The following is a 72,089-nucleotide window of genomic DNA, read 5'->3' on the forward strand; positions in this document are numbered from 1 at the left end:
GCAGTATTCCTTTGGAAAGTTAACTCGTTCTCACTGCTAAACAAACTGCTAGCTTCTAACATTAATGATTTCCTTACATGATAAACGGGGCGTGATCCATTCACTTGAAGGCATCTAGTTGACACAAGGGTGATGTTCCTTACACCTGACAAAACTCAGTGTTGGGCACTAATCCTGTCAACAGGGAACTCATTTCTCATAGGGAGACAAGGTGCAAGAAATTCCTGCTGCCTTGCATACATTGCATCCTGCCATCAGATAAGAGTGTGTGCCCATTTCGTCTGAAGCGGGTATATTCAAAGAGTGAGTGAATGTCCAGTTTTAAACGCTTTCGTTTGGCAAGCATTCCTTTCAGCTACTACCTCAATCCTCACAAGGAAACAGTGTGCTAGAACCTCCTGCTGCAATCCATGACATCTGCTTACAAGAGATAGAGTGTCTCTTCCATTCACTTGAAAGTGTCTCTTTTGCCCAAAGATTGTACTCCTCACACTCTGAAATCCTCAGAGGTATGCAGTACTCCTTTCAAAAGCTAACTCCATTGAAATAGCTAAACAAACTGTTAGACCCTCGTTTTTGTAACCTTTCTAGTTCTCCTACAAGACGTACAGTACTTCTTCCCTTCCTTCAAAGGGGCAACCTTGCGCCAAAATGATATTCCTCACACTACAAAACCCTGAGGTAAAGGTGGTATTCCTTCTAAAACCGCCATCTCTTCCCACTGCTAAAGAAGGTGCTAGACCCTCTTGCTTCTATCATTAATGGTCCCATTACAAGAGACCCAGTGCTTCTTCGATTCACTTTAAGGTGGTTATTTTGCCCATAGTGGATATCCCTCACCCATGAAGACACTGAGAGGCAGGCAGTATTCCTTTCAACAAGTATCTCAATTCTCCTAGGAAAACAAAGTTCTTCACCCTCCTGCTTCTACCATCCACAGTTCTCTTACAATCTATGCAGTGCTGGTTGCATTCACTTGAAAGAGGTGATTTTGCACAAAGGTGATGTTCCACATGCACTCATTGCTAGGCAGTATTAACTTAAACAGCTAAGTCAATTCACAGTGCTAAAAAGGTGCCTGAACCTTTTCCTTCTAACTTTCATGATTCTCTTAAAAGAGAAACAGAGCTTCTTCCATCCATGTGAAAAGGGCTATTTTGCACCAAGATATATTCTTCATACTTTAAAACCTTTGAGACAGGCAGTATTCTTTTTAAAAGTCAACTCAATTCTCAGTTCTAAACAAAGTGCTGCTAACATTAATGGTTTCCTTACATGATAAATTGGGCATGTTCCATTTACTTGAAGTTACCTATATGGCACAAGGGTGATGTTCTTGACTCACAAAAAATCTCAGTAATAGGCAGTATTCCTTTCACCAGGTAACTCATTTCTCTTCGGAGAGAAGTTGGAATACATCCCTACCTCTAACACATTGCATCCAGCCATCAGATAAAAGTGTTTGTCCCTTTTGTTTGAAGTGCATGTTTTTCAAAGAGTGAGTGATTCTCCACTGCAAAAGGCTTTTGTTTGGCAAGCGTTTCTTTCACATGGTAACTGAATGATCTCAGGGAAACAATGCTCTAGAACCTCCTGCTGCAAGCCTTGACATCTGCTTCCAAGACAGAGAGGGCATCTTCCATACCTTTCAAATGGTCTCTTTTGCACACAGCTTGTATGCCTCACACTTTAAAACCCTGAGAGATACGCAGTACTCTTTCTAAAAGCTAACTCAACTTCAACAGTGAAACAAAGTGCTAGACCCCTCTTACTTGTAAGCTTTTTAGTTCTCCTCTAAAACGTACAGTAATTCTTCCCTTCACTGAAAGCAGAGTTCCTTTCAAAAGTTAACTCAATTCCCTCTGCTTAACAAGGTGTGCAATTCTGTGACTGGTAACATTAATTGTTTCCTTGCAGGAGATACACTGCTCCTTCCATTCACTTGAATGGGGCTATGTTGCACACAGAATACGTTCTTCACACTTCAAAAGAATGAGAAGTACTCAGTATTTCTTAGGAAAGTTAACTCCGTTCTCACTGCTAAACAAACTGCTAGATTCTAACATTAATGATTTTCTTACATGATAAACGGGGCCTGATCCATTTACTTGAAGGCAACTATTTGGCAAAAGGGTGATGTTCCTCACACCTAAAAAACCTTAGTGTGTGGCACGAATCCTTTCAACAGAGCACTCATTTCTCATAGGGAGACAAGGTGCAAGACACTCCTGCTGCCTTGCACACATTGCATCTTGCCGTCACATAAGAGTGTGTGTCCATTTCGTCTGAAGCGTGTATATTCAAAGAGTGAGTGATTCTCCACTTTAAAACGCTTTCGTTTGGCAAGCATTCCTTTCACCTACTACCTCAATCTTCAAAGAGAAACAGTGTGCTAGAACCTCTTGCTGAAAACCTTGACATCTGCTTACAAGCATTGAGTGCCTCTTATATTCACTTGAAAGGGTCTCTTTCGCCCAAAGATTGTACTCCTCACACTCTGAAATCCTCAGAGGTATGCACTACTCCTTTTAAAAGCTAACTCCATTGAAATAGCTAAACAAAGTGTTAGACCCTCGTTTTTGTAACCTTTCTGGTTCTCCTACAAGACATACAGTAATTCTTCCCTTCCTTGAAAGGGGCAACCTTGCACCAAAATGATATTCCTCATACTACAAAACCCTGAGGTAAAGGTCCTATTCTTTTTAAAACTGCAATCTATTCCCACTGCTAAACAAGGTGCCAGACCCATTGCTTTTATCATTAATGGTCCCATTCTAAGAGACCCAGTGCTTCTTGAATTCACTTTAAGGTGGTTATTTTGCCCACAGTTGATATTCCTCACCCATGAAGATGCTGAGAGGCAGGCACTATTCCTTTCAACAAGTATCTCAGTTTTCCTAGGAAAACAAAATGCTTCAGCCTCCTGCTTCTACCATCCACAGTTCTCTTACAATCTGTGCAGTGCTTGTTGCATTCACTTGAAACAGGTGATTTTGCTCAAAGGTGATGTTCCTCATGCACTCAGAGCTAGGCAGTAGTCCTTTAAACAGCTAAGTCAATTCACAATGCTAAGCAAGGGGCTAGACCCTCTTGCTTCCAACAGTAATGATTCTCTCGCAAGATCTGCAGTACTTCTTTGATTCACTTGAAAGGTTGATTTTGCAAGAAGCTGATGTTCCTCTCCCATGAAAACACTGAGAGGTAAGCAGTATTCCTTTAAAGAGCTAAATGAATTGACAAGGCTAAACAACTTGCTAGACCGTCTTGCTTCTAACATTCACGATTCTCTTACAAGAGCTACAGTGCTTCTCCCATTCACTTGTAAGGGCGACTTGGAACAAAGGTGATGTTCCTGACCCTTGAAAACACTGAGAGGTAGACAGCATTCCTTTCAACAGCTAACTCAATTCAAAGTGCTAAACAAGGTGCATGTCCCTGTTGCTTCTAACACTTCTGATTCTCTTCCAAGAGCTTCAGTGCTTCTGCATTCACTTCAAAAGGCCACTTTTCCACAAGGTTTCTGTTCCTCAGGCATGCAAAGGCTGAGAGATAGGCCGTATTCCTTTAAGCAGCTAAGTCATTTCACAATGCTAAAGAAGGTGCTTGACTCTCTTGCTTTTAACATGAATGGTTCTCTTACAGGAGAAACAGTGCTTCTTCCATTCACTTGAAAAGGGCTATGTTGCCCAGAGGTAAAGGTCTTTACCCCTTCAAAGCCTGAGGGACAGGCAGTATTTCCTTTAAAAGTTAACTCAATTCTCACTGGTATACAACATGCTAGTCCCTCTTCCTTCCAGCAATCATGGTTTTATTAAAAAAGAAACAGTGCTTCTTCTTCCTCTTGCCTTTAACAAGTTTGTAAAAAGGTGATGTTTCACCCACTTGAAAACACTGAGGCTACCCAGTGTCTCGTTCAGTGAGTAACCCAATTCTCACTGAGAAACAAGGTGCTAGGCCCTCCTGATCCTCCCATTGATAGTTTTCTTCCAAACATACAGTGCTTGTTCCACCATTGAATTGAACTCTTTGACACAAAGGTGATGTTCCTCACACTTTAAAACCCTGAGGGATAAGCAGTGTTCCTTTCAAAAGCTAACTCAATTCCCTCTGCTTAACAAGGTGCGAAAATCTGTGGCTGGTAATGTTAATAGTTTCCTTGCAGGAGATACACTGCTCCTTCCATTCACTCGAATGGGGCTATTTTGCACACAGAATATGTTCTTCACACTTTCAAAGAATGAGAAATAGGCAGTATTCCTTTGGAAAGTTAACTCGTTCTCACTGCTAAACAAACTGCTAGCTTCTAACATTAATGATTTCCTTACATGATAAACGGGGCGTGATCCATTCACTTGAAGGCATGTAGTTGACACAAGGGTGATGTTCCTTACACCTGACAAAACTCAGTGTTGGGCACTAATCCTGTCAACAGGGAACTCATTTCTCATAGGGAGACAAGGTGCAAGAAATTCCTGCTGCCTTGCATACATTGCATCCTGCCATCAGATAAGAGTGTGTGCCCATTTCGTCTGAAGCGGGTATATTCAAAGAGTGAGTGAATGTCCAGTTTTAAACGCTTTCGTTTGGCAAGCATTCCTTTCAGCTACTACCTCAATCCTCACAAGGAAACAGTGTGCTAGAACCTCCTGCTGCAATCCAGGACATCTGCTTACAAGAGATAGAGTGTCTCTTCCATTCACTTGAAAGTGTCTCTTTTGCCCAAAGATTGTACTCCTCACACTCTGAAATCCTCAGAGGTATGCAGTACTCCTTTCAAAAGCTAACTCCATTGAAATAGCTAAACAAATTGTTAGACCCTCGTTTTTGTAACCTTTCTAGTTCTCCTACAAGACGTACAGTACTTCTTCCCTTCCTTCAAAGGGGCAACCTTGCGCCAAAATGATATTCCTCACACTACAAAACCCTGAGGTAAAGGTGGTATTCCTTCTAAAACCGCCATCTCTTCCCACTGCTAAAGAAGGTGCTAGACCCTCTTGCTTCTATCATTAATGGTCCCATTACAAGAGACCCAGTGCTTCTTCGATTCACTTTAAGGTGGTTATTTTGCCCATAGTGGATATCCCTCACCCATGAAGACACTGAGAGGCAGGCAGTATTCCTTTCAACAAGTATCTCAATTCTCCTAGGAAAACAAAGTTCTTCACCCTCCTGCTTCTACCATCCACAGTTCTCTTACAATCTATGCAGTGCTGGTTGCATTCACTTGAAAGAGGTGATTTTGCACAAAGGTGATGTTCCACATGCACTCATTGCTAGGCAGTATTAACTTAAACAGCTAAGTCAATTCACAGTGCTAAAAAGGTGCCTGAACCTTTTCCTTCTAACTTTCATGATTCTCTTAAAAGAGAAACAGAGCTTCTTCCATCCATGTGAAAAGGGCTATTTTGCACCAAGATATATTCTTCATACTTTAAAACCTTTGAGACAGGCAGTATTCTTTTTAAAAGTTAACTCAATTCTCAGTTCTAAACAAAGTGCTGCTAACATTAATGGTTTCCTTACATGATAAATTGGGCATGTTCCATTTACTTGAAGTTACCTATATGGCACAAGGGTGATGTTCTTGACTCACAAAAAATCTCAGTAATAGGCAGTATTCCTTTCACCAGGTAACTCATTTCTCTTCGGAGAGAAGTTGGAATACATCCCTACCTCTAACACATTGCATCCAGCCATCAGATAAAAGTGTTTGTCCCTTTTGTTTGAAGTGCATGTTTTTCAAAGAGTGAGTGATTCTCCACTGCAAAAGGCTTTTGTTTGGCAAGCGTTTCTTTCACATGGTAACTGAATGATCTCAGGGAAACAATGCTCTAGAACCTCCTGCTGCAAGGCTTGACATCTGCTTCCAAGACAGAGAGGGCATCTTCCATACCTTTCAAATGGTCTCTTTTGCACACAGCTTGTATGCCTCACACTTTAAAACCCTGAGAGATACGCAGTACTCTTTCTAAAAGCTAACTCAACTTCAACAGTGAAACAAAGTGCTAGACCCCTCTTACTTGTAAGCTTTTTAGTTCTCCTCTAAAACGTACAGTAATTCTTCCCTTCACTGAAAGCAGAGTTCCTTTCAAAAGTTAACTCAATTCCCTCTGCTTAACAAGGTGCGCAATTCTGTGACTGGTAACATTAATTGTTTCCTTGCAGGAGATACACGGCTCCTTCCATTCACTTGAATGGGGCTATGTTGCACACAGAATACGTTCTTCACACTTCAAAAGAATGAGAAGTACTCAGTATTTCTTAGGAAAGTTAACTCCGTTCTCACTGCTAATCAAACTGCTAGATTCTAACATTAATGATTTTCTTACATGATAAACGGGGCCTGATCCATTTACTTGAAGGCAACTATTTGGCACAAGGGTGATGTTCCTCACACCTAAAAAACCTTAGTGTGTGGCACGAATCCTTTCAACAGAGCACTCATTTCTCATAGGGAGACAAGGTGCAAGACACTCCTGCTGCCTTGCACACATTGCATCTTGCCGTCAGATAAGAGTGTGTGTCCATTTCTTCTGAAGCGTGTATATTCAAAGAGTGAGTGATTCTCCACTTTAAAACGCTTTCGTTTGGCAAGCATTCCTTTCACCTACTACCTCAATCTTCAAAGAGAAACAGTGTGCTAGAACCTCTTGCTGAAAACCTTGACATCTGCTTACAAGCATTGAGTGCCTCTTATATTCACTTGAAAGGGTCTCTTTCGCCCAAAGATTGTACTCCTCACACTCTGAAATCCTCAGAGGTATGCACTACTCCTTTTAAAAGCTAACTCCATTGAAATAGCTAAACAAAGTGTTAGACCCTCGTTTTTGTAACCTTTCTGGTTCTCCTACAAGACATACGGTAATTCTTCCCTTCCTTGAAAGGGGCAACCTTGCACCAAAATGATATTCCTCATACTACAAAACCCTGAGGTAAAGGTCCTATTCTTTTTAAAACTGCAATCTATTCCCACTGCTAAACAAGGTGCCAGACCCATTGCTTTTATCATTAATGGTCCCATTCTAAGAGACCCAGTGCTTCTTGAATTCACTTTAAGGTGGTTATTTTGCCCACAGTTGATATTCCTCACCCATGAAGATGCTGAGAGGCAGGCACTATTCCTTTCAACAAGTATCTCAGTTTTCCTAGGAAAACAAAATGCTTCAGCCTCCTGCTTCTACCATCCACAGTTCTCTTACAATCTGTGCAGTGCTTGTTGCATTCACTTGAAACAGGTGATTTTGCTCAAAGGTGATGTTCCTCATGCACTCAGAGCTAGGCAGTAGTCCTTTAAACAGCTAAGTCAATTCACAATGCTAAGCAAGGGGCTAGACCCTCTTGCTTCCAACAGTAATGATTCTCTCGCAAGATCTGCAGTACTTCTTTGATTCACTTGAAAGGTTGATTTTGCAAGAAGCTGATGTTCCTCTCCCATGAAAACACTGAGAGGTAAGCAGTATTCCTTTAAAGAGCTAAATGAATTGACAAGGCTAAACAACTTGCTAGACCGTCTTGCTTCTAACATTCACGATTCTCTTACAAGAGCTACAGTGCTTCTCCCATTCACTTGTAAGGGCGACTTGGAACAAAGGTGATGTTCCTGACCCTTGAAAACACTGAGAGGTAGACAGCATTCCTTTCAACAGCTAACTCAATTCAAAGTGCTAAACAAGGTGCATGTCCCTGTTGCTTCTAACACTTCTGATTCTCTTCCAAGAGCTTCAGTGCTTCTGCATTCACTTCAAAAGGCCACTTTTCCACAAGGTTTCTGTTCCTCAGGCATGCAAAGGCTGAGAGATAGGCCGTATTCCTTTAAGCAGCTAAGTCATTTCACAATGCTAAAGAAGGTGCTTGACTCTCTTGCTTTTAACATGAATGGTTCTCTTACAGGAGAAACAGTGCTTCTTCCATTCACTTGAAAAGGGCTATGTTGCCCAGAGGTAAAGGTCTTTACCCCTTCAAAGCCTGAGGGACAGGCAGTATTTCCTTTAAAAGTTAACTCAATTCTCACTGGTATACAACATGCTAGTCCCTCTTCCTTCCAGCAATCATGGTTTTATTAAAAAAGAAACAGTGCTTCTTCTTCCTCTTGCCTTTAACAAGTTTGTAAAAAGGTGATGTTTCACCCACTTGAAAACACTGAGGCTACCCAGTGTCTCGTTCAGTGAGTAACCCAATTCTCACTGAGAAACAAGGTGCTAGGCCCTCCTGATCCTACCATTGATAGTTTTCTTCCAAACATACAGTGCTTGTTCCACCATTGAATTGAACTCTTTGACACAAAGGTGATGTTCCTTACACTTTAAAACCCTGAGGGATAAGGAGTGTTCCTTCCAAAAGCTAACTCAATTCCCTCTGCTTAACAAGGTGCGAAAATCTGTGGCTGGTAATGTTAATAGTTTCCTTGCAGGAGATACACTGCTCCTTCCATTCACTCGAATGGGGCTATTTTGCACACAGAATATGTTCTTCACACTTTCAAAGAATGAGAAATAGGCAGTATTCCTTTGGAAAGTTAACTCGTTCTCACTGCTAAACAAACTGCTAGCTTCTAACATTAATGATTTCCTTACATGATAAACGGGGCGTGATCCATTCACTTGAAGGCATCTAGTTGACACAAGGGTGATGTTCCTTACACCTGACAAAACTCAGTGTTGGGCACTAATCCTGTCAACAGGGAACTCATTTCTCATAGGGAGACAAGGTGCAAGAAATTCCTGCTGCCTTGCATACATTGCATCCTGCCATCAGATAAGAGTGTGTGCCCATTTCGTCTGAAGCGGGTATATTCAAAGAGTGAGTGAATGTCCAGTTTTAAACGCTTTCGTTTGGCAAGCATTCCTTTCAGCTACTACCTCAATCCTCACAAGGAAACAGTGTGCTAGAACCTCCTGCTGCAATCCATGACATCTGCTTACAAGAGATAGAGTGTCTCTTCCATTCACTTGAAAGTGTCTCTTTTGCCCAAAGATTGTACTCCTCACACTCTGAAATCCTCAGAGGTATGCAGTACTCCTTTCAAAAGCTAACTCCATTGAAATAGCTAAACAAATTGTTAGACCCTCGTTTTTGTAACCTTTCTAGTTCTCCTACAAGACGTACAGTACTTCTTCCCTTCCTTCAAAGGGGCAACCTTGCACCAAAATGATATTCCTCACACTACAAAACCCTGAGGTAAAGGTGGTATTCCTTCTAAAACCGCCATCTCTTCCCACTGCTAAAGAAGGTGCTAGACCCTCTTGCTTCTATCATTAATGGTCCCATTACAAGAGACCCAGTGCTTCTTCGATTTACTTTAAGGTGGTTATTTTGCCCATAGTGGATATCCCTCACCCATGAAGACACTGAGAGGCAGGCAGTATTCCTTTCAACAAGTATCTCAATTCTCCTAGGAAAACAAAGTTCTTCACCCTCCTGCTTCTACCATCCACAGTTCTCTTACAATCTATGCAGTGCTGGTTGCATTCACTTGAAAGAGGTGATTTTGCACAAAGGTGATGTTCCACATGCACTCATTGCTAGGCAGTATTAACTTAAACAGCTAAGTCAATTCACAGTGCTAAAAAGGTGCCTGAACCTTTTCCTTCTAACTTTCATGATTCTCTTAAAAGAGAAACAGAGCTTCTTCCATCCATGTGAAAAGGGCTATTTTGCACCAAGATATATTCTTCATACTTTAAAACCTTTGAGACAGGCAGTATTCTTTTTAAAAGTTAACTCAATTCTCAGTTCTAAACAAAGTGCTGCTAACATTAATGGTTTCCTTACATGATAAATTGGGCATGTTCCATTTACTTGAAGTTACCTATATGGCACAAGGGTGATGTTCTTGACTCACAAAAAATCTCAGTAATAGGCAGTATTCCTTTCACCAGGTAACTCATTTCTCTTCAGAGAGAAGTTGGAATACATCCCTATCTCTAACACATTGCATCCAGCCATCAGATAAAAGTGTTTGTCCCTTTTGTTTGAAGTGCATGTTTTTCAAAGAGTGAGTGATTCTCCACTGCAAAAGGCTTTTGTTTGGCAAGCGTTTCTTTCACATGGTAACTGAATGATCTCAGGGAAACAATGCTCTAGAACCTCCTGCTGCAAGCCTTGACATCTGCTTCCAAGACAGAGAGGGCATCTTCCATACCTTTCAAATGGTCTCTTTTGCACACAGCTTGTATGCCTCACACTTTAAAACCCTGAGAGATACGCAGTACTCTTTCTAAAAGCTAACTCAACTTCAACAGTGAAACAAAGTGCTAGACCCCTCTTACTTGTAAGCTTTTTAGTTCTCCTCTAAAACGTACAGTAATTCTTCCCTTCACTGAAAGCAGAGTTCCTTTCAAAAGTTAACTCAATTCCCTCTGCTTAACAAGGTGCGCAATTCTGTGACTGGTAACATTAATTGTTTCCTTGCAGGAGATACACGGCTCCTTCCATTCACTTGAATGGGGCTATGTTGCACACAGAATACGTTCTTCACACTTCAAAAGAATGAGAAGTACTCAGTATTTCTTAGGAAAGTTAACTCCGTTCTCACTGCTAATCAAACTGCTAGATTCTAACATTAATGATTTTCTTACATGATAAACGGGGCCTGATACATTTACTTGAAGGCAACTATTTGGCACAAGGGTGATGTTCCTCACACCTAAAAAACCTTAGTGTGTGGCACGAATCCTTTCAACAGAGCACTCATTTCTCATAGGGAGACAAGGTGCAAGACACTCCTGCTGCCTTGCACACATTGCATCTTGCCGTCAGATAAGAGTGTGTGTCCATTTCTTCTGAAGCGTGTATATTCAAAGAGTGAGTGATTCTCCACTTTAAAACGCTTTCGTTTGGCAAGCATTCCTTTCACCTACTACCTCAATCTTCAAAGAGAAACAGTGTGCTAGAACCTCTTGCTGAAAACCTTGACATCTGCTTACAAGCATTGAGTGCCTCTTATATTCACTTGAAAGGGTCTCTTTCGCCCAAAGATTGTACTCCTCACACTCTGAAATCCTCAGAGGTATGCACTACTCCTTTTAAAAGCTAACTCCATTGAAATAGCTAAACAAAGTGTTAGACCCTCGTTTTTGTAACCTTTCTGGTTCTCCTACAAGACATACAGTAATTCTTCCCTTCCTTGAAAGGGGCAACCTTGCACCAAAATGATATTCCTCATACTACAAAACCCTGAGGTAAAGGTCCTATTCTTTTTAAAACTGCAATCTATTCCCACTGCTAAACAAGGTGCCAGACCCATTGCTTTTATCATTAATGGTCCCATTCTAAGAGACCCAGTGCTTCTTGAATTCACTTTAAGGTGGTTATTTTGCCCACAGTTGATATTCCTCACCCATGAAGATGCTGAGAGGCAGGCACTATTCCTTTCAACAAGTATCTCAGTTTTCCTAGGAAAACAAAATGCTTCAGCCTCCTGCTTCTACCATCCACAGTTCTCTTACAATCTGTGCAGTGCTTGTTGCATTCACTTGATACAGGTGATTTTGCTCAAAGGTGATGTTCCTCATGCACTCAGAGCTAGGCAGTAGTCCTTTAAACAGCTAAGTCAATTCACAATGCTAAGCAAGGGGCTAGACCCTCTTGCTTCCAACAGTAATGATTCTCTCGCAAGATCTGCAGTACTTCTTTGATTCACTTGAAAGGTTGATTTTGCAAGAAGCTGATGTTCCTCTCCCATGAAAACACTGAGAGGTAAGCAGTATTCCTTTAAAGAGCTAAATGAATTAACAAGGCTAAACAACTTGCTAGACCGTCTTGCTTCTAACATTCACGATTCTCTTACAAGAGCTACAGTGCTTCTCCCATTCACTTGTAAGGGTGACTTGGAACAAAGGTGATGTTCCTGACCCTTGAAAACACTGAGAGGTAGACAGCATTCCTTTCAACAGCTAACTCAATTCAAAGTGCTAAACAAGGTGCATGTCCCTGTTGCTTCTAACACTTCTGATTCTCTTCCAAGAGCTTCAGTGCTTCTGCATTCACTTCAAAAGGCCACTTTTCCACAAGGTTTCTGTTCCTCAGGCATGCAAAGGCTGAGAGATAGGCCGTATTCCTTTAAGCAGCTAAGTCATTTCACAATGCTAAAGAAGGTGCTTGACTCTCTTGCTTTTAACATGAATGGTTCTCTTACAGGAGAAACAGTGCTTCTTCCATTCACTTGAAAAGGGCTATGTTGCCCAGAGGTAAAGGTCTTTATCCCTTCAAAGCCTGAGGGACAGGCAGTATTTCCTTTAAAAGTTAACTCAATTCTCACTGGTATACAACATGCTAGTCCCTCTTCCTTCCAGCAATCATGGTTTTATTAAAAAAGAAACAGTGCTTCTTCTTCCTCTTGCCTTTAACAAGTTTGTGAAAAGGTGATGTTTCACCCACTTGAAAACACTGAGGCTGCCCAGTGTCTCGTTCAGTGAGTAACCCAATTCTCACTGAGAAACAAGGTGCTAGGCCCTCCTGATCCTACCATTGATAGTTTTCTTCCAAACATACAGTGCTTGTTCCACCATTGAATTGAACTCTTTGACACAAAGGTGATGTTCCTTACACTTTAAAACCCTGAGGGATAAGGAGTGTTCCTTCCAAAAGCTAACTCAATTCCCTCTGCTTAACAAGGTGCGAAAATCTGTGGCTGGTAATGTTAATAGTTTCCTTGCAGGAGATACACTGCTCCTTCCATTCACTCGAATGGGGCTATTTTGCACACAGAATATGTTCTTCACACTTTCAAAGAATGAGAAATAGGCAGTATTCCTTTGGAAAGTTAACTCGTTCTCACTGCTAAACAAACTGCTAGCTTCTAACATTAATGATTTCCTTACATGATAAACGGGGCGTGATCCATTCACTTGAAGGCATCTAGTTGACACAAGGGTGATGTTCCTTACACCTGACAAAACTCAGTGTTGGGCACTAATCCTGTCAACAGGGAACTCATTTCTCATAGGGAGACAAGGTGCAAGAAATTCCTGCTGCCTTGCATACATTGCATCCTGCCATCAGATAAGAGTGTGTGCCCATTTCGTCTGAAGCGGGTATATTCAAAGAGTGAGTGAATGTCCAGTTTTAAACGCTTTCGTTTGGCAAGCATTCCTTTCAGCTACTACCTCAATCCTCACAAGGAAACAGTGTGCTAGAACCTCCTGCTGCAATCCATGACATCTGCTTACAAGAGATAGAGTGTCTCTTCCATTCACTTGAAAGTGTCTCTTTTGCCCAAAGATTGTACTCCTCACACTCTGAAATCCTCAGAGGTATGCAGTACTCCTTTCAAAAGCTAACTCCATTGAAATAGCTAAACAAATTGTTAGACCCTCGTTTTTGTAACCTTTCTAGTTCTCCTACAAGACGTACAGTACTTCTTCCCTTCCTTCAAAGGGGCAACCTTGCGCCAAAATGATATTCCTCACACTACAAAACCCTGAGGTAAAGGTGGTATTCCTTCTAAAACCGCCATCTCTTCCCACTGCTAAAGAAGGTGCTAGACCCTCTTGCTTCTATCATTAATGGTCCCATTACAAGAGACCCAGTGCTTCTTCGATTCACTTTAAGGTGGTTATTTTGCCCATAGTGGATATCCCTCACCCATGAAGACACTGAGAGGCAGGCAGTATTCCTTTCAACAAGTATCTCAATTCTCCTAGGAAAACAAAGTTCTTCACCCTCCTGCTTCTACCATCCACAGTTCTCTTACAATCTATGCAGTGCTGGTTGCATTCACTTGAAAGAGGTGATTTTGCACAAAGGTGATGTTCCACATGCACTCATTGCTAGGCAGTATTAACTTAAACAGCTAAGTCAATTCACAGTGCTAAAAAGGTGCCTGAACCTTTTCCTTCTAACTTTCATGATTCTCTTAAAAGAGAAACAGAGCTTCTTCCATCCATGTGAAAAGGGCTATTTTGCACCAAGATATATTCTTCATACTTTAAAACCTTTGAGACAGGCAGTATTCTTTTTAAAAGTTAACTCAATTCTCAGTTCTAAACAAAGTGCTGCTAACATTAATGGTTTCCTTACATGATAAATTGGGCATGTTCCATTTACTTGAAGTTACCTATATGGCACAAGGGTGATGTTCTTGACTCACAAAAAATCTCAGTAATAGGCAGTATTCCTTTCACCAGGTAACTCATTTCTCTTCGGAGAGAAGTTGGAATACATCCCTACCTCTAACACATTGCATCCAGCCATCAGATAAAAGTGTTTGTCCCTTTTGTTTGAAGTGCATGTTTTTCAAAGAGTGAGTGATTCTCCACTGCAAAAGGCTTTTGTTTGGCAAGCGTTTCTTTCACATGGTAACTGAATGATCTCAGGGAAACAATGCTCTAGAACCTCCTGCTGCAAGCCTTGACATCTGCTTCCAAGACAGAGAGGGCATCTTCCATACCTTTCAAATGGTCTCTTTTGCACACAGCTTGTATGCCTCACACTTTAAAACCCTGAGAGGTACGCAGTACTCTTTCTAAAAGCTAACTCAACTTCAACAGTGAAACAAAGTGCTAGACCCCTCTTACTTGTAAGCTTTTTAGTTCTCCTCTAAAACGTACAGTAATTCTTCCCTTCACTGAAAGCAGAGTTCCTTTCAAAAGTTAACTCAATTCCCTCTGCTTAACAAGGTGTGCAATTCTGTGACTGGTAACATTAATTGTTTCCTTGCAGGAGATACACTGCTCCTTCCATTCACTTGAATGGGGCTATGTTGCACACAGAATACGTTCTTCACACTTCAAAAGAATGAGAAGTACTCAGTATTTCTTAGGAAAGTTAACTCCGTTCTCACTGCTAAACAAACTGCTAGATTCTAACATTAATGATTTTCTTACATGATAAACGGGGCCTGATCCATTTACTTGAAGGCAACTATTTGGCACAAGGGTGATGTTCCTCACACCTAAAAAACCTTAGTGTGTGGCACGAATCCTTTCAACAGAGCACTCATTTCTCATAGGGAGACAAGGTGCAAGACACTCCTGCTGCCTTGCACACATTGCATCTTGCCGTCACATAAGAGTGTGTGTCCATTTCGTCTGAAGCGTGTATATTCAAAGAGTGAGTGATTCTCCACTTTAAAACGCTTTCGTTTGGCAAGCATTCCTTTCACCTACTACCTCAATCTTCAAAGAGAAACAGTGTGCTAGAACCTCTTGCTGAAAACCTTGACATCTGCTTACAAGCATTGAGTGCCTCTTATATTCACTTGAAAGGGTCTCTTTCGCCCAAAGATTGTACTCCTCACACTCTGAAATCCTCAGAGGTATGCACTACTCCTTTTAAAAGCTAACTCCATTGAAATAGCTAAACAAAGTGTTAGACCCTCGTTTTTGTAACCTTTCTGGTTCTCCTACAAGACATACAGTAATTCTTCCCTTCCTTGAAAGGGGCAACCTTGCACCAAAATGATATTCCTCATACTACAAAACCCTGAGGTAAAGGTCCTATTCTTTTTAAAACTGCAATCTATTCCCACTGCTAAACAAGGTGCCAGACCCATTGCTTTTATCATTAATGGTCCCATTCTAAGAGACCCAGTGCTTCTTGAATTCACTTTAAGGTGGTTATTTTGCCCACAGTTGATATTCCTCACCCATGAAGATGCTGAGAGGCAGGCACTATTCCTTTCAACAAGTATCTCAGTTTTCCTAGGAAAACAAAATGCTTCAGCCTCCTGCTTCTACCATCCACAGTTCTCTTACAATCTATGCAGTGCTGGTTGCATTCACTTGAAACAGGTGATTTTGCTCAAAGGTGATGTTCCTCATGCACTCAGAGCTAGGCAGTAGTCCTTTAAACAGCTAAGTCAATTCACAATGCTAAGCAAGGGGCTAGACCCTCTTGCTTCCAACAGTAATGATTCTCTCGCAAGATCTGCAGTACTTCTTTGATTCACTTGAAAGGTTGATTTTGCAAGAAGCTGATGTTCCTCTCCCATGAAAACACTGAGAGGTAAGCAGTATTCCTTTAAAGAGCTAAATGAATTAACAAGGCTAAACAACTTGCTAGACCGTCTTGCTTCTAACATTCACGATTCTCTTACAAGAGCTACAGTGCTTCTCCCATTCACTTGTAAGGGTGACTTGGAACAAAGGTGATGTTCCTGACCCTTGAAAACACTGAGAGGTAGACAGCATTCCTTTCAACAGCTAACTCAATTCAAAGTGCTAAACAAGGTGCATGTCCCTGTTGCTTCTAACACTTCTGATTCTCTTCCAAGAGCTTCAGTGCTTCTGCATTCACTTCAAAAGGCCACTTTTCCACAAGGTTTCTGTTCCTCAGGCATGCAAAGGCTGAGAGATAGGCCGTATTCCTTTAAGCAGCTAAGTCATTTCACAATGCTAAAGAAGGTGCTTGACTCTCTTGCTTTTAACATGAATGGTTCTCTTACAGGAGAAACAGTGCTTCTTCCATTCACTTGAAAAGGGCTATGTTGCCCAGAGGTAAAGGTCTTTATCCCTTCAAAGCCTGAGGGACAGGCAGTATTTCCTTTAAAAGTTAACTCAATTCTCACTGGTATACAACATGCTAGTCCCTCTTCCTTCCAGCAATCATGGTTTTATTAAAAAAGAAACAGTGCTTCTTCTTCCTCTTGCCTTTAACAAGTTTGTGAAAAGGTGATGTTTCACCCACTTGAAAACACTGAGGCTGCCCAGTGTCTCGTTCAGTGAGTAACCCAATTCTCACTGAGAAACAAGGTGCTAGGCCCTCCTGATCCTACCATTGATAGTTTTCTTCCAAACATACAGTGCTTGTTCCACCATTGAATTGAACTCTTTGACACAAAGGTGATGTTCCTTACACTTTAAAACCCTGAGGGATAAGGAGTGTTCCTTCCAAAAGCTAACTCAATTCCCTCTGCTTAACAAGGTGCGAAAATCTGTGGCTGGTAATGTTAATAGTTTCCTTGCAGGAGATACACTGCTCCTTCCATTCACTCGAATGGGGCTATTTTGCACACAGAATATGTTCTTCACACTTTCAAAGAATGAGAAATAGGCAGTATTCCTTTGGAAAGTTAACTCGTTCTCACTGCTAAACAAACTGCTAGCTTCTAACATTAATGATTTCCTTACATGATAAACGGGGCGTGATCCATTCACTTGAAGGCATCTAGTTGACACAAGGGTGATGTTCCTTACACCTGACAAAACTCAGTGTTGGGCACTAATCCTGTCAACAGGGAACTCATTTCTCATAGGGAGACAAGGTGCAAGAAATTCCTGCTGCCTTGCATACATTGCATCCTGCCATCAGATAAGAGTGTGTGCCCATTTCGTCTGAAGCGGGTATATTCAAAGAGTGAGTGAATGTCCAGTTTTAAACGCTTTCGTTTGGCAAGCATTCCTTTCAGCTACTACCTCAATCCTCACAAGGAAACAGTGTGCTAGAACCTCCTGCTGCAATCCATGACATCTGCTTACAAGAGATAGAGTGTCTCTTCCATTCACTTGAAAGTGTCTCTTTTGCCCAAAGATTGTACTCCTCACACTCTGAAATCCTCAGAGGTATGCAGTACTCCTTTCAAAAGCTAACTCCATTGAAATAGCTAAACAAATTGTTAGACCCTCGTTTTTGTAACCTTTCTAGTTCTCCTACAAGACGTACAGTACTTCTTCCCTTCCTTCAAAGGGGCAACCTTGCGCCAAAATGATATTCCTCACACTACAAAACCCTGAGGTAAAGGTGGTATTCCTTCTAAAACCGCCATCTCTTCCCACTGCTAAAGAAGGTGCTAGACCCTCTTGCTTCTATCATTAATGGTCCCATTACAAGAGACCCAGTGCTTCTTCGATTCACTTTAAGGTGGTTATTTTGCCCATAGTGGATATCCCTCACCCATGAAGACACTGAGAGGCAGGCAGTATTCCTTTCAACAAGTATCTCAATTCTCCTAGGAAAACAAAGTTCTTCACCCTCCTGCTTCTACCATCCACAGTTCTCTTACAATCTATGCAGTGCTGGTTGCATTCACTTGAAAGAGGTGATTTTGCACAAAGGTGATGTTCCACATGCACTCATTGCTAGGCAGTATTAACTTAAACAGCTAAGTCAATTCACAGTGCTAAAAAGGTGCCTGAACCTTTTCCTTCTAACTTTCATGATTCTCTTAAAAGAGAAACAGAGCTTCTTCCATCCATGTGAAAAGGGCTATTTTGCACCAAGATATATTCTTCATACTTTAAAACCTTTGAGACAGGCAGTATTCTTTTTAAAAGTTAACTCAATTCTCAGTTCTAAACAAAGTGCTGCTAACATTAATGGTTTCCTTACATGATAAATTGGGCATGTTCCATTTACTTGAAGTTACCTATATGGCACAAGGGTGATGTTCTTGACTCACAAAAAATCTCAGTAATAGGCAGTATTCCTTTCACCAGGTAACTCATTTCTCTTCGGAGAGAAGTTGGAATACATCCCTACCTCTAACACATTGCATCCAGCCATCAGATAAAAGTGTTTGTCCCTTTTGTTTGAAGTGCATGTTTTTCAAAGAGTGAGTGATTCTCCACTGCAAAAGGCTTTTGTTTGGCAAGCGTTTCTTTCACATGGTAACTGAATGATCTCAGGGAAACAATGCTCTAGAACCTCCTGCTGCAAGCCTTGACATCTGCTTCCAAGACAGAGAGGGCATCTTCCATACCTTTCAAATGGTCTCTTTTGCACACAGCTTGTATGCCTCACACTTTAAAACCCTGAGAGGTACGCAGTACTCTTTCTAAAAGCTAACTCAACTTCAACAGTGAAACAAAGTGCTAGACCCCTCTTACTTGTAAGCTTTTTAGTTCTCCTCTAAAACGTACAGTAATTCTTCCCTTCACTGAAAGCAGAGTTCCTTTCAAAAGTTAACTCAATTCCCTCTGCTTAACAAGGTGTGCAATTCTGTGACTGGTAACATTAATTGTTTCCTTGCAGGAGATACACTGCTCCTTCCATTCACTTGAATGGGGCTATGTTGCACACAGAATACGTTCTTCACACTTCAAAAGAATGAGAAGTACTCAGTATTTCTTAGGAAAGTTAACTCCGTTCTCACTGCTAAACAAACTGCTAGATTCTAACATTAATGATTTTCTTACATGATAAACGGGGCCTGATCCATTTACTTGAAGGCAACTATTTGGCACAAGGGTGATGTTCCTCACACCTAAAAAACCTTAGTGTGTGGCACGAATCCTTTCAACAGAGCACTCATTTCTCATAGGGAGACAAGGTGCAAGACACTCCTGCTGCCTTGCACACATTGCATCTTGCCGTCACATAAGAGTGTGTGTCCATTTCGTCTGAAGCGTGTATATTCAAAGAGTGAGTGATTCTCCACTTTAAAACGCTTTCGTTTGGCAAGCATTCCTTTCACCTACTACCTCAATCTTCAAAGAGAAACAGTGTGCTAGAACCTCTTGCTGAAAACCTTGACATCTGCTTACAAGCATTGAGTGCCTCTTATATTCACTTGAAAGGGTCTCTTTCGCCCAAAGATTGTACTCCTCACACTCTGAAATCCTCAGAGGTATGCACTACTCCTTTTAAAAGCTAACTCCATTGAAATAGCTAAACAAAGTGTTAGACCCTCGTTTTTGTAACCTTTCTGGTTCTCCTACAAGACATACAGTAATTCTTCCCTTCCTTGAAAGGGGCAACCTTGCACCAAAATGATATTCCTCATACTACAAAACCCTGAGGTAAAGGTCCTATTCTTTTTAAAACTGCAATCTATTCCCACTGCTAAACAAGGTGCCAGACCCATTGCTTTTATCATTAATGGTCCCATTCTAAGAGACCCAGTGCTTCTTGAATTCACTTTAAGGTGGTTATTTTGCCCACAGTTGATATTCCTCACCCATGAAGATGCTGAGAGGCAGGCACTATTCCTTTCAACAAGTATCTCAGTTTTCCTAGGAAAACAAAATGCTTCAGCCTCCTGCTTCTACCATCCACAGTTCTCTTACAATCTGTGCAGTGCTTGTTGCATTCACTTGAAACAGGTGATTTTGCTCAAAGGTGATGTTCCTCATGCACTCAGAGCTAGGCAGTAGTCCTTTAAACAGCTAAGTCAATTCACAATGCTAAGCAAGGGGCTAGACCCTCTTGCTTCCAACAGTAATGATTCTCTCGCAAGATCTGCAGTACTTCTTTGATTCACTTGAAAGGTTGATTTTGCAAGAAGCTGATGTTCCTCTCCCATGAAAACACTGAGAGGTAAGCAGTATTCCTTTAAAGAGCTAAATGAATTGACAAGGCTAAACAACTTGCTAGACCGTCTTGCTTCTAACATTCACGATTCTCTTACAAGAGCTACAGTGCTTCTCCCATTCACTTGTAAGGGCGACTTGGAACAAAGGTGATGTTCCTGACCCTTGAAAACACTGAGAGGTAGACAGCATTCCTTTCAACAGCTAACTCAATTCAAAGTGCTAAACAAGGTGCATGTCCCTGTTGCTTCTAACACTTCTGATTCTCTTCCAAGAGCTTCAGTGCTTCTGCATTCACTTCAAAAGGCCACTTTTCCACAAGGTTTCTGTTCCTCAGGCATGCAAAGGCTGAGAGATAGGCCGTATTCCTTTAAGCAGCTAAGTCATTTCACAATGCTAAAGAAGGTGCTTGACTCTCTTGCTTTTAACATGAATGGTTCTCTTACAGGAGAAACAGTGCTTCTTCCATTCACTTGAAAAGGGCTATGTTGCCCAGAGGTAAAGGTCTTTACCCCTTCAAAGCCTGAGGGACAGGCAGTATTTCCTTTAAAAGTTAACTCAATTCTCACTGGTATACAACATGCTAGTCCCTCTTCCTTCCAGCAATCATGGTTTTATTAAAAAAGAAACAGTGCTTCTTCTTCCTCTTGCCTTTAACAAGTTTGTAAAAAGGTGATGTTTCACCCACTTGAAAACACTGAGGCTACCCAGTGTCTCGTTCAGTGAGTAACCCAATTCTCACTGAGAAACAAGGTGCTAGGCCCTCCTGATCCTCCCATTGATAGTTTTCTTCCAAACATACAGTGCTTGTTCCACCATTGAATTGAACTCTTTGACACAAAGGTGATGTTCCTCACACTTTAAAACCCTGAGGGATAAGCAGTGTTCCTTTCAAAAGCTAACTCAATTCCCTCTGCTTAACAAGGTGCGAAAATCTGTGGCTGGTAATGTTAATAGTTTCCTTGCAGGAGATACACTGCTCCTTCCATTCACTCGAATGGGGCTATTTTGCACACAGAATATGTTCTTCACACTTTCAAAGAATGAGAAATAGGCAGTATTCCTTTGGAAAGTTAACTCGTTCTCACTGCTAAACAAACTGCTAGCTTCTAACATTAATGATTTCCTTACATGATAAACGGGGCGTGATCCATTCACTTGAAGGCATCTAGTTGACACAAGGGTGATGTTCCTTACACCTGACAAAACTCAGTGTTGGGCACTAATCCTGTCAACAGGGAACTCATTTCTCATAGGGAGACAAGGTGCAAGAAATTCCTGCTGCCTTGCATACATTGCATCCTGCCATCAGATAAGAGTGTGTGCCCATTTCATCTGAAGCGGGTATATTCAAAGAGTGAGTGAATGTCCAGTTTTAAACGCTTTCGTTTGGCAAGCATTCCTTTCAGCTACTACCTCAATCCTCACAAGGAAACAGTGTGCTAGAACCTCCTGCTGCAATCCATGACATCTGCTTACAAGAGATAGAGTGTCTCTTCCATTCACTTGAAAGTGTCTCTTTTGCCCAAAGATTGTACTCCTCACACTCTGAAATCCTCAGAGGTATGCAGTACTCCTTTCAAAAGCTAACTCCATTGAAATAGCTAAACAAATTGTTAGACCCTCGTTTTTGTAACCTTTCTAGTTCTCCTACAAGACGTACAGTACTTCTTCCCTTCCTTCAAAGGGGCAACCTTGCGCCAAAATGATATTCCTCACACTACAAAACCCTGAGGTAAAGGTGGTATTCCTTCTAAAACCGCCATCTCTTCCCACTGCTAAAGAAGGTGCTAGACCCTCTTGCTTCTATCATTAATGGTCCCATTACAAGAGACCCAGTGCTTCTTCGATTCACTTTAAGGTGGTTATTTTGCCCATAGTGGATATCCCTCACCCATGAAGACACTGAGAGGCAGGCAGTATTCCTTTCAACAAGTATCTCAATTCTCCTAGGAAAACAAAGTTCTTCACCCTCCTGCTTCTACCATCCACAGTTCTCTTACAATCTATGCAGTGCTGGTTGCATTCACTTGAAAGAGGTGATTTTGCACAAAGGTGATGTTCCACATGCACTCATTGCTAGGCAGTATTAACTTAAACAGCTAAGTCAATTCACAGTGCTAAAAAGGTGCCTGAACCTTTTCCTTCTAACTTTCATGATTCTCTTAAAAGAGAAACAGAGCTTCTTCCATCCATGTGAAAAGGGCTATTTTGCACCAAGATATATTCTTCATACTTTAAAACCTTTGAGACAGGCAGTATTCTTTTTAAAAGTTAACTCAATTCTCAGTTCTAAACAAAGTGCTGCTAACATTAATGGTTTCCTTACATGATAAATTGGGCATGTTCCATTTACTTGAAGTTACCTATATGGCACAAGGGTGATGTTCTTGACTCACAAAAAATCTCAGTAATAGGCAGTATTCCTTTCACCAGGTAACTCATTTCTCTTCGGAGAGAAGTTGGAATACATCCCTACCTCTAACACATTGCATCCAGCCATCAGATAAAAGTGTTTGTCCCTTTTGTTTGAAGTGCATGTTTTTCAAAGAGTGAGTGATTCTCCACTGCAAAAGGCTTTTGTTTGGCAAGCGTTTCTTTCACATGGTAACTGAATGATCTCAGGGAAACAATGCTCTAGAACCTCCTGCTGCAAGCCTTGACATCTGCTTCCAAGACAGAGAGGGCATCTTCCATACCTTTCAAATGGTCTCTTTTGCACACAGCTTGTATGCCTCACACTTTAAAACCCTGAGAGGTACGCAGTACTCTTTCTAAAAGCTAACTCAACTTCAACAGTGAAACAAAGTGCTAGACCCCTCTTACTTGTAAGCTTTTTAGTTCTCCTCTAAAACGTACAGTAATTCTTCCCTTCACTGAAAGCAGAGTTCCTTTCAAAAGTTAACTCAATTCCCTCTGCTTAACAAGGTGCGCAATTCTGTGACTGGTAACATTAATTGTTTCCTTGCAGGAGATACACTGCTCCTTCCATTCACTTGAATGGGACTATGTTGCACACAGAATACGTTCTTCACACTTCAAAAGAATGAGAAGTACTCAGTATTTCTTAGGAAAGTTAACTCCGTTCTCACTGCTAAACAAACTGCTAGATTCTAACATTAATGATTTTCTTACATGATAAACGGGGCCTGATCCATTTACTTGAAGGCAACTATTTGGCACAAGGGTGATGTTCCTCACACCTAAAAAACCTTAGTGTGTGGCACGAATCCTTTCAACAGAGCACTCATTTCTCATAGGGAGACAAGGTGCAAGACACTCCTGCTGCCTTGCACACATTGCATCTTGCCGTCAGATAAGAGTGTGTGTCCATTTCGTCTGAAGCGTGTATATTCAAAGAGTGAGTGATTCTCCACTTTAAAACGCTTTCGTTTGGCAAGCATTCCTTTCACCTACTACCTCAATCTTCAAAGAGAAACAGTGTGCTAGAACCTCTTGCTGAAAACCTTGACATCTGCTTACAAGCATTGAGTGCCTCTTATATTCACTTGAAAGGGTCTCTTTCGCCCAAAGATTGTACTCCTCACACTCTGAAATCCTCAGAGGTATGCACTACCCCTTTTAAAAGCTAACTCCATTGAAATAGCTAAACAAAGTGTTAGACCCTCCTTTTTGTAACCTTTCTGGTTCTCCTACAAGACATACAGTAATTCTTCCCTTCCTTGAAAGGGGCAACCTTGCACCAAAATGATATTCCTCATACTACAAAACCCTGAGGTAAAGGTCCTATTCTTTTTAAAACTGCAATCTATTCCCACTGCTAAACAAGGTGCCAGACCCATTGCTTTTATCATTAATGGTCCCATTCTAAGAGACCCAGTGCTTCTTGAATTCACTTTAAGGTGGTTATTTTGCCCACAGTTGATATTCCTCACCCATGAAGATGCTGAGAGGCAGGCACTATTCCTTTCAACAAGTATCTCAGTTTTCCTAGGAAAACAAAATGCTTCAGCCTCCTGCTTCTACCATCCACAGTTCTCTTACAATCTGTGCAGTGCTTGTTGCATTCACTTGAAACAGGTGATTTTGCTCAAAGGTGATGTTCCTCATGCACTCAGAGCTAGGCAGTAGTCCTTTAAACAGCTAAGTCAATTCACAATGCTAAGCAAGGGGCTAGACCCTCTTGCTTCCAACAGTAATGATTCTCTCGCAAGATCTGCAGTACTTCTTTGATTCACTTGAAAGGTTGATTTTGCAAGAAGCTGATGTTCCTCTCCCATGAAAACACTGAGAGGTAAGCAGTATTCCTTTAAAGAGCTAAATGAATTGACAAGGCTAAACAACTTGCTAGACCGTCTTGCTTCTAACATTCACGATTCTCTTACAAGAGCTACAGTGCTTCTCCCATTCACTTGTAAGGGCGACTTGGAACAAAGGTGATGTTCCTGACCCTTGAAAACACTGAGAGGTAGACAGCATTCCTTTCAACAGCTAACTCAATTCAAAGTGCTAAACAAGGTGCATGTCCCTGTTGCTTCTAACACTTCTGATTCTCTTCCAAGAGCTTCAGTGCTTCTGCATTCACTTCAAAAGGCCACTTTTCCACAAGGTTTCTGTTCCTCAGGCATGCAAAGGCTGAGAGATAGGCCGTATTCCTTTAAGCAGCTAAGTCATTTCACAATGCTAAAGAAGGTGCTTGACTCTCTTGCTTTTAACATGAATGGTTCTCTTACAGGAGAAACAGTGCTTCTTCCATTCACTTGAAAAGGGCTATGTTGCCCAGAGGTAAAGGTCTTTACCCCTTCAAAGCCTGAGGGACAGGCAGTATTTCCTTTAAAAGTTAACTCAATTCTCACTGGTATACAACATGCTAGTCCCTCTTCCTTCCAGCAATCATGGTTTTATTAAAAAAGAAACAGTGCTTCTTCTTCCTCTTGCCTTTAACAAGTTTGTAAAAAGGTGATGTTTCACCCACTTGAAAACACTGAGGCTACCCAGTGTCTCGTTCAGTGAGTAACCCAATTCTCACTGAGAAACAAGGTGCTAGGCCCTCCTGATCCTACCATTGATAGTTTTCTTCCAAACATACAGTGCTTGTTCCACCATTGAATTGAACTCTTTGACACAAAGGTGATGTTCCTTACACTTTAAAACCCTGAGGGATAAGGAGTGTTCCTTCCAAAAGCTAACTCAATTCCCTCTGCTTAACAAGGTGCGAAAATCTGTGGCTGGTAATGTTAATAGTTTCCTTGCAGGAGATACACTGCTCCTTCCATTCACTCGAATGGGGCTATTTTGCACACAGAATATGTTCTTCACAGTTTCAAAGAATGAGAAATAGGCAGTATTCCTTTGGAAAGTTAACTCGTTCTCACTGCTAAACAAACTGCTAGCTTCTAACATTAATGATTTCCTTACATGATAAACGGGGCGTGATCCATTCACTTGAAGGCATCTAGTTGACACAAGGGTGATGTTCCTTACACCTGACAAAACTCAGTGTTGGGCACTAATCCTGTCAACAGGGAACTCATTTCTCATAGGGAGACAAGGTGCAAGAAATTCCTGCTGCCTTGCATACATTGCATCCTGCCATCAGATAAGAGTGTGTGCCCATTTCGTCTGAAGCGGGTATATTCAAAGAGTGAGTGAATGTCCAGTTTTAAACGCTTTGGTTTGGCAAGCATTCCTTTCAGCTACTACCTCAATCCTCACAAGGAAACAGTGTGCTAGAACCTCATGCTGCAATCCATGACATCTGCTTACAAGAGATAGAGTGTCTCTTCCATTCACTTGAAAGTGTCTCTTTTGCCCAAAGATTGTACTCCTCACACTCTGAAATCCTCAGAGGTATGCAGTACTCCTTTCAAAAGCTAACTCCATTGAAATAGCTAAACAAATTGTTAGACCCTCGTTTTTGTAACCTTTCTAGTTCTCCTACAAGACGTACAGTACTTCTTCCCTTCCTTCAAAGGGGCAACCTTGCGCCAAAATGATATTCCTCACACTACAAAACCCTGAGGTAAAGGTGGTATTCCTTCTAAAACCGCCATCTCTTCCCACTGCTAAAGAAGGTGCTAGACCCTCTTGCTTCTATCATTAATGGTCCCATTACAAGAGACCCAGTGCTTCTTCGATTCACTTTAAGGTGGTTATTTTGCCCATAGTGGATATCCCTCACCCATGAACACACTGAGAGGCAGGCAGTATTCCTTTCAACAAGTATCTCAATTCTCCTAGGAAAACAAAGTTCTTCACCCTCCTGCTTCTACCATCCACAGTTCTCTTACAATCTATGCAGTGCTGGTTGCATTCACTTGAAAGAGGTGATTTTGCACAAAGGTGATGTTCCACATGCACTCATTGCTAGGCAGTATTAACTTAAACAGCTAAGTCAATTCACAGTGCTAAAAAGGTGCCTGAACCTTTTCCTTCTAACTTTCATGATTCTCTTAAAAGAGAAACAGAGCTTCTTCCATCCATGTGAAAAGGGCTATTTTGCACCAAGATATATTCTTCATACTTTAAAACCTTTGAGACAGGCAGTATTCTTTTTAAAAGTTAACTCAATTCTCAGTTCTAAACAAAGTGCTGCTAACATTAATGGTTTCCTTACATGATAAATTGGGCATGTTCCATTTACTTGAAGTTACCTATATGGCACAAGGGTGATGTTCTTGACTCACAAAAAATCTCAGTAATAGGCAGTATTCCTTTCACCAGGTAACTCATTTCTCTTCGGAGAGAAGTTGGAATACATCCCTACCTCTAACACATTGCATCCAGCCATCAGATAAAAGTGTTTGTCCCTTTTGTTTGAAGTGCATGTTTTTCAAAGAGTGAGTGATTCTCCACTGCAAAAGGCTTTTGTTTGGCAAGCGTTTCTTTCACATGGTAACTGAATGATCTCAGGGAAACAATGCTCTAGAACCTCCTGCTGCAAGCCTTGACATCTGCTTCCAAGACAGAGAGGGCATCTTCCATACCTTTCAAATGGTCTCTTTTGCACACAGCTTGTATGCCTCACACTTTAAAACCCTGAGAGGTACGCAGTACTCTTTCTAAAAGCTAACTCAACTTCAACAGTGAAACAAAGTGCTAGACCCCTCTTACTTGTAAGCTTTTTAGTTCTCCTCTAAAACGTACAGTAATTCTTCCCTTCACTGAAAGCAGAGTTCCTTTCAAAAGTTAACTCAATTCCCTCTGCTTAACAAGGTGCGCAATTCTGTGACTGGTAACATTAATTGTTTCCTTGCAGGAGATACACTGCTCCTTCCATTCACTTGAATGGGACTATGTTGCACACAGAATACGTTCTTCACACTTCAAAAGAATGAGAAGTACTCAGTATTTCTTAGGAAAGTTAACTCCGTTCTCACTGCTAAACAAACTGCTAGATTCTAACATTAATGATTTTCTTACATGATAAACGGGGCCTGATCCATTTACTTGAAGGCAACTATTTGGCACAAGGGTGATGTTCCTCACACCTAAAAAACCTTAGTGTGTGGCACGAATCATTTCAACAGAGCACTCATTTCTCATAGGGAGACAAGGTGCAAGACACTCCTGCTGCCTTGCACACATTGCATCTTGCCGTCAGATAAGAGTGTGTGTCCATTTCGTCTGAAGCGTGTATATTCAAAGAGTGAGTGATTCTCCACTTTAAAACGCTTTCGTTTGGCAAGCATTCCTTTCACCTACTACCTCAATCTTCAAAGAGAAACAGTGTGCTAGAACCTCTTGCTGAAAACCTTGACATCTGCTTACAAGCATTGAGTGCCTCTTATATTCACTTGAAAGGGTCTCTTTCGCCCAAAGATTGTACTCCTCACACTCTGAAATCCTCAGAGGTATGCACTACCCCTTTTAAAAGCTAACTCCATTGAAATAGCTAAACAAAGTGTTAGACCCTCCTTTTTGTAACCTTTCTGGTTCTCCTACAAGACATACAGTAATTCTTCCCTTCCTTGAAAGGGGCAACCTTGCACCAAAATGATATTCCTCATACTACAAAACCCTGAGGTAAAGGTCCTATTCTTTTTAAAACTGCAATCTATTCCCACTGCTAAACAAGGTGCCAGACCCATTGCTTTTATCATTAATGGTCCCATTCTAAGAGACCCAGTGCTTCTTGAATTCACTTTAAGGTGGTTATTTTGCCCACAGTTGATATTCCTCACCCATGAAGATGCTGAGAGGCAGGCACTATTCCTTTCAACAAGTATCTCAGTTTTCCTAGGAAAACAAAATGCTTCAGCCTCCTGCTTCTACCATCCACAGTTCTCTTACAATCTGTGCAGTGCTTGTTGCATTCACTTGAAACAGGTGATTTTGCTCAAAGGTGATGTTCCTCATGCACTCAGAGCTAGGCAGTAGTCCTTTAAACAGCTAAGTCAATTCACAATGCTAAGCAAGGGGCTAGACCCTCTTGCTTCCAACAGTAATGATTCTCTCGCAAGATCTGCAGTACTTCTTTGATTCACTTGAAAGGTTGATTTTGCAAGAAGCTGATGTTCCTCTCCCATGAAAACACTGAGAGGTAAGCAGTATTCCTTTAAAGAGCTAAATGAATTGACAAGGCTAAACAACTTGCTAGACCGTCTTGCTTCTAACATTCACGATTCTCTTACAAGAGCTACAGTGCTTCTCCCATTCACTTGTAAGGGCGACTTGGAACAAAGGTGATGTTCCTGACCCTTGAAAACACTGAGAGGTAGACAGCATTCCTTTCAACAGCTAACTCAATTCAAAGTGCTAAACAAGGTGCATGTCCCTGTTGCTTCTAACACTTCTGATTCTCTTCCAAGAGCTTCAGTGCTTCTGCATTCACTTCAAAAGGCCACTTTTCCACAAGGTTTCTGTTCCTCAGGCATGCAAAGGCTGAGAGATAGGCCGTATTCCTTTAAGCAGCTAAGTCATTTCACAATGCTAAAGAAGGTGCTTGACTCTCTTGCTTTTAACATGAATGGTTCTCTTACAGGAGAAACAGTGCTTCTTCCATTCACTTGAAAAGGGCTATGTTGCCCAGAGGTAAAGGTCTTTACCCCTTCAAAGCCTGAGGGACAGGCAGTATTTCCTTTAAAAGTTAACTCAATTCTCACTGGTATACAACATGCTAGTCCCTCTTCCTTCCAGCAATCATGGTTTTATTAAAAAAGAAACAGTGCTTCTTCTTCCTCTTGCCTTTAACAAGTTTGTAAAAAGGTGATGTTTCACCCACTTGAAAACACTGAGGCTACCCAGTGTCTCGTTCAGTGAGTAACCCAATTCTCACTGAGAAACAAGGTGCTAGGCCCTCCTGATCCTCCCATTGATAGTTTTCTTCCAAACATACAGTGCTTGTTCCACCATTGAATTGAACTCTTTGACACAAAGGTGATGTTCCTCACACTTTAAAACCCTGAGGGATAAGCAGTGTTCCTTTCAAAAGCTAACTCAATTCCCTCTGCTTAACAAGGTGCGAAAATCTGTGGCTGGTAATGTTAATAGTTTCCTTGCAGGAGATACACTGCTCCTTCCATTCACTCGAATGGGGCTATTTTGCACACAGAATATGTTCTTCACACTTTCAAAGAATGAGAAATAGGCAGTATTCCTTTGGAAAGTTAACTCGTTCTCACTGCTAAACAAACTGCTAGCTTCTAACATTAATGATTTCCTTACATGATAAACGGGGCGTGATCCATTCACTTGAAGGCATCTAGTTGACACAAGGGTGATGTTCCTTACACCTGACAAAACTCAGTGTTGGGCACTAATCCTGTCAACAGGGAACTCATTTCTCATAGGGAGACAAGGTGCAAGAAATTCCTGCTGCCTTGCATACATTGCATCCTGCCATCAGATAAGAGTGTGTGCCCATTTCATCTGAAGCGGGTATATTCAAAGAGTGAGTGAATGTCCAGTTTTAAACGCTTTCGTTTGGCAAGCATTCCTTTCAGCTACTACCTCAATCCTCACAAGGAAACAGTGTGCTAGAACCTCCTGCTGCAATCCATGACATCTGCTTACAAGAGATAGAGTGTCTCTTCCATTCACTTGAAAGTGTCTCTTTTGCCCAAAGATTGTACTCCTCACACTCTGAAATCCTCAGAGGTATGCAGTACTCCTTTCAAAAGCTAACTCCATTGAAATAGCTAAACAAATTGTTAGACCCTCGTTTTTGTAACCTTTCTAGTTCTCCTACAAGACGTACAGTACTTCTTCCCTTCCTTCAAAGGGGCAACCTTGCGCCAAAATGATATTCCTCACACTACAAAACCCTGAGGTAAAGGTGGTATTCCTTCTAAAACCGCCATCTCTTCCCACTGCTAAAGAAGGTGCTAGACCCTCTTGCTTCTATCATTAATGGTCCCATTACAAGAGACCCAGTGCTTCTTCGATTCACTTTAAGGTGGTTATTTTGCCCATAGTGGATATCCCTCACCCATGAAGACACTGAGAGGCAGGCAGTATTCCTTTCAACAAGTATCTCAATTCTCCTAGGAAAACAAAGTTCTTCACCCTCCTGCTTCTACCATCCACAGTTCTCTTACAATCTATGCAGTGCTGGTTGCATTCACTTGAAAGAGGTGATTTTGCACAAAGGTGATGTTCCACATGCACTCATTGCTAGGCAGTATTAACTTAAACAGCTAAGTCAATTCACAGTGCTAAAAAGGTGCCTGAACCTTTTCCTTCTAACTTTCATGATTCTCTTAAAAGAGAAACAGAGCTTCTTCCATCCATGTGAAAAGGGCTATTTTGCACCAAGATATATTCTTCATACTTTAAAACCTTTGAGACAGGCAGTATTCTTTTTAAAAGTTAACTCAATTCTCAGTTCTAAACAAAGTGCTGCTAACATTAATGGTTTCCTTACATGATAAATTGGGCATGTTCCATTTACTTGAAGTTACCTATATGGCACAAGGGTGATGTTCTTGACTCACAAAAAATCTCAGTAATAGGCAGTATTCCTTTCACCAGGTAACTCATTTCTCTTCGGAGAGAAGTTGGAATACATCCCTACCTCTAACACATTGCATCCAGCCATCAGATAAAAGTGTTTGTCCCTTTTGTTTGAAGTGCATGTTTTTCAAAGAGTGAGTGATTCTCCACTGCAAAAGGCTTTTGTTTGGCAAGCGTTTCTTTCACATGGTAACTGAATGATCTCAGGGAAACAATGCTCTAGAACCTCCTGCTGCAAGCCTTGACATCTGCTTCCAAGACAGAGAGGGCATCTTCCATACCTTTCAAATGGTCTCTTTTGCACACAGCTTGTATGCCTCACACTTTAAAACCCTGAGAGGTACGCAGTACTCTTTCTAAAAGCTAACTCAACTTCAACAGTGAAACAAAGTGCTAGACCCCTCTTACTTGTAAGCTTTTTAGTTCTCCTCTAAAACGTACAGTAATTCTTCCCTTCACTGAAAGCAGAGTTCCTTTCAAAAGTTAACTCAATTCCCTCTGCTTAACAAGGTGCGCAATTCTGTGACTGGTAACATTAATTGTTTCCTTGCAGGAGATACACTGCTCCTTCCATTCACTTGAATGGGACTATGTTGCACACAGAATACGTTCTTCACACTTCAAAAGAATGAGAAGTACTCAGTATTTCTTAGGAAAGTTAACTCCGTTCTCACTGCTAAACAAACTGCTAGATTCTAACATTAATGATTTTCTTACATGATAAACGGGGCCTGATCCATTTACTTGAAGGCAACTATTTGGCACAAGGGTGATGTTCCTCACACCTAAAAAACCTTAGTGTGTGGCACGAATCCTTTCAACAGAGCACTCATTTCTCATAGGGAGACAAGGTGCAAGACACTCCTGCTGCCTTGCACACATTGCATCTTGCCGTCAGATAAGAGTGTGTGTCCATTTCGTCTGAAGCGTGTATATTCAAAGAGTGAGTGATTCTCCACTTTAAAACGCTTTCGTTTGGCAAGCATTCCTTTCACCTACTACCTCAATCTTCAAAGAGAAACAGTGTGCTAGAACCTCTTGCTGAAAACCTTGACATCTGCTTACAAGCATTGAGTGCCTCTTATATTCACTTGAAAGGGTCTCTTTCGCCCAAAGATTGTACTCCTCACACTCTGAAATCCTCAGAGGTATGCACTACCCCTTTTAAAAGCTAACTCCATTGAAATAGCTAAACAAAGTGTTAGACCCTCCTTTTTGTAACCTTTCTGGTTCTCCTACAAGACATACAGTAATTCTTCCCTTCCTTGAAAGGGGCAACCTTGCACCAAAATGATATTCCTCATACTACAAAACCCTGAGGTAAAGGTCCTATTCTTTTTAAAACTGCAATCTATTCCCACTGCTAAACAAGGTGCCAGACCCATTGCTTTTATCATTAATGGTCCCATTCTAAGAGACCCAGTGCTTCTTGAATTCACTTTAAGGTGGTTATTTTGCCCACAGTTGATATTCCTCACCCATGAAGATGCTGAGAGGCAGGCACTATTCCTTTCAACAAGTATCTCAGTTTTCCTAGGAAAACAAAATGCTTCAGCCTCCTGCTTCTACCATCCACAGTTCTCTTACAATCTGTGCAGTGCTTGTTGCATTCACTTGAAACAGGTGATTTTGCTCAAAGGTGATGTTCCTCATGCACTCAGAGCTAGGCAGTAGTCCTTTAAACAGCTAAGTCAATTCACAATGCTAAGCAAGGGGCTAGACCCTCTTGCTTCCAACAGTAATGATTCTCTCGCAAGATCTGCAGTACTTCTTTGATTCACTTGAAAGGTTGATTTTGCAAGAAGCTGATGTTCCTCTCCCATGAAAACACTGAGAGGTAAGCAGTATTCCTTTAAAGAGCTAAATGAATTGACAAGGCTAAACAACTTGCTAGACCGTCTTGCTTCTAACATTCACGATTCTCTTACAAGAGCTACAGTGCTTCTCCCATTCACTTGTAAGGGCGACTTGGAACAAAGGTGATGTTCCTGACCCTTGAAAACACTGAGAGGTAGACAGCATTCCTTTCAACAGCTAACTCAATTCAAAGTGCTAAACAAGGTGCATGTCCCTGTTGCTTCTAACACTTCTGATTCTCTTCCAAGAGCTTCAGTGCTTCTGCATTCACTTCAAAAGGCCACTTTTCCACAAGGTTTCTGTTCCTCAGGCATGCAAAGGCTGAGAGATAGGCCGTATTCCTTTAAGCAGCTAAGTCATTTCACAATGCTAAAGAAGGTGCTTGACTCTCTTGCTTTTAACATGAATGGTTCTCTTACAGGAGAAACAGTGCTTCTTCCATTCACTTGAAAAGGGCTATGTTGCCCAGAGGTAAAGGTCTTTACCCCTTCAAAGCCTGAGGGACAGGCAGTATTTCCTTTAAAAGTTAACTCAATTCTCACTGGTATACAACATGCTAGTCCCTCTTCCTTCCAGCAATCATGGTTTTATTAAAAAAGAAACAGTGCTTCTTCTTCCTCTTGCCTTTAACAAGTTTGTAAAAAGGTGATGTTTCACCCACTTGAAAACACTGAGGCTACCCAGTGTCTCGTTCAGTGAGTAACCCAATTCTCACTGAGAAACAAGGTGCTAGGCCCTCCTGATCCTCCCATTGATAGTTTTCTTCCAAACATACAGTGCTTGTTCCACCATTGAATTGAACTCTTTGACACAAAGGTGATGTTCCTCACACTTTAAAACCCTGAGGGATAAGCAGTGTTCCTTTCAAAAGCTAACTCAATTCCCTCTGCTTAACAAGGTGCGAAAATCTGTGGCTGGTAATGTTAATAGTTTCCTTGCAGGAGATACACTGCTCCTTCCATTCACTCGAATGGGGCTATTTTGCACACAGAATATGTTCTTCACACTTTCAAAGAATGAGAAATAGGCAGTATTCCTTTGGAAAGTTAACTCGTTCTCACTGCTAAACAAACTGCTAGCTTCTAACATTAATGATTTCCTTACATGATAAACGGGGCGTGATCCATTCACTTGAAGGCATCTAGTTGACACAAGGGTGATGTTCCTTACACCTGACAAAACTCAGTGTTGGGCACTAATCCTGTCAACAGGGAACTCATTTCTCATAGGGAGACAAGGTGCAAGAAATTCCTGCTGCCTTGCATACATTGCATCCTGCCATCAGATAAGAGTGTGTGCCCATTTCATCTGAAGCGGGTATATTCAAAGAGTGAGTGAATGTCCAGTTTTAAACGCTTTCGTTTGGCAAGCATTCCTTTCAGCTACTACCTCAATCCTCACAAGGAAACAGTGTGCTAGAACCTCCTGCTGCAATCCATGACATCTGCTTACAAGAGATAGAGTGTCTCTTCCATTCACTTGAAAGTGTCTCTTTTGCCCAAAGATTGTACTCCTCACACTCTGAAATCCTCAGAGGTATGCAGTACTCCTTTCAAAAGCTAACTCCATTGAAATAGCTAAACAAATTGTTAGACCCTCGTTTTTGTAACCTTTCTAGTTCTCCTACAAGACGTACAGTACTTCTTCCCTTCCTTCAAAGGGGCAACCTTGCGCCAAAATGATATTCCTCACACTACAAAACCCTGAGGTAAAGGTGGTATTCCTTCTAAAACCGCCATCTCTTCCCACTGCTAAAGAAGGTGCTAGACCCTCTTGCTTCTATCATTAATGGTCCCATTACAAGAGACCCAGTGCTTCTTCGATTCACTTTAAGGTGGTTATTTTGCCCATAGTGGATATCCCTCACCCATGAAGACACTGAGAGGCAGGCAGTATTCCTTTCAACAAGTATCTCAATTCTCCTAGGAAAACAAAGTTCTTCACCCTCCTGCTTCTACCATCCACAGTTCTCTTACAATCTATGCAGTGCTGGTTGCATTCACTTGAAAGAGGTGATTTTGCACAAAGGTGATGTTCCACATGCACTCATTGCTAGGCAGTATTAACTTAAACAGCTAAGTCAATTCACAGTGCTAAAAAGGTGCCTGAACCTTTTCCTTCTAACTTTCATGATTCTCTTAAAAGAGAAACAGAGCTTCTTCCATCCATGTGAAAAGGGCTATTTTGCACCAAGATATATTCTTCATACTTTAAAACCTTTGAGACAGGCAGTATTCTTTTTAAAAGTTAACTCAATTCTCAGTTCTAAACAAAGTGCTGCTAACATTAATGGTTTCCTTACATGATAAATTGGGCATGTTCCATTTACTTGAAGTTACCTATATGGCACAAGGGTGATGTTCTTGACTCACAAAAAATCTCAGTAATAGGCAGTATTCCTTTCACCAGGTAACTCATTTCTCTTCGGAGAGAAGTTGGAATACATCCCTACCTCTAACACATTGCATCCAGCCATCAGATAAAAGTGTTTGTCCCTTTTGTTTGAAGTGCATGTTTTTCAAAGAGTGAGTGATTCTCCACTGCAAAAGGCTTTTGTTTGGCAAGCGTTTCTTTCACATGGTAACTGAATGATCTCAGGGAAACAATGCTCTAGAACCTCCTGCTGCAAGCCTTGACATCTGCTTCCAAGACAGAGAGGGCATCTTCCATACCTTTCAAATGGTCTCTTTTGCACACAGCTTGTATGCCTCACACTTTAAAACCCTGAGAGGTACGCAGTACTCTTTCTAAAAGCTAACTCAACTTCAACAGTGAAACAAAGTGCTAGACCCCTCTTACTTGTAAGCTTTTTAGTTCTCCTCTAAAACGTACAGTAATTCTTCCCTTCACTGAAAGCAGAGTTCCTTTCAAAAGTTAACTCAATTCCCTCTGCTTAACAAGGTGCGCAATTCTGTGACTGGTAACATTAATTGTTTCCTTGCAGGAGATACACTGCTCCTTCCATTCACTTGAATGGGACTATGTTGCACACAGAATACGTTCTTCACACTTCAAAAGAATGAGAAGTACTCAGTATTTCTTAGGAAAGTTAACTCCGTTCTCACTGCTAAACAAACTGCTAGATTCTAACATTAATGATTTTCTTACATGATAAACGGGGCCTGATCCATTTACTTGAAGGCAACTATTTGGCACAAGGGTGATGTTCCTCACACCTAAAAAACCTTAGTGTGTGGCACGAATCCTTTCAACAGAGCACTCATTTCTCATAGGGAGACAAGGTGCAAGACACTCCTGCTGCCTTGCACACATTGCATCTTGCCGTCAGATAAGAGTGTGTGTCCATTTCGTCTGAAGCGTGTATATTCAAAGAGTGAGTGATTCTCCACTTTAAAACGCTTTCGTTTGGCAAGCATTCCTTTCACCTACTACCTCAATCTTCAAAGAGAAACAGTGTGCTAGAACCTCTTGCTGAAAACCTTGACATCTGCTTACAAGCATTGAGTGCCTCTTATATTCACTTGAAAGGGTCTCTTTCGCCCAAAGATTGTACTCCTCACACTCTGAAATCCTCAGAGGTATGCACTACCCCTTTTAAAAGCTAACTCCATTGAAATAGCTAAACAAAGTGTTAGACCCTCCTTTTTGTAACCTTTCTGGTTCTCCTACAAGACATACAGTAATTCTTCCCTTCCTTGAAAGGGGCAACCTTGCACCAAAATGATATTCCTCATACTACAAAACCCTGAGGTAAAGGTCCTATTCTTTTTAAAACTGCAATCTATTCCCACTGCTAAACAAGGTGCCAGACCCATTGCTTTTATCATTAATGGTCCCATTCTAAGAGACCCAGTGCTTCTTGAATTCACTTTAAGGTGGTTATTTTGCCCACAGTTGATATTCCTCACCCATGAAGATGCTGAGAGGCAGGCACTATTCCTTTCAACAAGTATCTCAATTTTCCTAGGAAAACAAAATGCTTCAGCCTCCTGCTTCTACCATCCACAGTTCTCTTACAATCTGTGCAGTGCTTGTTGCATTCACTTGAAACAGGTGATTTTGCTCAAAGGTGATGTTCCTCATGCACTCAGAGCTAGGCAGTAGTCCTTTAAACAGCTAAGTCAATTCACAATGCTAAGCAAGGGGCTAGACCCTCTTGCTTCCAACAGTAATGATTCTCTCGCAAGATCTGCAGTACTTCTTTGATTCACTTGAAAGGTTGATTTTGCAAGAAGCTGATGTTCCTCTCCCATGAAAACACTGAGAGGTAAGCAGTATTCCTTTAAAGAGCTAAATGAATTGACAAGGCTAAACAACTTGCTAGACCGTCTTGCTTCTAACATTCACGATTCTCTTACAAGAGCTACAGTGCTTCTCCCATTCACTTGTAAGGGCGACTTGGAACAAAGGTGATGTTCCTGACCCTTGAAAACACTGAGAGGTAGACAGCATTCCTTTCAACAGCTAACTCAATTCAAAGTGCTAAACAAGGTGCATGTCCCTGTTGCTTCTAACACTTCTGATTCTCTTCCAAGAGCTTCAGTGCTTCTGCATTCACTTCAAAAGGCCACTTTTCCACAAGGTTTCTGTTCCTCAGGCATGCAAAGGCTGAGAGATAGGCCGTATTCCTTTAAGCAGCTAAGTCATTTCACAATGCTAAAGAAGGTGCTTGACTCTCTTGCTTTTAACATGAATGGTTCTCTTACAGGAGAAACAGTGCTTCTTCCATTCACTTGAAAAGGGCTATGTTGCCCAGAGGTAAAGGTCTTTACCCCTTCAAAGCCTGAGGGACAGGCAGTATTTCCTTTAAAAGTTAACTCAATTCTCACTGGTATACAACATGCTAGTCCCTCTTCCTTCCAGCAATCATGGTTTTATTAAAAAAGAAACAGTGCTTCTTCTTCCTCTTGCCTTTAACAAGTTTGTAAAAAGGTGATGTTTCACCCACTTGAAAACACTGAGGCTACCCAGTGTCTCGTTCAGTGAGTAACCCAATTCTCACTGAGAAACAAGGTGCTAGGCCCTCCTGATCCTACCATTGATAGTTTTCTTCCAAACATACAGTGCTTGTTCCACCATTGAATTGAACTCTTTGACACAAAGGTGATGTTCCTTACACTTTAAAACCCTGAGGGATAAGGAGTGTTCCTTCCAAAAGCTAACTCAATTCCCTCTGCTTAACAAGGTGCGAAAATCTGTGGCTGGTAATGTTAATAGTTTCCTTGCAGGAGATACACTGCTCCTTCCATTCACTCGAATGGGGCTATTTTGCACACAGAATATGTTCTTCACAGTTTCAAAGAATGAGAAATAGGCAGTATTCCTTTGGAAAGTTAACTCGTTCTCACTGCTAAACAAACTGCTAGCTTCTAACATTAATGATTTCCTTACATGATAAACGGGGCGTGATCCATTCACTTGAAGGCATCTAGTTGACACAAGGGTGATGTTCCTTACACCTGACAAAACTCAGTGTTGGGCACTAATCCTGTCAACAGGGAACTCATTTCTCATAGGGAGACAAGGTGCAAGAAATTCCTGCTGCCTTGCATACATTGCATCCTGCCATCAGATAAGAGTGTGTGCCCATTTCGTCTGAAGCGGGTATATTCAAAGAGTGAGTGAATGTCCAGTTTTAAACGCTTTCGTTTGGCAAGCATTCCTTTCAGCTACTACCTCAATCCTCACAAGGAAACAGTGTGCTAGAACCTCCTGCTGCAATCCATGACATCTGCTTACAAGAGATAGAGTGTCTCTTCCATTCACTTGAAAGTGTCTCTTTTGCCCAAAGATTGTACTCCTCACACTCTGAAATCCTCAGAGGTATGCAGTACTCCTTTCAAAAGCTAACTCCATTGAAATAGCTAAACAAATTGTTAGACCCTCGTTTTTGTAACCTTTCTAGTTCTCCTACAAGACGTACAGTACTTCTTCCCTTCCTTCAAAGGGGCAACCTTGCGCCAAAATGATATTCCTCACACTACAAAACCCTGAGGTAAAGGTGGTATTCCTTCTAAAACCGCCATCTCTTCCCACTGCTAAAGAAGGTGCTAGACCCTCTTGCTTCTATCATTAATGGTCCCATTACAAGAGACCCAGTGCTTCTTCGATTCACTTTAAGGTGGTTATTTTGCCCATAGTGGATATCCCTCACCCATGAACACACTGAGAGGCAGGCAGTATTCCTTTCAACAAGTATCTCAATTCTCCTAGGAAAACAAAGTTCTTCACCCTCCTGCTTCTACCATCCACAGTTCTCTTACAATCTATGCAGTGCTGGTTGCATTCACTTGAAAGAGGTGATTTTGCACAAAGGTGATGTTCCACATGCACTCATTGCTAGGCAGTATTAACTTAAACAGCTAAGTCAATTCACAGTGCTAAAAAGGTGCCTGAACCTTTTCCTTCTAACTTTCATGATTCTCTTAAAAGAGAAACAGAGCTTCTTCCATCCATGTGAAAAGGGCTATTTTGCACCAAGATATATTCTTCATACTTTAAAACCTTTGAGACAGGCAGTATTCTTTTTAAAAGTTAACTCAATTCTCAGTTCTAAACAAAGTGCTGCTAACATTAATGGTTTCCTTACATGATAAATTGGGCATGTTCCATTTACTTGAAGTTACCTATATGGCACAAGGGTGATGTTCTTGACTCACAAAAAATCTCAGTAATAGGCAGTATTCCTTTCACCAGGTAACTCATTTCTCTTCGGAGAGAAGTTGGAATACATCCCTACCTCTAACACATTGCATCCAGCCATCAGATAAAAGTGTTTGTCCCTTTTGTTTGAAGTGCATGTTTTTCAAAGAGTGAGTGATTCTCCACTGCAAAAGGCTTTTGTTTGGCAAGCGTTTCTTTCACATGGTAACTGAATGATCTCAGGGAAACAATGCTCTAGAACCTCCTGCTGCAAGCCTTGACATCTGCTTCCAAGACAGAGAGGGCATCTTCCATACCTTTCAAATGGTCTCTTTTGCACACAGCTTGTATGCCTCACACTTTAAAACCCTGAGAGATACGCAGTACTCTTTCTAAAAGCTAACTCAACTTCAACAGTGAAACAAAGTGCTAGACCCCTCTTACTTGTAAGCTTTTTAGTTCTCCTCTAAAACGTACAGTAATTCTTCCCTTCACTGAAAGCAGAGTTCCTTTCAAAAGTTAACTCAATTCCCTCTGCTTAACAAGGTGCGCAATTCTGTGACTGGTAACATTAATTGTTTCCTTGCAGGAGATACAGGGCTCCTTCCATTCACTTGAATGGGGCTATGTTGCACACAGAATACGTTCTTCACACTTCAAAAGAATGAGAAGTACTCAGTATTTCTTAGGAAAGTTAACTCCGTTCTCACTGCTAATCAAACTGCTAGATTCTAACATTAATGATTTTCTTACATGATAAACGGGGCCTGATCCATTTACTTGAAGGCAACTATTTGGCACAAGGGTGATGTTCCTCACACCTAAAAAACCTTAGTGTGTGGCACGAATCCTTTCAACAGAGCACTCATTTCTCATAGGGAGACAAGGTGCAAGACACTCCTGCTGCCTTGCACACATTGCATCTTGCCGTCAGATAAGAGTGTGTGTCCATTTCGTCTGAAGCGTGTATATTCAAAGAGTGAGTGATTCTCCACTTTAAAACGCTTTCGTTTGGCAAGCATTCCTTTCACCTACTACCTCAATCTTCAAAGAGAAACAGTGTGCTAGAACCTCTTGCTGAAAACCTTGACATCTGCTTACAAGCATTGAGTGCCTCTTATATTCACTTGAAAGGGTCTCTTTCGCCCAAAGATTGTACTCCTCACACTCTGAAATCCTCAGAGGTATGCACTACTCCTTTTAAAAGCTAACTCCATTGAAATAGCTAAACAAAGTGTTAGACCCTCGTTTTTGTAACCTTTCTGGTTCTCCTACAAGACATACAGTAATTCTTCCCTTCCTTGAAAGGGGCAACCTTGCACCAAAATGATATTCCTCATACTACAAAACCCTGAGGTAAAGGTCCTATTCTTTTTAAAACTGCAATCTATTCCCACTGCTAAACAAGGTGCCAGACCCATTGCTTTTATCATTAATGGTCCCATTCTAAGAGACCCAGTGCTTCTTGAATTCACTTTAAGGTGGTTATTTTGCCCACAGTTGATATTCCTCACCCATGAAGATGCTGAGAGGCAGGCACTATTCCTTTCAACAAGTATCTCAGTTTTCCTAGGAAAACAAAATGCTTCAGCCTCCTGCTTCTACCATCCACAGTTCTCTTACAATCTGTGCAGTGCTTGTTGCATTCACTTGAAACACGTGATTTTGCTCAAAGGTGATGTTCCTCATGCACTCAGAGCTAGGCAGTAGTCCTTTAAACAGCTAAGTCAATTCACAATGCTAAGCAAGGGGCTAGACCCTCTTGCTTCCAACAGTAATGATTCTCTCGCAAGATCTGCAGTACTTCTTTGATTCACTTGAAAGGTTGATTTTGAAAGAAGCTGATGTTCCTCTCCCATGAAAACACTGAGAGGTAAGCAGTATTCCTTTAAAGAGCTAAATGAATTGACAAGGCTAAACAACTTGCTAGACCGTCTTGCTTCTAACATTCACGATTCTCTTACAAGAGCTACAGTGCTTCTCCCATTCACTTGTAAGGGTGACTTGGAACAAAGGTGATGTTCCTGACCCTTGAAAACACTGAGAGGTAGACAGCATTCCTTTCAACAGCTAACTCAATTCAAAGTGCTAAACAAGGTGCATGTCCCTGTTGCTTCTAACACTTCTGATTCTCTTCCAAGAGCTTCAGTGCTTCTGCATTCACTTCAAAAGGCCACTTTTCCACAAGGTTTCTGTTCCTCAGGCATGCAAAGGCTGAGAGATAGGCCGTATTCCTTTAAGCAGCTAAGTCATTTCACAATGCTAAAGAAGGTGCTTGACTCTCTTGCTTTTAACATGAATGGTTCTCTTACAGGAGAAACAGTGCTTCTTCCATTCACTTGAAAAGGGCTATGTTGCCCAGAGGTAAAGGTCTTTACCCCTTCAAAGCCTGAGGGACAGGCAGTATTTCCTTTAAAAGTTAACTCAATTCTCACTGGTATACAACATGCTAGTCCCTCTTCCTTCCAGCAATCATGGTTTTATTAAAAAAGAAACAGTGCTTCTTCTTCCTCTTGCCTTTAACAAGTTTGTAAAAAGGTGATGTTTCACCCACTTGAAAACACTGAGGCTACCCAGTGTCTCGTTCAGTGAGTAACCCAATTCTCACTGAGAAACAAGGTGCTAGGCCCTCCTGATCCTACCATTGATAGTTTTCTTCCAAACATACAGTGCTTGTTCCACCATTGAATTGAACTCTTTGACACAAAGGTGATGTTCCTTACACTTTAAAACCCTGAGGGATAAGGAGTGTTCCTTCCAAAAGCTAACTCAATTCCCTCTGCTTAACAAGGTGCGAAAATCTGTGGCTGGTAATGTTAATAGTTTCCTTGCAGGAGATACACTGCTCCTTCCATTCACTCGAATGGGGCTATTTTGCACACAGAATATGTTCTTCACACTTTCAAAGAATGAGAAATAGGCAGTATTCCTTTGGAAAGTTAACTCGTTCTCACTGCTAAACAAACTGCTAGCTTCTAACATTAATGATTTCCTTACATGATAAACGGGGCGTGATCCATTCACTTGAAGGCATCTAGTTGACACAAGGGTGATGTTCCTTACACCTGACAAAACTCAGTGTTGGGCACTAATCCTGTCAACAGGGAACTCATTTCTCATAGGGAGACAAGGTGCAAGAAATTCCTGCTGCCTTGCATACATTGCATCCTGCCATCAGATAAGAGTGTGTGCCCATTTCGTCTGAAGCGGGTATATTCAAAGAGTGAGTGAATGTCCAGTTTTAAACGCTTTCGTTTGGCAAGCATTCCTTTCAGCTACTACCTCAATCCTCACAAGGAAACAGTGTGCTAGAACCTCCTGCTGCAATCCATGACATCTGCTTACAAGAGATAGAGTGTCTCTTCCATTCACTTGAAAGTGTCTCTTTTGCCCAAAGATTGTACTCCTCACACTCTGAAATCCTCAGAGGTATGCAGTACTCCTTTCAAAAGCTAACTCCATTGAAATAGCTAAACAAATTGTTAGACCCTCGTTTTTGTAACCTTTCTAGTTCTCCTACAAGACGTACAGTACTTCTTCCCTTCCTTCAAAGGGGCAACCTTGCGCCAAAATGATATTCCTCACACTACAAAACCCTGAGGTAAAGGTGGTATTCCTTCTAAAACCGCCATCTCTTCCCACTGCTAAAGAAGGTGCTAGACCCTCTTGCTTCTATCATTAATGGTCCCATTACAAGAGACCCAGTGCTTCTTCGATTCACTTTAAGGTGGTTATTTTGCCCATAGTGGATATCCCTCACCCATGAAGACACTGAGAGGCAGGCAGTATTCCTTTCAACAAGTATCTCAATTCTCCTAGGAAAACAAAGTTCTTCACCCTCCTGCTTCTACCATCCACAGTTCTCTTACAATCTATGCAGTGCTGGTTGCATTCACTTGAAAGAGGTGATTTTGCACAAAGGTGATGTTCCACATGCACTCATTGCTAGGCAGTATTAACTTAAACAGCTAAGTCAATTCACAGTGCTAAAAAGGTGCCTGAACCTTTTCCTTCTAACTTTCATGATTCTCTTAAAAGAGAAACAGAGCTTCTTCCATCCATGTGAAAAGGGCTATTTTGCACCAAGATATATTCTTCATACTTTAAAACCTTTGAGACAGGCAGTATTCTTTTTAAAAGTTAACTCAATTCTCAGTTCTAAACAAAGTGCTGCTAACATTAATGGTTTCCTTACATGATAAATTGGGCATGTTCCATTTACTTGAAGTTACCTATATGGCACAAGGGTGATGTTCTTGACTCACAAAAAATCTCAGTAATAGGCAGTATTCCTTTCACCAGGTAACTCATTTCTCTTCGGAGAGAAGTTGGAATACATCCCTACCTCTAACACATTGCATCCAGCCATCAGATAAAAGTGTTTGTCCCTTTTGTTTGAAGTGCATGTTTTTCAAAGAGTGAGTGATTCTCCACTGCAAAAGGCTTTTGTTTGGCAAGCGTTTCTTTCACATGGTAACTGAATGATCTCAGGGAAACAATGCTCTAGAACCTCCTGCTGCAAGCCTTGACATCTGCTTCCAAGACAGAGAGGGCATCTTCCATACCTTTCAAATGGTCTCTTTTGCACACAGCTTGTATGCCTCACACTTTAAAACCCTGAGAGATACGCAGTACTCTTTCTAAAAGCTAACTCAACTTCAACAGTGAAACAAAGTGCTAGACCCCTCTTACTTGTAAGCTTTTTAGTTCTCCTCTAAAACGTACAGTAATTCTTCCCTTCACTGAAAGCAGAGTTCCTTTCAAAAGTTAACTCAATTCCCTCTGCTTAACAAGGTGCGCAATTCTGTGACTGGTAACATTAATTGTTTCCTTGCAGGAGATACACGGCTCCTTCCATTCACTTGAATGGGGCTATGTTGCACACAGAATACGTTCTTCACACTTCAAAAGAATGAGAAGTACTCAGTATTTCTTAGGAAAGTTAACTCCGTTCTCACTGCTAATCAAACTGCTAGATTCTAACATTAATGATTTTCTTACATGATAAACGGGGCCTGATCCATTTACTTGAAGGCAACTATTTGGCACAAGGGTGATGTTCCTCACACCTAAAAAACCTTAGTGTGTGGCACGAATCCTTTCAACAGAGCACTCATTTCTCATAGGGAGACAAGGTGCAAGACACTCCTGCTGCCTTGCACACATTGCATCTTGCCGTCAGATAAGAGTGTGTGTCCATTTCGTCTGAAGCGTGTATATTCAAAGAGTGAGTGATTCTCCACTTTAAAACGCTTTCGTTTGGCAAGCATTCCTTTCACCTACTACCTCAATCTTCAAAGAGAAACAGTGTGCTAGAACCTCTTGCTGAAAACCTTGACATCTGCTTACAAGCATTGAGTGCCTCTTATATTCACTTGAAAGGGTCTCTTTCGCCCAAAGATTGTACTCCTCACACTCTGAAATCCTCAGAGGTATGCACTACTCCTTTTAAAAGCTAACTCCATTGAAATAGCTAAACAAAGTGTTAGACCCTCGTTTTTGTAACCTTTCTGGTTCTCCTACAAGACATACAGTAATTCTTCCCTTCCTTGAAAGGGGCAACCTTGCACCAAAATGATATTCCTCATACTACAAAACCCTGAGGTAAAGGTCCTATTCTTTTTAAAACTGCAATCTATTCCCACTGCTAAACAAGGTGCCAGACCCATTGCTTTTATCATTAATGGTCCCATTCTAAGAGACCCAGTGCTTCTTGAATTCACTTTAAGGTGGTTATTTTGCCCACAGTTGATATTCCTCACCCATGAAGATGCTGAGAGGCAGGCACTATTCCTTTCAACAAGTATCTCAGTTTTCCTAGGAAAACAAAATGCTTCAGCCTCCTGCTTCTACCATCCACAGTTCTCTTACAATCTGTGCAATGCTTGTTGCATTCACTTGATACAGGTGATTTTGCTCAAAGGTGATGTTCCTCATGCACTCAGAGCTAGGCAGTAGTCCTTTAAACAGCTAAGTCAATACACAATGCTAAGCAAGGGGCTAGACCCTCTTGCTTCCAACAGTAATGATTCTCTCGCAAGATCTGCAGTACTTCTTTGATTCACTTGAAAGGTTGATTTTGCAAGAAGCTGATGTTCCTCTCCCATGAAAACACTGAGAGGTAAGCAGTATTCCTTTAAAGAGCTAAATGAATTGACAAGGCTAAACAACTTGCTAGACCGTCTTGCTTCTAACATTCACGATTCTCTTACAAGAGCTACAGTGCTTCTCCCATTCACTTGTAAGGGTGACTTGGAACAAAGGTGATGTTCCTGACCCTTGAAAACACTGAGAGGTAGACAGCATTCCTTTCAACAGCTAACTCAATTCAAAGTGCTAAACAAGGTGCATGTCCCTGTTGCTTCTAACACTTCTGATTCTCTTCCAAGAGCTTCAGTGCTTCTGCATCCACTTCAAAAGGCCACTTTTCCACAAGGTTTCTGTTCCTCAGGCATGCAAAGGCTGAGAGATAGGCCGTATTCCTTTAAGCAGCTAAGTCATTTCACAATGCTAAAGAAGGTGCTTGACTCTCTTGCTTTTAACATGAATGGTTCTCTTACAGGAGAAACAGTGCTTCTTCCATTCACTTGAAAAGGGCTATGTTGCCCAGAGGTAAAGGTCTTTACCCCTTCAAAGCCTGAGGGACAGGCAGTATTTCCTTTAAAAGTTAACTCAATTCTCACTGGTATACAACATGCTAGTCCCTCTTCCTTCCAGCAATCATGGTTTTATTAAAAAAGAAACAGTGCTTCTTCTTCCTCTTGCCTTTAACAAGTTTGTAAAAAGGTGATGTTTCACCCACTTGAAAACACTGAGGCTACCCAGTGTCTCGTTCAGTGAGTAACCCAATTCTCACTGAGAAACAAGGTGCTAGGCCCTCCTGATCCTACCATTGATAGTTTTCTTCCAAACATACAGTGCTTGTTCCACCATTGAATTGAACTCTTTGACACAAAGGTGATGTTCCTTACACTTTAAAACCCTGAGGGATAAGGAGTGTTCCTTCCAAAAGCTAACTCAATTCCCTCTGCTTAACAAGGTGCGAAAATCTGTGGCTGGTAATGTTAGTAGTTTCCTTGCAGGAGATACACTGCTCCTTCCATTCACTCGAATGGGGCTATTTTGCACACAGAATATGTTCTTCACACTTTCAAAGAATGAGAAATAGGCAGTATTCCTTTGGAAAGTTAACTCGTTCTCACTGCTAAACAAACTGCTAGCTTCTAACATTAATGATTTCCTTACATGATAAACGGGGCGTGATCCATTCACTTGAAGGCATCTAGTTGACACAAGGGTGATGTTCCTTACACCTGACAAAACTCAGTGTTGGGCACTAATCCTGTCAACAGGGAACTCATTTCTCATAGGGAGACAAGGTGCAAGAAATTCCTGCTGCCTTGCATACATTGCATCCTGCCATCAGATAAGAGTGTGTGCCCATTTCGTCTGAAGCGGGTATATTCAAAGAGTGAGTGAATGTCCAGTTTTAAACGCTTTCGTTTGGCAAGCATTCCTTTCAGCTACTACCTCAATCCTCACAAGGAAACAGTGTGCTAGAACCTCCTGCTGCAATCCATGACATCTGCTTACAAGAGATAGAGTGTCTCTTCCATTCACTTGAAAGTGTCTCTTTTGCCCAAAGATTGTACTCCTCACACTCTGAAATCCTCAGAGGTATGCAGTACTCCTTTCAAAAGCTAACTCCATTGAAATAGCTAAACAAATTGTTAGACCCTCGTTTTTGTAACCTTTCTAGTTCTCCTACAAGACGTACAGTACTTCTTCCCTTCCTTCAAAGGGGCAACCTTGCGCCAAAATGATATTCCTCACACTACAAAACCCTGAGGTAAAGGTGGTATTCCTTCTAAAACCGCCATCTCTTCCCACTGCTAAAGAAGGTGCTAGACCCTCTTGCTTCTATCATTAATGGTCCCATTACAAGAGACCCAGTGCTTCTTCGATTCACTTTAAGGTGGTTATTTTGCCCATAGTGGATATCCCTCACCCATGAAGACACTGAGAGGCAGGCAGTATTCCTTTCAACAAGTATCTCAATTCTCCTAGGAAAACAAAGTTCTTCACCCTCCTGCTTCTACCATCCACAGTTCTCTTACAATCTATGCAGTGCTGGTTGCATTCACTTGAAAGAGGTGATTTTGCACAAAGGTGATGTTCCACATGCACTCATTGCTAGGCAGTATTAACTTAAACAGCTAAGTCAATTCACAGTGCTAAAAAGGTGCCTGAACCTTTTCCTTCTAACTTTCATGATTCTCTTAAAAGAGAAACAGAGCTTCTTCCATCCATGTGAAAAGGGTTATTTTGCACCAAGATATATTCTTCATACTTTAAAACCTTTGAGACAGGCAGTATTCTTTTTAAAAGTTAACTCAATTCTCAGTTCTAAACAAAGTGCTGCTAACATTAATGGTTTCCTTACATGATAAATTGGGCATGTTCCATTTACTTGAAGTTACCTATATGGCACAAGGGTGATGTTCTTGACTCACAAAAAATCTCAGTAATAGGCAGTATTCCTTTCACCAGGTAACTCATTTCTCTTCGGAGAGAAGTTGGAATACATCCCTACCTCTAACACATTGCATCCAGCCATCAGATAAAAGTGTTTGTCCCTTTTGTTTGAAGTGCATGTTTTACAAAGAGTGAGTGATTCTCCACTGCAAAAGGCTTTTGTTTGGCAAGCGTTTCTTTCACATGGTAACTGAATGATCTCAGGGAAACAATGCTCTAGAACCTCCTGCTGCAAGCCTTGACATCTGCTTCCAAGACAGAGAGGGCATCTTCCATACCTTTCAAATGGTCTCTTTTGCACACAGCTTGTATGCCTCACACTTTAAAACCCTGAGAGATACGCAGTACTCTTTCTAAAAGCTAACTCAACTTCAACAGTGAAACAAAGTGCTAGACCCCTCTTACTTGTAAGCTTTTTAGTTCTCCTCTAAAACGTACAGTAATTCTTCCCTTCACTGAAAGCAGAGTTCCTTTCAAAAGTTAACTCAATTCCCTCTGCTTAACAAGGTGCGCAATTCTGTGACTGGTAACATTAATTGTTTCCTTGCAGGAGATACACGGCTCCTTCCATTCACTTGAATGGGGCTATGTTGCACACAGAATACGTTCTTCACACTTCAAAAGAATGAGAAGTACTCAGTATTTCTTAGGAAAGTTAACTCCGTTCTCACTGCTAATCAAACTGCTAGATTCTAACATTAATGATTTTCTTACATGATAAACGGGGCCTGATCCATTTACTTGAAGGCAACTATTTGGCACAAGGGTGATGTTCCTCACACCTAAAAAACCTTAGTGTGTGGCACGAATCCTTTCAACAGAGCACTCATTTCTCATAGGGAGACAAGGTGCAAGACACTCCTGCTGCCTTGCACACATTGCATCTTGCCGTCAGATAAGAGTGTGTGTCCATTTCTTCTGAAGCGTGTATATTCAAAGAGTGAGTGATTCTCCACTTTAAAACGCTTTCGTTTGGCAAGCATTCCTTTCACCTACTACCTCAATCTTCAAAGAGAAACAGTGTGCTAGAACCTCTTGCTGAAAACCTTGACATCTGCTTACAAGCATTGAGTGCCTCTTATATTCACTTGAAAGGGTCTCTTTCGCCCAAAGATTGTACTCCTCACACTCTGAAATCCTCAGAGGTATGCACTACTCCTTTTAAAAGCTAACTCCATTGAAATAGCTAAACAAAGTGTTAGACCCTCGTTTTTGTAACCTTTCTGGTTCTCCTACAAGACATACAGTAATTCTTCCCTTCCTTGAAAGGGGCAACCTTGCACCAAAATGATATTCCTCATACTACAAAACCCTGAGGTAAAGGTCCTATTCTTTTTAAAACTGCAATCTATTCCCACTGCTAAACAAGGTGCCAGACCCATTGCTTTTATCATTAATGGTCCCATTCTAAGAGACCCAGTGCTTCTTGAATTCACTTTAAGGTGGTTATTTTGCCCACAGTTGATATTCCTCACCCATGAAGATGCTGAGAGGCAGGCACTATTCCTTTCAACAAGTATCTCAGTTTTCCTAGGAAAACAAAATGCTTCAGCCTCCTGCTTCTACCATCCACAGTTCTCTTACAATCTGTGCAGTGCTTGTTGCATTCACTTGATACAGGTGATTTTGCTCAAAGGTGATGTTCCTCATGCACTCAGAGCTAGGCAGTAGTCCTTTAAACAGCTAAGTCAATTCACAATGCTAAGCAAGGGGCTAGACCCTCTTGCTTCCAACAGTAATGATTCTCTCGCAAGATCTGCAGTACTTCTTTGATTCACTTGAAAGGTTGATTTTGCAAGAAGCTGATGTTCCTCTCCCATGAAAACACTGAGAGGTAAGCAGTATTCCTTTAAAGAGCTAAATGAATTGACAAGGCTAAACAACTTGCTAGACCGTCTTGCTTCTAACATTCACGATTCTCTTACAAGAGCTACAGTGCTTCTCCCATTCACTTGTAAGGGTGACTTGGAACAAAGGTGATGTTCCTGACCCTTGAAAACACTGAGAGGTAGACAGCATTCCTTTCAACAGCTAACTCAATTCAAAGTGCTAAACAAGGTGCATGTCCCTGTTGCTTCTAACACTTCTGATTCTCTTCCAAGAGCTTCAGTGCTTCTGCATTCACTTCAAAAGGCCACTTTTCCACAAGGTTTCTGTTCCTCAGGCATGCAAAGGCTGAGAGATAGGCCGTATTCCTTTAAGCAGCTAAGTCATTTCACAATGCTAAAGAAGGTGCTTGACTCTCTTGCTTTTAACATGAATGGTTCTCTTACAGGAGAAACAGTGCTTCTTCCATTCACTTGAAAAGGGCTATGTTGCCCAGAGGTAAAGGTCTTTACCCCTTCAAAGCCTGAGGGACAGGCAGTATTTCCTTTAAAAGTTAACTCAATTCTCACTGGTATACAACATGCTAGTCCCTCTTCCTTCCAGCAATCATGGTTTTATTAAAAAAGAAACAGTGCTTCTTCTTCCTCTTGCTTTTAACAAGTTTGTAAAAAGGTGATGTTTCACCCACTTGAAAACACTGAGGCTACCCAGTGTCTCGTTCAGTGAGTAACCCAATTCTCACTGAGAAACAAGGTGCTAGGCCCTCCTGATCCTACCATTGATAGTTTTCTTCCAAACATACAGTGCTTGTTCCACCATTGAATTGAACTCTTTGACACAAAGGTGATGTTCCTTACACTTTAAAACCCTGAGGGATAAGGAGTGTTCCTTCCAAAAGCTAACTCAATTCCCTCTGCTTAACAAGGTGCGAAAATCTGTGGCTGGTAATGTTAATAGTTTCCTTGCAGGAGATACACTGCTCCTTCCATTCACTCGAATGGGGCTATTTTGCACACAGAATATGTTCTTCACACTTTCAAAGAATGAGAAATAGGCAGTATTCCTTTGGAAAGTTAACTCGTTCTCACTGCTAAACAAACTGCTAGCTTCTAACATTAATGATTTCCTTACATGATAAACGGGGCGTGATCCATTCACTTGAAGGCATCTAGTTGACACAAGGGTGATGTTCCTTACACCTGACAAAACTCAGTGTTGGGCACTAATCCTGTCAACAGGGAACTCATTTCTCATAGGGAGACAAGGTGCAAGAAATTCCTGCTGCCTTGCATACATTGCATCCTGCCATCAGATAAGAGTGTGTGCCCATTTCGTCTGAAGCGGGTATATTCAAAGAGTGAGTGAATGTCCAGTTTTAAACGCTTTCGTTTGGCAAGCATTCCTTTCAGCTACTACCTCAATCCTCACAAGGAAACAGTGTGCTAGAACCTCCTGCTGCAATCCAGGACATCTGCTTACAAGAGATAGAGTGTCTCTTCCATTCACTTGAAAGTGTCTCTTTTGCCCAAAGATTGTACTCCTCACACTCTGAAATCCTCAGAGGTATGCAGTACTCCTTTCAAAAGCTAACTCCATTGAAATAGCTAAACAAATTGTTAGACCCTCGTTTTTGTAACCTTTCTAGTTCTCCTACAAGACGTACAGTACTTCTTCCCTTCCTTCAAAGGGGCAACCTTGCGCCAAAATGATATTCCTCACACTACAAAACCCTGAGGTAAAGGTGGTATTCCTTCTAAAACCGCCATCTCTTCCCACTGCTAAAGAAGGTGCTAGACCCTCTTGCTTCTATCATTAATGGTCCCATTACAAGAGACCCAGTGCTTCTTCGATTCACTTTAAGGTGGTTATTTTGCCCATAGTGGATATCCCTCACCCATGAAGACACTGAGAGGCAGGCAGTATTCCTTTCAACAAGTATCTCAATTCTCCTAGGAAAACAAAGTTCTTCACCCTCCTGCTTCTACCATCCACAGTTCTCTTACAATCTATGCAGTGCTGGTTGCATTCACTTGAAAGAGGTGATTTTGCACAAAGGTGATGTTCCACATGCACTCATTGCTAGGCAGTATTAACTTAAACAGCTAAGTCAATTCATAGTGCTAAAAAGGTGCCTGAACCTTTTCCTTCTAACTTTCATGATTCTCTTAAAAGAGAAACAGAGCTTCTTCCATCCATGTGAAAAGGGCTATTTTGCACCAAGATATATTCTTCATACTTTAAAACCTTTGAGACAGGCAGTATTCTTTTTAAAAGTTAACTCAATTCTCAGTTCTAAACAAAGTGCTGCTAACATTAATGGTTTCCTTACATGATAAATTGGGCATGTTCCATTTACTTGAAGTTACCTATATGGCACAAGGGTGATGTTCTTGACTCACAAAAAATCTCAGTAATAGGCAGTATTCCTTTCACCAGGTAACTCATTTCTCTTCGGAGAGAAGTTGGAATACATCCCTACCTCTAACACATTGCATCCAGCCATCAGATAAAAGTGTTTGTCCCTTTTGTTTGAAGTGCATGTTTTTCAAAGAGTGAGTGATTCTCCACTGCAAAAGGCTTTTGTTTGGCAAGCGTTTCTTTCACATGGTAACTGAATGATCTCAGGGAAACAATGCTCTAGAACCTCCTGCTGCAAGCCTTGACATCTGCTTCCAAGACAGAGAGGGCATCTTCCATACCTTTCAAATGGTCTCTTTTGCACACAGCTTGTATGCCTCACACTTTAAAACCCTGAGAGATACGCAGTACTCTTTCTAAAAGCTAACTCAACTTCAACAGTGAAACAAAGTGCTAGACCCCTCTTACTTGTAAGCTTTTTAGTTCTCCTCTAAAACGTACAGTAATTCTTCCCTTCACTGAAAGCAGAGTTCCTTTCAAAAGTTAACTCAATTCCCTCTGCTTAACAAGGTGCGCAATTCTGTGACTGGTAACATTAATTGTTTCCTTGCAGGAGATACACGGCTCCTTCCATTCACTTGAATGGGGCTATGTTGCACACAGAATACGTTCTTCACACTTCAAAAGAATGAGAGGTACTCAGTATTTCTTAGGAAAGTTAACTCCGTTCTCACTGCTAATCAAACTGCTAGATTCTAACATTAATGATTTTCTTACATGATAAACGGGGCCTGATCCATTTACTTGAAGGCAACTATTTGGCACAAGGGTGATGTTCCTCACACCTAAAAAACCTTAGTGTGTGGCACGAATCCTTTCAACAGAGCACTCATTTCTCATAGGGAGACAAGGTGCAAGACACTCCTGCTGCCTTGCACACATTGCATCTTGCCGTCAGATAAGAGTGTGTGTCCATTTCGTCTGAAGCGTGTATATTCAAAGAGTGAGTGATTCTCCACTTTAAAACGCTTTCGTTTGGCAAGCATTCCTTTCACCTACTACCTCAATCTTCAAAGAGAAACAGTGTGCTAGAACCTCTTGCTGAAAACCTTGACATCTGCTTACAAGCATTGAGTGCCTCTTATATTCACTTGAAAGGGTCTCTTTCGCCCAAAGATTGTACTCCTCACACTCTGAAATCCTCAGAGGTATGCACTACTCCTTTTAAAAGCTAACTCCACTGAAATAGCTAAACAAAGTGTTAGACCCTCGTTTTTGTAACCTTTCTGGTTCTCCTACAAGACATACAGTAATTCTTCCCTTCCTTGAAAGGGGCAACCTTGCACCAAAATGATATTCCTCATACTACAAAACCCTGAGGTAAAGGTCCTATTCTTTTTAAAACTGCAATCTATTCCCACTGCTAAACAAGGTGCCAGACCCATTGCTTTTATCATTAATGGTCCCATTCTAAGAGACCCAGTGCTTCTTGAATTCACTTTAAGGTGGTTATTTTGCCCACAGTTGATATTCCTCACCCATGAAGATGCTGAGAGGCAGGCACTATTCCTTTCAACAAGTATCTCAGTTTTCCTAGGAAAACAAAATGCTTCAGCCTCCTGCTTCTACCATCCACAGTTCTCTTACAATCTGTGCAGTGCTTGTTGCATTCACTTGAAACAGGTGATTTTGCTCAAAGGTGATGTTCCTCATGCACTCAGAGCTAGGCAGTAGTCCTTTAAACAGCTAAGTCAATTCACAATGCTAAGCAAGGGGCTAGACCCTCTTGCTTCCAACAGTAATGATTCTCTCGCAAGATCTGCAGTACTTCTTTGATTCACTTGAAAGGTTGATTTTGCAAGAAGCTGATGTTCCTCTCCCATGAAAACACTGAGAGGTAAGCAGTATTCCTTTAAAGAGCTAAATGAATTAACAAGGCTAAACAACTTGCTAGACCGTCTTGCTTCTAACATTCACGATTCTCTTACAAGAGCTACAGTGCTTCTCCCATTCACTTGTAAGGGTGACTTGGAACAAAGGTGATGTTCCTGACCCTTGAAAACACTGAGAGGTAGACAGCATTCCTTTCAACAGCTAACTCAATTCAAAGTGCTAAACAAGGTGCATGTCCCTGTTGCTTCTAACACTTCTGATTCTCTTCCAAGAGCTTCAGTGCTTCTGCATTCACTTCAAAAGGCCACTTTTCCACAAGGTTTCTGTTCCTCAGGCATGCAAAGGCTGAGAGATAGGCCGTATTCCTTTAAGCAGCTAAGTCATTTCACAATGCTAAAGAAGGTGCTTGACTCTCTTGCTTTTAACATGAATGGTTCTCTTACAGGAGAAACAGTGCTTCTTCCATTCACTTGAAAAGGGCTATGTTGCCCAGAGGTAAAGGTCTTTACGCCTTCAAAGCCTGAGGGACAGGCAGTATTTCCTTTAAAAGTTAACTCAATTCTCACTGGTATACAACATGCTAGTCCCTCTTCCTTCCAGCAATCATGGTTTTATTAAAAAAGAAACAGTGCTTCTTCTTCCTCTTGCCTTTAACAAGTTTGTAAAAAGGTCATGTTTCACCCACTTGAAAACACTGAGGCTACCCAGTGTCTCGTTCAGTGAGTAACCCAATTCTCACTGAGAAACAAGGTGCTAGGCCCTCCTGATCCTACCATTGATAGTTTTCTTCCAAACATACAGTGCTTGTTCCACCATTGAATTTAACTCTTTGACACAAAGGTGATGTTCCTTACACTTTAAAACCCTGAGGGATAAGGAGTGTTCCTTCCAAAAGCTAACTCAATTCCCTCTGCTTAACAAGGTGCGAAAATCTGTGGCTGGTAATGTTAATAGTTTCCTTGCAGGAGATACACTGCTCCTTCCATTCACTCGAATGGGGCTATTTTGCACACAGAATATGTTCTTCACACTTTCAAAGAATGAGAAATAGGCAGTATTCCTTTGGAAAGTTAACTCGTTCTCACTGCTAAACAAACTGCTAGCTTCTAACATTAATGATTTCCTTACATGATAAACGGGGCGTGATCCATTCACTTGAAGGCATCTAGTTGACACAAGGGTGATGTTCCTTACACCTGACAAAACTCAGTGTTGGGCACTAATCCTGTCAACAGGGAACTCATTTCTCATAGGGAGACAAGGTGCAAGAAATTCCTGCTGCCTTGCATACATTGCATCCTGCCATCAGATAAGAGTGTGTGCCCATTTCGTCTGAAGCGGGTATATTCAAAGAGTGAGTGAATGTCCAGTTTTAAACGCTTTCGTTTGGCAAGCATTCCTTTCAGCTACTACCTCAATCCTCACAAGGAAACAGTGTGCTAGAACCTCCTGCTGCAATCCATGACATCTGCTTACAAGAGATAGAGTGTCTCTTCCATTCACTTGAAAGTGTCTCTTTTGCCCAAAGATTGTACTCCTCACACTCTGAAATCCTCAGAGGTATGCAGTACTCCTTTCAAAAGCTAACTCCATTGAAATAGCTAAACAAATTGTTAGACCCTCGTTTTTGTAACCTTTCTAGTTCTCCTACAAGACGTACAGTACTTCTTCCCTTCCTTCAAAGGGGCAACCTTGCGCCAAAATGATATTCCTCACACTACAAAACCCTGAGGTAAAGGTGGTATTCCTTCTAAAACCGCCATCTCTTCCCACTGCTAAAGAAGGTGCTAGACCCTCTTGCTTCTATCATTAATGGTCCCATTACAAGAGACCCAGTGCTTCTTCGATTCACTTTAAGGTGGTTATTTTGCCCATAGTGGATATCCCTCACCCATGAAGACACTGAGAGGCAGGCAGTATTCCTTTCAACAAGTATCTCAATTCTCCTAGGAAAACAAAGTTCTTCACCCTCCTGCTTCTACCATCCACAGTTCTCTTACAATCTATGCAGTGCTGGTCGCATTCACTTGAAAGAGGTGATTTTGCACAAAGGTGATGTTCCACATGCACTCATTGCTAGGCAGTATTAACTTAAACAGCTAAGTCAATTCACAGTGCTAAAAAGGTGCCTGAACCTTTTCCTTCTAACTTTCATGATTCTCTTAAAAGAGAAACAGAGCTTCTTCCATCCATGTGAAAAGGGCTATTTTGCACCAAGATATATTCTTCATACTTTAAAACCTTTGAGACAGGCAGTATTCTTTTTAAAAGTTAACTCAATTCTCAGTTCTAAACAAAGTGCTGCTAACATTAATGGTTTCCTTACATGATAAATTGGGCATGTTCCATTTACTTGAAGTTACCTATATGGCACAAGGGTGATGTTCTTGACTCACAAAAAATCTCAGTAATAGGCAGTATTCCTTTCACCAGGTAACTCATTTCTCTTCGGAGAGAAGTTGGAATACATCCCTACCTCTAACACATTGCATCCAGCCATCAGATAAAAGTGTTTGTCCCTTTTGTTTGAAGTGCATGTTTTTCAAAGAGTGAGTGATTCTCCACTGCAAAAGGCTTTTGTTTGGCAAGCGTTTCTTTCACATGGTAACTGAATGATCTCAGGGAAACAATGCTCTAGAACCTCCTGCTGCAAGCCTTGACATCTGCTTCCAAGACAGAGAGGGCATCTTCCATACCTTTCAAATGGTCTCTTTTGCACACAGCTTGTATGCCTCACACTTTAAAACCCTGAGAGGTACGCAGTACTCTTTCTAAAAGCTAACTCAACTTCAACAGTGAAACAAAGTGCTAGACCCCTCTTACTTGTAAGCTTTTTAGTTCTCCTCTAAAACGTACAGTAATTCTTCCCTTCACTGAAAGCAGAGTTCCTTTCAAAAGTTAACTCAATTCCCTCTGCTTAACAAGGTGCGCAATTCTGTGACTGGTAACATTAATTGTTTCCTTGCAGGAGATACACTGCTCCTTCCATTCACTTGAATGGGGCTATGTTGCACACAGAATACGTTCTTCACACTTCAAAAGAATGAGATGTACTCAGTATTTCTTAGGAAAGTTAACTCCGTTCTCACTGCTAAACAAATTGCTAGATTCTAACATTAATGATTTTCTTACATGATAAACGGGGCCTGATCCATTTACTTGAAGGCAACTATTTGGCACAAGGGTGATGTTCCTCACACCTAAAAAACCTTAGTGTGTGGCACGAATCCTTTCAACAGAGCACTCATTTCTCATAGGGAGACAAGGTGCAAGACACTCCTGCTGCCTTGCACACATTGCATCTTGCCGTCAGATAAGAGTGTGTGTCCATTTCGTCTGAAGCGTGTATATTCAAAGAGTGAGTGATTCTCCACTTTAAAACGCTTTCGTTTGGCAAGCATTCCTTTCACCTACTACCTCAATCTTCAAAGAGAAACAGTGTGCTAGAACTTCTTGCTGAAAACCTTGACATCTGCTTACAAGCATTGAGTGCCTCTTATATTCACTTGAAAGGGTCTCTTTCGCCCAAAGATTGTACTCCTCACACTCTGAAATCCTCAGAGGTATGCACTACTCCTTTTAAAAGCTAACTCCATTGAAATAGCTAAACAAAGTGTTAGACCCTCGTTTTTGTAACCTTTCTGGTTCTCCTACAAGACATACAGTAATTCTTCCCTTCCTTGAAAGGGGCAACCTTGCACCAAAATGATATTCCTCATACTACAAAACCCTGAGGTAAAGGTCCTATTCTTTTTAAAACTGCAATCTATTCCCATTGCTAAACAAGGTGCCAGACCCATTGCTTTTATCATTAATGGTCCCATTCTAAGAGACCCAGTGCTTCTTGAATTCACTTTAAGGTGGTTATTTTGCCCACAGTTGATATTCCTCACCCATGAAGATGCTGAGAGGCAGGCACTATTCCTTTCAACAAGTATCTCAGTTTTCCTAGGAAAACAAAATGCTTCAGCCTCCTGCTTCTACCATCCACAGTTCTCTTACAATCTGTGCAGTGCTTGTTGCATTCACTTGAAACAGGTGATTTTGCTCAAAGGTGATGTTCCTCATGCACTCAGAGCTAGGCAGTAGTCCTTTAAACAGCTAAGTCAATTCACAATGCTAAGCAAGGGGCTAGACCCTCTTGCTTCCAACAGTAATGATTCTCTCGCAAGATCTGCAGTACTTCTTTGATTCACTTGAAAGGTTGATTTTGCAAGAAGCTGATGTTCCTCTCCCATGAAAACACTGAGAGGTAAGCAGTATTCCTTTAAAGAGCTAAATGAATTGACAAGGCTAAACAACTTGCTAGACCATCTTGCTTCTAACATTCACGATTCTCTTACAAGAGCTACAGTGCTTCTCCCATTCACTTGTAAGGGCGACTTGGAACAAAGGTGATGTTCCTGACCCTTGAAAACACTGAGAGGTAGACAGCATTCCTTTCAACAGCTAACTCAATTCAAAGTGCTAAACAAGGTGCATGTCCCTGTTGCTTCTAACACTTCTGATTCTCTTCCAAGAGCTTCAGTGCTTCTGCATTCACTTCAAAAGGCCACTTTTCCACAAGGTTTCTGTTCCTCAGGCATGCAAAGGCTGAGAGATAGGCCGTATTCCTTTAAGCAGCTAAGTCATTTCACAATGCTAAAGAAGGTGCTTGACTCTCTTGCTTTTAACATGAATGGTTCTCTTACAGGAGAAACAGTGCTTCTTCCATTCACTTGAAAAGGGCTATGTTGCCCAGAGGTAAAGGTCTTTACCCCTTCAAAGCCTGAGGGACAGGCAGTATTTCCTTTAAAAGTTAACTCAATTCTCACTGGTATACAACATGCTAGTCCCTCTTCCTTCCAGCAATCATGGTTTTATTAAAAAAGAAACAGTGCTTCTTCTTCCTCTTGCCTTTAACAAGTTTGTAAAAAGGTGATGTTTCACCCACTTGAAAACACTGAGGCTACCCAGTGTCTCGTTCAGTGAGTAACCCAATTCTCACTGAGAAACAAGGTGCTAGGCCCTCCTGATCCTACCATTGATAGTTTTCTTCCAAACATACAGTGCTTGTTCCACCATTGAATTGAACTCTTTGACACAAAGGTGATGTTCCTCACACTTTAAAACCCTGAGGGATAAGCAGTGTTCCTTTCAAAAGCTAACTCAATTCCCTCTGCTTAACAAGGTGCGAAAATCTGTGGCTGGTAATGTTAATAGTTTCCTTGCAGGAGATACACTGCTCCTTCCATTCACTCGAATGGGGCTATTTTGCACACAGAATATGTTCTTCACACTTTCAAAGAATGAGAAATAGGCAGTATTCCTTTGGAAAGTTAACTCGTTCTCACTGCTAAACAAACTGCTAGCTTCTAACATTAATGATTTCCTTACATGATAAACGGGGCGTGATCCATTCACTTGAAGGCATCTAGTTGACACAAGGGTGATGTTCCTTACACCTGACAAAACTCAGTGTTGGGCACTAATCCTGTCAACAGGGAACTCATTTCTCATAGGGAGACAAGGTGCAAGAAATTCCTGCTGCCTTGCATACATTGCATCCTGCCATCAGATAAGAGTGTGTGCCCATTTCGTCTGAAGCGGGTATATTCAAAGAGTGAGTGAATGTCCAGTTTTAAACGCTTTGGTTTGGCAAGCATTCCTTTCAGCTACTACCTCAATCCTCACAAGGAAACAGTGTGCTAGAACCTCCTGCTGCAATCCATGACATCTGCTTACAAGAGATAGAGTGTCTCTTCCATTCACTTGAAAGTGTCTCTTTTGCCCAAAGATTGTACTCCTCACACTCTGAAATCCTCAGAGGTATGCAGTACTCCTTTCAAAAGCTAACTCCATTGAAATAGCTAAACAAATTGTTAGACCCTCGTTTTTGTAACCTTTCTAGTTCTCCTACAAGACGTACAGTACTTCTTCCCTTCCTTCAAAGGGGCAACCTTGCGCCAAAATGATATTCCTCACACTACAAAACCCTGAGGTAAAGGTGGTATTCCTTCTAAAACCGCCATCTCTTCCCACTGCTAAAGAACGTGCTAGACCCTCTTGCTTCTATCATTAATGGTCCCATTACAAGAGACCCAGTGCTTCTTCGATTCACTTTAAGGTGGTTATTTTGCCCATAGTGGATATCCCTCACCCATGAAGACACTGAGAGGCAGGCAGTATTCCTTTCAACAAGTATCTCAATTCTCCTAGGAAAACAAAGTTCTTCACCCTCCTGCTTCTACCATCCACAGTTCTCTTACAATCTATGCAGTGCTGGTTGCATTCACTTGAAAGAGGTGATTTTGCACAAAGGTGATGTTCCACATGCACTCATTGCTAGGCAGTATTAACTTAAACAGCTAAGTCAATTCACAGTGCTAAAAAGGTGCCTGAACCTTTTCCTTCTAACTTTCATGATTCTCTTAAAAGAGAAACAGAGCTTCTTCCATCCATGTGAAAAGGGCTATTCTGCACCAAGATATATTCTTCATACTTTAAAACCTTTGAGACAGGCAGTATTCTTTTTAAAAGTTAACTCAATTCTCAGTTCTAAACAAAGTGCTGCTAACATTAATGGTTTCCTTACATGATAAATTGGGCATGTTCCATTTACTTGAAGTTACCTATATGGCACAAGGGTGATGTTCTTGACTCACAAAAAATCTCAGTAATAGGAAGTATTCCTTTCACCAGGTAACTCATTTCTCTTCGGAGAGAAGTTGGAATACATCCCTACCTCTAACACATTGCATCCAGCCATCAGATAAAAGTGTTTGTCCCTTTTGTTTGAAGTGCATGTTTTTCAAAGAGTGAGTGATTCTCCACTGCAAAAGGCTTTTGTTTGGCAAGCGTTTCTTTCACATGGTAACTGAATGATCATAGGGAAACAATGCTCTAGAACCTCCTGCTGCAAGCCTTGACATCTGCTTCCAAGACAGAGAGGGCATCTTCCATACCTTTCAAATGGTCTCTTTTGCACACAGCTTGTATGCCTCACACTTTAAAACCCTGAGAGGTACGCAGTACTCTTTCTAAAAGCTAACTCAACTTCAACAGTGAAACAAAGTGCTAGACCCCTCTTACTTGTAAGCTTTTTAGTTCTCCTCTAAAACGTACAGTAATTCTTCCCTTCACTGAAAGCAGAGTTCCTTTCAAAAGTTAACTCAATTCCCTCTGCTTAACAAGGTGCGCAATTCTGTGACTGGTAACATTAATTGTTTCCTTGCAGGAGATACACGGCTCCTTCCATTCACTTGAATGGGGCTATGTTGCACACAGAATACGTTCTTCACACTTCAAAAGAATGAGAAGTACTCAGTATTTCTTAGGAAAGTTAACTCCGTTCTCACTGCTAAACAAACTGCTAGATTCTAACATTAATGATTTTCTTACATGATAAACGGGGCCTGATCCATTTACTTGAAGGCAACTATTTGGCACAAGGGTGATGTTCCTCACACCTAAAAAACCTTAGTGTGTGGCACGAATCCTTTCAACAGAGCACTCATTTCTCATAGGGAGACAAGGTGCAAGACACTCCTGCGCTGCCTTGCACACATTGCATCTTGCCGTCAGATAAGAGTGTGTGTCCATTTCGTCTGAAGCGTGTATATTCAAAGAGTGAGTGATTCTCCACTTTAAAACGCTTTCGTTTGGCAAGCATTCCTTTCACCTACTACCTCAATCTTCAAAGAGAAACAGTGAGCTAGAACCTCTTGCTGAAAACCTTGATATCTGCTTACAAGCATTGAGTGCCTCTTATATTCACTTGAAAGGGTCTCTTTCGCCCAAAGATTGTACTCCTCACACTCTGAAATCCTCAGAGGTATGCACTACTCCTTTTAAAAGCTAACTCCATTGAAATAGCTAAACAAAGTGTTAGACCCTCCTTTTTGTAACCTTTCTGGTTCTCCTACAAGACATACAGTAATTCTTCCCTTCCTTGAAAGGGGCAACCTTGCACCAAAATGATATTCCTCATACTACAAAACCCTGAGGTAAAGGTCCTATTCTTTTTAAAACTGCAATCTATTCCCACTGCTAAACAAGGTGCCAGACCCATTGCTTTTATCATTAATGGTCCCATTCTAAGAGACCCAGTGCTTCTTGAATTCACTTTAAGGTGGTTATTTTGCCCACAGTTGATATTCCTCACCCATGAAGATGCTGAGAGGCAGGCACTATTCCTTTCAACAAGTATCTCAGTTTTCCTAGGAAAACAAAATGCTTCAGCCTCCTGCTTCTACCATCCATAGTTCTCTTACAATCTGTGCAGTGCTTGTTGCATTCACTTGAAACAGGTGATTTTGCTCAAAGGTGATGTTCCTCATGCACTCAGAGCTAGGCAGTAGTCCTTTAAACAGCTAAGTCAATTCACAATGCTAAGCAAGGGGCTAGACCCTCTTGCTTCCAACAGTAATGATTCTCTCGCAAGATCTGCAGTACTTCTTTGATTCACTTGAAAGGTTGATTTTGCAAGAAGCTGATGTTCCTCTCCCATGAAAACACTGAGAGGTAAGCAGTATTCCTTTAAAGAGCTAAATGAATTGACAAGGCTAAACAACTTGCTAGACCGTCTTGCTTCTAACATTCACGATTCTCTTACAAGAGCTACAGTGCTTCTCCCATTCACTTGTAAGGGCGACTTGGAACAAAGGTGATGTTCCTGACCCTTGAAAACACTGAGAGGTAGACAGCATTCCTTTCAACAGCTAACTCAATTCAAAGTGCTAAACAAGGTGCATGTCCCTGTTGCTTCTAACACTTCTGATTCTCTTCCAAGAGCTTCAGTGCTTCTGCATTCACTTCAAAAGGCCACTTTTCCACAAGGTTTCTGTTCCTCAGGCATGCAAAGGCTGAGAGATAGGCCGTATTCCTTTAAGCAGCTAAGTCATTTCACAATGCTAAAGAAGGTGCTGGACTCTCTTGCTTTTAACATGAATGGTTCTCTTACAGGAGAAACAGTGCTTCTTCCATTCACTTGAAAAGGGCTATGTTGCCCAGAGGTAAAGGTCTTTACCCCTTCAAAGCCTGAGGGACAGGCAGTATTTCCTTTAAAAGTTAACTCAATTCTCACTGGTATACAACATGCTAGTCCCTCTTCCTTCCAGCAATCATGGTTTTATTAAAAAAGAAACAGTGCTTCTTCTTCCTCTTGCCTTTAACAAGTTTGTAAAAAGGTGATGTTTCACCCACTTGAAAACACTGAGGCTACCCAGTGTCTCGTTCAGTGAGTAACCGAATTCTCACTGAGAAACAAGGTGCTAGGCCCTCCTGATCCTACCATTGATAGTTTTCTTCCAAACATACAGTGCTTGTTCCACCATTGAATTGAACTCTTTGACACAAAGGTGATGTTCCTCACACTTTAAAACCCTGAGGGATAAGCAGTGTTCCTTTCAAAAGATAACTCAATTCCCTCTGCTTAACAAGGTGCGAAAATCTGTGGCTGGTAATGTTAATAGTTTCCTTGCAGGAGATACACTGCTCCTTCCATTCACTCGAATGGGGCTATTTTGCACACAGAATATGTTCTTCACATTTTCAAAGAATGAGAAATAGGCAGTATTCCTTTGGAAAGTTAACTCGTTCTCACTGCTAAACAAACTGCTAGCTTCTAACATTAATGATTTCCTTACATGATAAACTGGGCGTGATCCATTCACTTGAAGGCATGTAGTTGACACAAGGGTGATGTTCCTTACACCTGACAAAACTCAGTGTTGGGCACTAATCCTGTCAACAGGGAACTCATTTCTCATAGGGAGACAAGGTGCAAGAAATTCCTGCTGCCTTGCATACATTGCATCCTGCCATCAGATAAGAGTGTGTGCCCATTTCGTCTGAAGCGGGTATATTCAAAGAGTGAGTGAATGTCCAGTTTTAAACGCTTTGGTTTGGCAAGCATTCCTTTCAGCTACTACCTCAATCCTCACAAGGAAACAGTGTGCTAGAACCTCCTGCTGCAATCCATGACATCTGCTTACAAGAGATAGAGTGTCTCTTCCATTCACTTGAAAGTGTCTCTTTTGCCCAAAGATTGTACTCCTCACACTCTGAAATCCTCAGAGGTATGCAGTACTCCTTTCAAAAGCTAACTCCATTGAAATAGCTAAACAAATTGTTAGACCCTCGTTTTTGTAACCTTTCTAGTTCTCCTACAAGACGTACAGTACTTCTTCCCTTCCTTCAAAGGGGCAACCTTGCGCCAAAATGATATTCCTCACACTACAAAACCCTGAGGTAAAGGTGGTATTCCTTCTAAAACCGCCATCTCTTCCCACTGCTAAAGAAGGTGCTAGACCCTCTTGCTTCTATCATTAATGGTCCCATTACAAGAGACCCAGTGCTTCTTCGATTCACTTTAAGGTGGTTATTTTGCCCATAGTGGATATCCCTCACCCATGAAGACACTGAGAGGCAGGCAGTATTCCTTTCAACAAGTATCTCAATTCTCCTAGGAAAACAAAGTTCTTCACCCTCCTGCTTCTACCATCCACAGTTCTCTTACAATCTATGCAGTGCTGGTTGCATTCACTTGAAAGAGGTGATTTTGCACAAAGGTGATGTTCCACATGCACTCATTGCTAGGCAGTATTAACTTAAACAGCTAAGTCAATTCACAGTGCTAAAAAGGTGCCTGAACCTTTTCCTTCTAACTTTCATGATTCTCTTAAAAGAGAAACAGAGCTTCTTCCATCCATGTGAAAAGGGCTATTTTGCACCAAGATATATTCTTCATACTTTAAAACCTTTGAGACAGGCAGTATTCTTTTTAAAAGTTAACTCAATTCTCAGTTCTAAACAAAGTGCTGCTAACATTAATGGTTTCCTTACATGATAAATTGGGCATGTTCCATTTACTTGAAGTTACCTATATGGCACAAGGGTGATGTTCTTGACTCACAAAAAATCTCAGTAATAGGCAGTATTCCTTTCACCAGGTAACTCATTTCTCTTCGGAGAGAAGTTGGAATACATCCCTACCTCTAACACATTGCATCCAGCCATCAGATAAAAGTGTTTGTCCCTTTTGTTTGAAGTGCATGTTTTTCAAAGAGTGAGTGATTCTCCACTGCAAAAGGCTTTTGTTTGGCAAGCGTTTCTTTCACATGGTAACTGAATGATCTCAGGGAAACAATGCTCTAGAACCTCCTGCTGCAAGCCTTGACATCTGCTTCCAAGACAGAGAGGGCATCTTCCATACCTTTCAAATGGTCTCTTTTGCACACAGCTTGTATGCCTCACACTTTAAAACCCTGAGAGATACGCAGTACTCTTTCTAAAAGCTAACTCAACTTCAACAGTGAAACAAAGTGCTAGACCCCTCTTACTTGTAAGCTTTTTAGTTCTCCTCTAAAACGTACAGTAATTCTTCCCTTCACTGAAAGCAGAGTTCCTTTCAAAAGTTAACTCAATTCCCTCTGCTTAACAAGGTGCGCAATTCTGTGACTGGTAACATTAATTGTTTCCTTGCAGGAGATACACTGCTCCTTCCATTCACTTGAATGGGGCTATGTTGCACACAGAATACGTTCTTCACACTTCAAAAGAATGAGAAGTACTCAGTATTTCTTAGGAAAGTTAACTCCGTTCTCACTGCTAAACAAACTGCTAGATTCTAACATTAATGATTTTCTTACATGATAAACGGGGCCTGATCCATTTACTTGAAGGCAACTATTTGGCACAAGGGTGATGTTCCTCACACCTAAAAAACCTTAGTGTGTGGCACGAATCCTTTCAACAGAGCACTCATTTCTCATAGGGAGACAAGGTGCAAGACACTCCTGCTGCCTTGCACACATTGCATCTTGCCGTCAGATAAGAGTGTGTGTCCATTTCGTCTGAAGCGTGTATATTCAAAGAGTGAGTGATTCTCCACTTTAAAACGCTTTCGTTTGGCAAGCATTCCTTTCACCTACTACCTCAATCTTCAAAGAGAAACAGTGTGCTAGAACCTCTTGCTGAAAACCTTGACATCTGCTTACAAGCATTGAGTGCCTCTTATATTCACTTGAAAGGGTCTCTTTCGCCCAAAGATTGTACTCCTCACACTCTGAAATCCTCAGAGGTATGCACTACTCCTTTTAAAAGCTAACTCCATTGAAATAGCTAAACAAAGTGTTAGACCCTCCTTTTTGTAACCTTTCTGGTTCTCCTACAAGACATACAGTAATTCTTCCCTTCCTTGAAAGGGGCAACCTTGCACCAAAATGATATTCCTCATACTACAAAACCCTGAGGTAATGGTCCTATTCTTTTTAAAACTGCAATCTATTCCCACTGCTAAACAAGGTGCCAGACCCATTGCTTTTATCATTAATGGTCCCATTCTAAGAGACCCAGTGCTTCTTGAATTCACTTTAAGGTGGTTATTTTGCCCACAGTTGATATTCCTCACCCATGAAGATGCTGAGAGGCAGGCACTATTCCTTTCAACAAGTATCTCAGTTTTCCTAGGAAAACAAAATGCTTCAGCCTCCTGCTTCTACCATCCATAGTTCTCTTACAATCTGTGCAGTGCTTGTTGCATTCACTTGAAACAGGTGATTTTGCTCAAAGGTGATGTTCCTCATGCACTCAGAGCTAGGCAGTAGTCCTTTAAACAGCTAAGTCAATTCACAATGCTAAGCAAGGGGCTAGACCCTCTTGCTTCCAACAGTAATGATTCTCTCGCAAGATCTGCAGTACTTCTTTGATTCACTTGAAAGGTTGATTTTGCAAGAAGCTGATGTTCCTCTCCCATGAAAACACTGAGAGGTAAGCAGTATTCCTTTAAAGAGCTAAATGAATTGACAAGGCTAAACAACTTGCTAGACCGTCTTGCTTCTAACATTCACGATTCTCTTACAAGAGCTACAGTGCTTCTCCCATTCACTTGTAAGGGCGACTTGGAACAAAGGTGATGTTCCTGACCCTTGAAAACACTGAGAGGTAGACAGCATTCCTTTCAACAGCTAACTCAATTCAAAGTGCTAAACAAGGTGCATGTCCCTGTTGCTTCTAACACTTCTGATTCTCTTCCAAGAGCTTCAGTGCTTCTGCATTCACTTCAAAAGGCCACTTTTCCACAAGGTTTCTGTTCCTCAGGCATGCAAAGGCTGAGAGATAGGCCGTATTCCTTTAAGCAGCTAAGTCATTTCACAATGCTAAAGAAGGTGCTGGACTCTCTTGCTTTTAACATGAATGGTTCTCTTACAGGAGAAACAGTGCTTCTTCCATTCACTTGAAAAGGGCTATGTTGCCCAGAGGTAAAGGTCTTTACCCCTTCAAAGCCTGAGGGACAGGCAGTATTTCCTTTAAAAGTTAACTCAATTCTCACTGGTATACAACATGCTAGTCCCTCTTCCTTCCAGCAATCATGGTTTTATTAAAAAAGAAACAGTGCTTCTTCTTCCTCTTGCCTTTAACAAGTTTGTAAAAAGGTGATGTTTCACCCACTTGAAAACACTGAGGCTACCCAGTGTCTCGTTCAGTGAGTAACCGAATTCTCACTGAGAAACAAGGTGCTAGGCCCTCCTGATCCTACCATTGATAGTTTTCTTCCAAACATACAGTGCTTGTTCCACCATTGAATTGAACTCTTTGACACAAAGGTGATGTTCCTCACACTTTAAAACCCTGAGGGATAAGCAGTGTTCCTTTCAAAAGATAACTCAATTCCCTCTGCTTAACAAGGTGCGAAAATCTGTGGCTGGTAATGTTAATAGTTTCCTTGCAGGAGATACACTGCTCCTTCCATTCACTCGAATGGGGCTATTTTGCACACAGAATATATTCTTCACATTTTCAAAGAATGAGAAATAGGCAGTATTCCTTTGGAAAGTTAACTCGTTCTCACTGCTAAACAAACTGCTAGCTTCTAACATTAATGATTTCCTTACATGATAAACGGGGCGTGATCCATTCACTTGAAGGCATGTAGTTGACACAAGGGTGATGTTCCTTACACCTGACAAAACTCAGTGTTGGGCACTAATCCTGTCAACAGGGAACTCATTTCTCATAGGGAGACAAGGTGCAAGAAATTCCTGCTGCCTTGCATACATTGCATCCTGCCATCAGATAAGAGTGTGTGCCCATTTCGTCTGAAGCGGGTATATTCAAAGAGTGAGTGAATGTCCAGTTTTAAACGCTTTGGTTTGGCAAGCATTCCTTTCAGCTACTACCTCAATCCTCACAAGGAAACAGTGTGCTAGAACCTCCTGCTGCAATCCATGACATCTGCTTACAAGAGATAGAGTGTCTCTTCCATTCACTTGAAAGTGTCTCTTTTGCCCAAAGATTGTACTCCTCACACTCTGAAATCCTCAGAGGTATGCAGTACTCCTTTCAAAAGCTAACTCCATTGAAATAGCTAAACAAATTGTTAGACCCTCGTTTTTGTAACCTTTCTAGTTCTCCTACAAGACGTACAGTACTTCTTCCCTTCCTTCAAAGGGGCAACCTTGCGCCAAAATGATATTCCTCACACTACAAAACCCTGAGGTAAAGGTGGTATTCCTTCTAAAACCGCCATCTCTTCCCACTGCTAAAGAAGGTGCTAGACCCTCTTGCTTCTATCATTAATGGTCCCATTACAAGAGACCCAGTGCTTCTTCGATTCACTTTAAGGTGGTTATTTTGCCCATAGTGGATATCCCTCACCCATGAAGACACTGAGAGGCAGGCAGTATTCCTTTCAACAAGTATCTCAATTCTCCTAGGAAAACAAAGTTCTTCACCCTCCTGCTTCTACCATCCACAGTTCTCTTACAATCTATGCAGTGCTGGTTGCATTCACTTGAAAGAGGTGATTTTGCACAAAGGTGATGTTCCACATGCACTCATTGCTAGGCAGTATTAACTTAAACAGCTAAGTCAATTCACAGTGCTAAAAAGGTGCCTGAACCTTTTCCTTCTAACTTTCATGATTCTCTTAAAAGAGAAACAGAGCTTCTTCCATCCATGTGAAAAGGGCTATTTTGCACCAAGATATATTCTTCATACTTTAAAACCTTTGAGACAGGCAGTATTCTTTTTAAAAGTTAACTCAATTCTCAGTTCTAAACAAAGTGCTGCTAACATTAATGGTTTCCTTACATGATAAATTGGGCATGTTCCATTTACTTGAAGTTACCTATATGGCACAAGGGTGATGTTCTTGACTCACAAAAAATCTCAGTAATAGGCAGTATTCCTTTCACCAGGTAACTCATTTCTCTTCGGAGAGAAGTTGGAATACATCCCTACCTCTAACACATTGCATCCAGCCATCAGATAAAAGTGTTTGTCCCTTTTGTTTGAAGTGCATGTTTTTCAAAGAGTGAGTGATTCTCCACTGCAAAAGGCTTTTGTTTGGCAAGCGTTTCTTTCACATGGTAACTGAATGATCTCAGGGAAACAATGCTCTAGAACCTCCTGCTGCAAGCCTTGACATCTGCTTCCAAGACAGAGAGGGCATCTTCCATACCTTTCAAATGGTCTCTTTTGCACACAGCTTGTATGCCTCACACTTTAAAACCCTGAGAGATACGCAGTACTCTTTCTAAAAGCTAACTCAACTTCAACAGTGAAACAAAGTGCTAGACCCCTCTTACTTGTAAGCTTTTTAGTTCTCCTCTAAAACGTACAGTAATTCTTCCCTTCACTGAAAGCAGAGTTCCTTTCAAAAGTTAACTCAATTCCCTCTGCTTAACAAGGTGCGCAATTCTGTGACTGGTAACATTAATTGTTTCCTTGCAGGAGATACACTGCTCCTTCCATTCACTTGAATGGGGCTATGTTGCACACAGAATACGTTCTTCACACTTCAAAAGAATGAGAAGTACTCAGTATTTCTTAGGAAAGTTAACTCCGTTCTCACTGCTAAACAAACTGCTAGATTCTAACATTAATGATTTTCTTACATGATAAACGGGGCCTGATCCATTTACTTGAAGGCAACTATTTGGCACAAGGGTGATGTTCCTCACACCTAAAAAACCTTAGTGTGTGGCACGAATCCTTTCAACAGAGCACTCATTTCTCATAGGGAGACAAGGTGCAAGACACTCCTGCTGCCTTGCACACATTGCATCTTGCCGTCAGATAAGAGTGTGTGTCCATTTCGTCTGAAGCGTGTATATTCAAAGAGTGAGTGATTCTCCACTTTAAAACGCTTTCGTTTGGCAAGCATTCCTTTCACCTACTACCTCAATCTTCAAAGAGAAACAGTGTGCTAGAACCTCTTGCTGAAAACCTTGACATCTGCTTACAAGCATTGAGTGCCTCTTATATTCACTTGAAAGGGTCTCTTTCGCCCAAAGATTGTACTCCTCACACTCTGAAATCCTCAGAGGTATGCACTACTCCTTTTAAAAGCTAACTCCATTGAAATAGCTAAACAAAGTGTTAGACCCTCCTTTTTGTAACCTTTCTGGTTCTCCTACAAGACATACAGTAATTCTTCCCTTCCTTGAAAGGGGCAACCTTGCACCAAAATGATATTCCTCATACTACAAAACCCTGAGGTAATGGTCCTATTCTTTTTAAAACTGCAATCTATTCCCACTGCTAAACAAGGTGCCAGACCCATTGCTTTTATCATTAATGGTCCCATTCTAAGAGACCCAGTGCTTCTTGAATTCACTTTAAGGTGGTTATTTTGCCCACAGTTGATATTCCTCACCCATGAAGATGCTGAGAGGCAGGCACTATTCCTTTCAACAAGTATCTCAGTTTTCCTAGGAAAACAAAATGCTTCAGCCTCCTGCTTCTACCATCCATAGTTCTCTTACAATCTGTGCAGTGCTTGTTGCATTCACTTGAAACAGGTGATTTTGCTCAAAGGTGATGTTCCTCATGCACTCAGAGCTAGGCAGTAGTCCTTTAAACAGCTAAGTCAATTCACAATGCTAAGCAAGGGGCTAGACCCTCTTGCTTCCAACAGTAATGATTCTCTCGCAAGATCTGCAGTACTTCTTTGATTCACTTGAAAGGTTGATTTTGCAAGAAGCTGATGTTCCTCTCCCATGAAAACACTGAGAGGTAAGCAGTATTCCTTTAAAGAGCTAAATGAATTGACAAGGCTAAACAACTTGCTAGACCGTCTTGCTTCTAACATTCACGATTCTCTTACAAGAGCTACAGTGCTTCTCCCATTCACTTGTAAGGGTGACTTGGAACAAAGGTGATGTTCCTGACCCTTGAAAACACTGAGAGGTAGACAGCATTCCTTTCAACAGCTAACTCAATTCAAAGTGCTAAACAAGGTGCATGTCCCTGTTGCTTCTAACACTTCTGATTCTCTTCCAAGAGCTTCAGTGCTTCTGCATTCACTTCAAAAGGCCACTTTTCCACAAGGTTTCTGTTATTCAGGCATGCAAAGGCTGAGAGATAGGCCGTATTCCTTTAAGCAGCTAAGTCATTTCACAATGCTAAAGAAGGTGCTTGACTCTCTTGCTTTTAACATGAATGGTTCTCTTACAGGAGAAACAGTGCTTCTTCCATTCACTTGAAAAGGGCTATGTTGCCCAGAGGTAAAGGTCTTTACCCCTTCAAAGCCTGAGGGACACGCAGTATTTCCTTTAAAAGTTAACTCAATTCTCACTGGTATACAACATGCTAGTCCCTCTTCCTTCCAGCAATCATGGTTTTATTAAAAAAGAAACAGTGCTTCTTCTTCCTCTTGCCTTTAACAAGTTTGTGAAAAGGTGATGTTTCACCCACTTGAAAACACTGAGGCTACCCAGTGTCTCGTTCAGTGAGTAACCCAATTCTCACTGAGAAACAAGGTGCTAGGCCCTCCTGATCCTACCATTGATAGTTTTCTTCCAAACATACAGTGCTTGTTCCACCATTGAATTGAACTCTTTGACACAAAGGTGATGTTCCTTACACTTTAAAACCCTGAGGGATAAGGAGTGTTCCTTCCAAAAGCTAACTCAAATCCCTCTGCTTAACAAG

Source organism: Castor canadensis, chromosome 18, assembly GCF_047511655.1.
Source record: "Castor canadensis chromosome 18, mCasCan1.hap1v2, whole genome shotgun sequence".
NCBI classification, from domain to species: domain Eukaryota; kingdom Metazoa; phylum Chordata; class Mammalia; order Rodentia; family Castoridae; genus Castor; species Castor canadensis.